Source organism: Chelonia mydas, chromosome 1 (assembly GCF_015237465.2).
Source record: "Chelonia mydas isolate rCheMyd1 chromosome 1, rCheMyd1.pri.v2, whole genome shotgun sequence".
NCBI classification, from domain to species: domain Eukaryota; kingdom Metazoa; phylum Chordata; order Testudines; family Cheloniidae; genus Chelonia; species Chelonia mydas.
This window is the reverse complement of record NC_057849.1, coordinates 15,041,801-15,113,640: the sequence shown is the minus strand read 5'-3', so window position 1 is coordinate 15,113,640 and position 71,840 is coordinate 15,041,801. Positions and strand designations below refer to the sequence as shown.

Here is a 71,840-nt window from a genome sequence, read left to right as displayed (position 1 = left end):
ACAGATGCATTGCCCTGGTGCACAGTGAGGCTTATACCAATGCAGGTTAACCCACTCGTGTACCAAAGGTGGGCGTGCATCAGGGGTGTGCATCAGTGTAACTCTTACTGACATATAGCCTGTGTCATACAGGAGATGGGGCAGTTGATCACAGTGGTCCCTTCTGGCTTTGGAATCTATGACGTCGTTTTGCTGGCGTGACTTTCCTTAATGCAGACTGGGCATCTGCCCAAGGAATGAATTTTCCGTTTAGTTCTGAAAGTGGAGAGCACATTCTCTGCTCATCGCAGTGGACGATGACAATAACTGGCGCAGTTCGTCCATTCCTGCAGTGAAAGGGCGTTTCTTTCTGGGGAAGGCGCTACAGTGATTTCCTGACAGAGGCGCAGCCACAGAAGGTAGGTGGCTCAGAGGATTCCAGGCATCTGCAGGAGGCCAGTGCCATCTGCACAGAAGCCCTGTTACGGAGTACTTGCTAGTGTAACCCCAGGAGAGCTATATCTGGCTGTGGCTTCTTCCGGGGCAAGGGGTGGAGGTGCCAGACATCCATAGGACAGTGAATATGAGTCAGGGCTCTATGAACTGTTCCAGGGTAGTTTCACGGGGCTGATGAGGAGACGACGTACATCCTCCCCTGTTGCCCCACCGCCTCTTGGACAGACACCAGACTACGTGGAGAGCCCCCTACAGGGGAGAGGAGGGATGGTGCCATGGAGACACCCAACCCCCCTTTCTACACAGAAGGGGTGAGATCCATCCATGTAGGAGCTCACCACAAGCGGATCACAGGATCCAAGACCTGGCCACGGCATTTCTAAAATTAAGTGTAGGTTACTAAGGGTTGATCCTTGCTGCAGTCGTTATTCAGGTCAAACAACAACAGAAATCCTTCAGTGCATGCGGCAGGGCTGGAGGATCAGGTCCAGTGGGTGGGGTCTGTCTACACCTTTCACAGTTTCAGACAGGTTTTAGAGCTATTTTGAGCTTTACATGCTTGCAATATGCTACCTTCTCAGCCTCTCCATTCAAGGCTGAGGTCTTCAAAGACATATTACAGAGTCTGGCACATAAGAAAAACAGACCATTATTTTTCATTCTTGATTTACCTCAGAAATCTTGGAAGCCTTTTCTCTCTAACCCCTCCGATAGGACTTCAGTCAGCACTCCCTCCCACAGCAACATGCCCATTGACCTCAGTGGTGGGGGGGGTGGGAGGAGGGGAATGTTGCCTAGTAAGGAGAGCTAAACAGGGTCCGTACCTTTCTTCTCAGAATGTTACCTTGATGAATTACCTATAATTTTCCTGTCAAGCTCCCTTCTGTTCAAGGGACGCGATGATGGATTTCAAACACCGTTGCACTTCATCTAAGAAAGAATAAACTTCATGAATATTTACCTTGTAGATTTCCTTAGTTAAAATGAATATTTGTTCTGCAGATTCCACACAATTAAGTGAATATGTTGATACCTAATAGCTTGGGTTGCCTGAGAGCAGGAAGGTGTCCAAGTGGTAGCATAGCAGTGCTACAAGGAGGGGCAGATCTGGAGTGTAGCAGTGGTGAATTAGGCCCTGAAACATTAAATTGCCCACAGAAAGGTTATGCTTTGGTATGTTCCTATGTTGAAAACGTTTGGCATGCAGAAGAGCAATGAAATCCATCACGGCATTCCTTATTGTTCAGATGCAAATAGTTACGCACTTGGTTATGTCCTCAGAGGCGTACCTGAACGTCAATATTCAATTTCATTTTCTGGTTGGTTAGCTTGTTTAGAAAGAGGTGTGTGGGAGGTGAAGTAATCCAAAAGGGCAGTGTGGCACTGTGGCAGTGTTCATATGTATATGTGGAGGTTTGTAATTCAGAGGTTCATAGGATGACCCAAACAGCATAATCAGATTTTTGTAAGTAAACAGAAACACTAAAGAAACAGTCACATGGAAATCAGGGAGCAGAACATATGCAGCTTCTGAGACAAATCTGAGCTGTCATAAAAAGAATCCGCCTCCAGTATTTTCCAGGTAGTTTTGTCTAACCGTCAAAGTATGGTTGGTGTTACTGGGTAACAGCTTTTCTTCATTATTTCTATAGAGAACATAAGAACGGCCATACTGGGTCAGACCAGTGGTCCACCTAGCTCAGTATCCTGTCTTCTGACAATGGCCAATTCCAGATGCCCCAGAGAGAATGAACAGAACAGGGCAATTATCGAGTGATCCATCCCCTGTCCTCCACTCCCAGCTTCTGGCAGCAAGAGGATTAGGGGCATGCAGAAAAGAACATAAGAATGGCCACACTGGGTCAGATCAATGGAAATCAGGACCAATGTGTTTTAGCCTTTAAAGTGTGGGGCCTTATTTTCAGAGGCACAACACCTGCAACTGGGGTCATGTTTTCAAAGGCGCTCACCGCCCAGCAGCTCCCATTGTAAGGCGTAAGGCCATGTTTTCAAAAGGGCTCAGCTCAGCTGAAAAACCAGCTCCTTATTTGTGGAAAATCTGTCCCTGACTGTGTGTACTGAGTGCTTGAAAATCTGCCCCAGTAGGGCCCAATCCTGTTCTTGCTGAGGTGACGAGGAGTTTTGCCATTGACCTCAATGTGAGCAGGATGGATCTCCTAATGGTCAGCAGTGAAAGCCTCAAACACCACCGGGGGTGGGGGATGTAAGCTAACGCCTAACAAATTTAAGCAAGTTTTACAAGTGAAAACGAAATAAAAACCTAACTCTATCTTGTACAATATATGGTTACATAGCCAAGGGTGTAGCTGATAACGGATTTCCTAGTCCAAAATGTTCTAAATTTAGTTTTAAATTACAGGTTTCAGAGTAGCAGCTGTGTTAGTCTGTATTTGCAAAAAGAAAAGGAGTACTTGTGGCACCATAGAGACTAACAAATTTATCTGAGCATAAGCTTTCCTGAGCTACAGCTCACTTCGTTGGATCCGATGAAGTGAGCTGTAGCTCACGAAAGCTTATGCTCAAATAAATTTGTTAGTCTCTAAGGTGCCACAAGTACTCCTTTTCTTTTTTTAAATTACAGTGTTTTGTTCACATTTAACAGTTACTGTCACCTTAAGTTATATGTTGATGGTGATCTCCATTAACCTTCCCCTCTGCCTCCACCAGAATATACAGATTTCCCTGTAGGCTACACAGAGGAATGTTTTGTTGAGGCAGGAAAACTCTGGACCACTTTGTAATTCCCCCACCTTGGTGCTGTAAGTTTTACATTTCAGAAATAGAAGATGCAGCCAACTATGCAACCCCACCCATGAGAAATATGGGCCCCAATCCTATAATGAAAAGGCAATTGCTTAGCCTACAGCAAGATCAGAACCATCATTAATAACATGCACTTGTAACATTTATATGTGTATACTTCAGGGGCCCTGCTCAAGTGATTAGAATAAAGATTCTGTCATGAGTTCTAATATTTAAATGCCTTTTTTGGGGGTGGGGTGGGGGGGAGGAGGAGTGGTTAATTCTGCCAGAAAAACTGGCTTCAGATTTAACCAAGCTATTTTTAAAAGCTATTATGATTTCCAAGTTTAAAAAAAAAAGTTTGATTTTTGTTCCAAAGGTACTTTTGTTTTAGCTGGAAAATTGTTTCCTAAATGGAACTCGTCATTTCAGGGGCCAGATGTGCTCAACCTCCACGGTCAGGGCTAGATTTGCAGAAGAGCTCAGCTCCCAGTTAGGCAACAAAATAAGTAACCAGATTTTCACAGGAGCTCAGCCTGTGTGGTGTGGAGCTGTTTTGAAAAGCTGGCCCTTATTTACATGCATAAACAGGAGCTGAGCTCTCCTGAAAATCTGGCCTTTAGGCTACTCTGACCACTAAGGCCCCGCTCTTGCAGTTCTGTGCAGGCAGAAGTCATTGGGGCTCCACACAGGTGCCTGGATCCAGCCACGTGGGACAACTTGGAGAATCAGGGCCTGAAAGAGAAACTAGCAGTGATAATGAAGTCCTGAGCAGACACATTGTACTTTCTCACTGTCGTTCACACAGAATTGTACGTCAGACAGCTAATATTTTCATGGGTAAGCATAACTGCACAGTCTCTTGCTTTCATGCGACTTCTAGTCATGGTGGGAAAATTATATTCAACTGCTCAGTCATTTTTCAACCACCTAGAAGTTCACCTTGTGGGTGGAGGGTTGTGCACGTCTGTGGTCCAAGCATCTCAAGTTGCTTGACAGACACCCTGTGGTGGGGTCTATGTGCCCGCTGCACCCCAACAAGGAATGAAGGGGATTCCTGGTACTGCAGGAAAAATACCTGTCCTGCTTTGGAGGGGATGTTCAGGCTGTGCCCCTTGGAGAGAGGGCCTGACAGTGAGTTTTTTATTAAGAAAGGAGGCCTCTAGAAGGCAGTGTTTGGGGCATGGATGGGACCTTTGTTTCATGGGAGGAATATGCACTCCACAGACTAGAGGCTGAAAGGTCCTTTGTCTGCATGGTCTGCAGACAAATGGCACAGAGCTTTAAAGAGGCTGGGCTTGATTCCCCCTCACATCCCTGAAGTCAGTGGTATTGCACTGGTGTAAATGAGAGGAGCACCAGACGCTCTGAGCTTAATCTACATTAGGGGGCTGGGGATGTAGCATCCCCTGGGGAACCAGGCATGATTGCTGAAAGTTTAGTCATCCCTCTCTCAGGGACTCTAGAATAAAACCCTGCAACTACAGTATATCGTGCTGTGTGGACACTCCTGTGGACAATTCAAGGTCAATTCCTGTTGTTCCCGCCACCGACTCCACAGACATGGAGGGCCCTGCCTACTGTGGAAACAGCCTGGCTCTATTGCACTGGGTGGGCAGGGGGAGGATTTCGGGGATTGTGTATGCTGCAGAGCCTGCTTCCACAGGGGTTCGCCAAGTGATGGGATCCATCAGCCACCCTTGCCTCCACACCCTGCAGAGAGGAGCTGCAGGAATCCCTGACTTCCCAGGCTTTCTGGCCAGATGGTCCCTCCTTTCTCCAGCCCCGAAGGAGATTCCCAGTATTCTCAGCATTGTTCCCCAAGCTGTGTGCTGGGGGCGGGAGTTGATGTTATGTCTCATCACAGCATCCCTTTAGTAAACAACTACCAGTGCACAAAAAACTCAGGAAAACTATTATTTAAGGGCAAAAGGAAAGGTGGGTGGGGGAAGAGGGTGTTATATAAAAGATAACAATCCTTATAGAAGCATCTGCTACCCAAGATTTATGAGGTTTGATTTGGTTTTGTTTCATTCAAAAGCCTTCTTGACTCTTGCTGATTGGTAATCCCATATTTCCACGGCTAAGCCTTTGGTATTTGGTGGTTTTCTTGTTATAGAAGTATTATTGTAACCATTTCACACATTGGGTAAACTGAGGCTCAGTAAGGTTACATTTCTTGCCCACAGTGAACCAGTGATATAGTCTGGAACTGAACCCAGGAGTCCTGGCTTCCGATTTGCTGCTGAACAATTATGCTAGCTCTGTCCCAGTACAAAGACTGTGGAAAATAGTGGCAGTCTCATTGTTTCCTTGTGCTCTCCCGTCTGTCAGTCTGTAGCCACCTGATGTTGTCTTGTGTCTTGTACTTAGACTGTAAGTTCTTTGGGGCAAGGACTGCCTTTTTGTTCTGTGTTTGTATCGCACCGAGCACAATGGGGTCCATGCCTGTGACTAGGCGCTACCACAATCCAAATAATAATGATTAAGGGAAGGACCATACCAAGAAAAAAAAAAATTCAGACATTTTAGAGTTAAGGACTAAGGGCTCAATTCTCTTATCACACACACTGGTGGAAACTGTAATCACTCTGTTGAACTCAGTGTACAAACAGTGTGAGAGTAGAATCCGGTCCTCAGCCTTCAAAATCTAGGCAGCTTGTGGATTTCTGACATGATTTTTCACCTCCGTGTTGGGCTTAGTTCTAGAAGGTTTAATACTGCACTGTGAATTTCTGTATTTTAATTTTGTTTTCACTATTCCAGGGCATGTGAGCGGGGGGAGGAGGGGGAGAAAACACCACCCATCACCTCACGAGGTGTAAGATGCTGTTTATTTTCAAGAGGTACTGCAGCCGCCTCATTCTCAAGAAGCGCAGTCAAGCAGATTCACAAGCAAGTGAGTAAGTCACCCAGGGGACCAACCAAAAGCCTTGTTTTTCACCGTAAAAGGTGAAATATCTTTTAATAAGGCCTTTGTGGAGTGTTAAAAATAGGTATTAAAAAAATGAAGGAAGTTCTTTTCTTTCTGCAGTCCTCTGCCATGCTGGGTCCTCTGTGTGTAGACATTCTCACCAGCTGCTCCACTGAAAGGACAGGTAGAGCTGGTATACGACAGAGAAGGGATCAGCTGTCTTCGAGTTCAAGGCCCCTTGCTTGTATGCCCCTGTGGTGTAATTTCTCCTGAAATCCTTCTCCCCTGGCTTTGTCACTTCTGGTCTGTACTGCTCTGACAGACCTTGAGCCCTTGCTGCTGCTGCTCCTGCATCTCTGGAACAGGCTGTCCAACCCCTGGACTCCGCCACTCCCTTTTGAAACCTACCTATTCCACCTACAGCAAGGAGAGGAAGGATTGTCCAATGATAAGGGTGCTAGCTTGAGACTCGGGAAACCTCGGGTCACTTCCCTGTGTTGCTACCAACTTTCTGTACGACCCTGGGCAAGTCACTTTGTCTCCATGTGCCTTAGTTCCCATCTATAACATTGAGATAATGACCCTGCCCTACCTCACAGTGGTGGTGTAAGGATAAATACATAAAAGGTTGTGAGGTGCTTGGATACTATTATAATTGCTGGGGGGGCATAAGTAATATAGTCAGAACTACTGAACTCTCAACTGTTTCCTGTGAAGGTGCTTAACAATTGCCAGCCCTTCTTGGGGCTCTCATCTGCTGTTCCCCATCTCCTTGCTCAAGCATTTCCTCTGTTGTTATACTCACCATCTTTGTGCTTTATGTAACATTCTCCTGAGTGAGACCTGCCTTCCCCACCTCAGCCATCTTCCCCTGGATCACCGGCCACCAAATCAAACTCAGCATGGTAGTCTCTCTTCCCAAACCCCACTTCCATTGCTGTCAGCAACTCCACTACCCTCCCTCTCCCATGTCCTCATGGATTTGTCTCTTTCTACCCTCCCATCATGGCTGCTATGACAAACTCGATTGTTATTTCTCCACCTCATCTCCACAATAAGCTGGTTCCTCTCCATTCCCACTAGCACAGTCCTGGTTCCGGTCCTGTTCAGCTCCCCCTCCTGTCTAGCCCCCTGAGTCTCACCTCATCCACCAGCAGCTATGAGAGCCATCTTCCTTGCTCACTGCTCTGACCACATCCAACTCCTCCTCACACCCCCCTGCTGGCTTTCTTTTGACTTCTGCATCATATTGAAATTCAATTGCCTTCCCTTCAGGCCTTGCACCACTTAACCCTCTCTGACCTGTCTGGCTAAGCTGTGTATCTAACCCACTCACTTCTCATCCTTCTTCACTCTTACTGCTGCGGTTTCCATGTAACCTCTTACATCCAGAATCCCCTTCCTGGCCTAGTCTGCCTTGCCTCCACCCTTTCCTCCTCCTCAAAACACACATCTTCCAGGGATGCTCTTTCTTAAGAGTTACTCACACATAATAAAACATTAACATGCCCTCTGCAAGAACAACCAGAAACACCCTCTAAACCTCTCTCATGTGATCGTCACCATCTAAGGCATCAGAGTCACAATCATCTTCCTTTTCTTCTCCTCCCCAGTGTTTGTAATTATAGATTACAATAATACAGCTGGTTGAAATGTTCAGATTTTGTGACGGGGGAGGAATAATTTTTTTAAAAAAATTATCTGTTTTTCCAACCAACTCTAAAGGTGGTTGGCAAAATTTGAAATTCAAAATTTCAGGTAAGAAAAAAAACAAAGTAACGGTGTTTTCGTGGAAAAGTTTCTGGAAAATGGTCTTGCTTTTGACCAGCTCTAGTTGTAAATTCTTGGGAACAGGAATCCTTTTCTGTATTTGCGTGGTATCTGTCATGTACACACAAGGCACTGTAGAAATAATAAGAGTAAAATCAACCTCCCACATGTAATAATATTATTATGTGGGGTTATATCTATTTCATAAGTTGCATTTATCACACACCTTTGTCCGTCTCCCCTTCACTCGGCTTACAAATCAGTCTCTGCTAGGACTTATTCTAACATGCTAGCCCACTGAGCAACTTCACAATAGCCACCATTACAAAATACTAATAATCCCGTCACAAAAATGTCTCCTCCTTCCCCCACAAATGTGGAATTTCTCCCCACAAGTTACACTGGCACAAGCCAGAATGGGTAATATTCAGTCTGGTCCCAGTGACAGTTTTAAAAGTCTGATATCTCATGAGCCCTTAGGGATAGAAATAGGCGCTTACACGTTGTGCTAAAGGGCATACTCCCTAACTGGACATATGATAGAACACTTGTTTCTCACCCTGGAATGGCGTAAGGCATTGTACTCTGAAGTCATGAAGTTTGTATGTGTACCTATTTTAAGTACTTTTGTAAAAGATTTTAACATTTAATAATCATTCTTTTTTTTCTCCTTCAGGGGACTGTGCAATTGGACTGATGGGTCTAATTCTCATTTACACTAAGGCCTCTATACACCACTCCAGCAGAATAAAGGGGCCCTGGTGCACATGAGAATTACCCGCATTGTAACTATGTCACCTGGCTTTACAGGTGGAGGGATATGAAAAAATACCTCCATTAAAAAGTCAAAACTCTAAAATATTTTCAAAATTGCTTTTTTTAATGCCATATGCAGAATACACAATAGTGCAGAAGAAATGTTTTACTGGCCCTCATGTGCAATGACCTCACTTGTAGCAAACAGCATCTTGCATGCATGCTGATAAAACCATTATACCACACCATCACAGTATATATAACTATGTCATATTAATAAACATTTACACAGTGCCAGGATTAGGCACAGTGCTTTGGAGATTTTAAAAAAAGGACATGGTCTCTGCTCTGGAAGAGTTCACACTCATAGGTCAGAATTCTGCAAATTCTTATGCACATGTTTAACTTTATCCATGCGAGTACTCCCATTGAGTGTTTGTTTTTAGGTGACGTGTGTGTGTGTGTGTGTGTGTCTGTGTGTGATGAACTATAGAGCCATCCACATCTGCATTGCTGGTTCTAATTCAGCCCAGGTCAGTAGTAACTAAAAGTTGTCACTGTCTAATGGCTGTTTGGTGATCTCAGTTCAGTTCTAATGGTCAGGGATTTACATGAAAAACAACTCTCTGCAAAATTGTTAGGATCTTTGCTGACAGTCTGCACAAGGGGTCAAGAACTAAATGCCCCTCTCCATAATAGGTTTGAGGCAGGCGGACAGAGTAATGTGGACAGCAGCTTGCATTGCTGTTGCACCTGCGCTAATGGATGACCAGACAAATTCAGTTTCCAATCCAGCAACTTTTCTGAGTCCTTTTTTTCTTTTTTTTAAAAATATGTATAAAAATGAATCTGAAGATTCACAGAAAAATGACAATGTTCCCCACTTCCCAACCAACCCTTTGGGTATACATGTATATTTACCAGGATATGCACTAAAGAGACTATTTGTCCTTCTTACCTGTGTGCTAATAATTTTTAGAGCAAAAAGTAAATACTCTCCAGATATACAACATACTGGGGTTAGGTGTGCAAATCCCATTGAGTTTCTATAGGAGTGGGGTGTCCGACTCCCTTGGATCAATTCTCTCATGGATCCTTTTCTGAAAAACCTATGGAAAATACTGAATCAAGGTATCTTCCACATCTGTTTGTGGCCATAAGTCTTTTAGGAAATGTCAGAGATCTTCATGATAGCTCTGTACAGCTTGAAGACATTAAAAATCCAAACATATCCAGGTAGCTCTCTATTGGCTACACATCTGAAGAGAATCCATATTATTCCATTGCAAACCATATGGCCCAAACTAGGTCCAAATCTACCTGAGAAAAGCAGGACTCAAAGAACTTCGATATTTTGGTAGTAATGGCCCTGATTCACAAAAGCAGTCTCACTGAAGTCCATTTAAATACATGCTTAAATGCTTTGTTGAATCAGGGTCTAGAGAGCTGGTCTACACAGGAAAGTTGTTCCAGAATAAGGTGGGGTGTGAATTTAAAGTGCAAAACCTACTCCAGAATAGCTCCCCATGTGGACACTCTTATTCCAGAATTATTATTCTATGGGGTAAGCTAAATCAGAGAATGGCAATCTTATTCTGGGAGCTATTCTGCAGTAGTGACCCTGGACATTTGCCCTGTGGAGAATCCAGAACACCAACCTGTTGACAATCAGATCTGAAGATCTGCACATTTTTAGAGGACAGCAGAATGCCAGGAAGTTAGAAAAATAGAAGTCTCCATCTGTCGTAGTGCCCACCTGCAACTACCACCCGCTCCCCCAAAACATTTAAACAAACAAAAGCAGACACCTTGTAAAGCTAGTGGCAGAATAAATAAATAAATAGGGTGGCTTTGGAAAGTTTGGAGCAGAGATTCCAGATGCTTTTTAAGTCAGGTAGCAAAAATCGATAGTGATAATATGTGTTTAAATGCTGTATTTCTTCCTAAAATAAAGCCTGGTAAAAGCATCATCACATACAAATGCCTTTTCTCAAGGAATACCTCTAGGACACTCTTCTCATCCTACTTTCAAACTCAAACTTTTGGTCCTAAGACCCCATGCAATGTGTTGTTAAGTATTCCTACCCCTCCCCATTCACCTGAAACACACAATTAGACTGAGCAAAAGGGCATGGATATTATAGCAGCTGAGAGCCTTTTTGTACCAATTTGTTCTGAATTTGGGGCAGACATGGGAGTTCCTAAATCCAGATTTGTCCTGTTCTGTAGGCACTTGAGGCCCGTTTGAAGTATGCAGTAATCTTAAACCCTCATCTGCTGAGACTGTCTTGAAAGAAAAAGAACTTGATGTAAAAAAAATTAATTAAACTTGCCGTGGATTAAAAAAAGATCAAATAAACGGAGCATCATGAAAGCTGAAGGTTGACAGTATGATTCAGTAAAGCAGGGCACATAATATGCTTTTTATTCCAACTGTCAAATTGCAACTTCTTAGCTTTATCAGAACAGGAAATCCAGTTAACAGACCTGTTCAGAACAACCAAATGAAAAATGTGGTTTGATTTTAGTTGGGAAGTCAGCCGTAAAGACAAGTAAACACTGGTCACCCTTTGTAAAGGTAACATTTAAGGTTTCCGGTTAAAATATTAACTAGTTATTGTTGCTAATCATTAACTATTCATTATAATAATGTAATAGCAATCTTAGTATTATTTCTTTGTAGTTCTTAGAACTTGTATTTGTAGAGACAGGTAATTCTGAATGCAAAAAAGACTACTGAAAAGTATATACTGCTAAAATATTGTGTGGGCTTTATCGTTTTGTGCATCACCTATGTTATATGAAAAACAAATAGATATACACTTAATTAGAGCAAGTAGATAAAAATAAAAATAAAGGAAGTTACCAGCTTCATACACCCAATCTTTCCCTTGGGAAATCGACCCTTTAATCTCAGGGAAACTATGACAATTTGAACTAAAATGTGTTGTGGGTTTTTTTTTATTGAACATCAAATGTACAATGAACTGTTTATTATTAGGAATTATTGTATTACTGGAGTAGCAATTGTACTATGACTTTTCTGTGACAAATTGCATTGAGCAGGGCTACTGTTTGGTGCAATACATGTGCAGAAAAGAGAGACTTTGGAAACACAATAGTCAAACTAGTCAGAACCTAATTCCCAGTCATCATGGAGAGGCTCATCTTTTTTTCCTCCTGACTTTAGCTGAAGCTTATCCTCCTAATTCTTGTTTTGCCAGTTCCCCAACACTCCTGTCTTTACCATAATGTTGTACTTAGTCCTTGTTTTGTAGGGCTTTCCAGGCAGATGACTAGGATGCTTTTATAAAGTAAACATTTCTATGTTGGTCTGATTTGCCTTGATGATAAGATGAAGTGGAATCAGCCCTACAGAACTCCCTTACAAAGAACTTTAAAGTCCCTTCTCTGTTCTCTAGGTCCTGAAACTACCTGCCGCCTGGTCTTAATCTTTTATTTACCAGGGGGGAGAAGGAGTGTGCAGTTGGGGGGGGATGATTGCTGAGAAAACTGGAAAATACACGTTCTTTTTTCTGAATAGATCAAACAGTCATTTGTCCTGTTTTAAGCAGTAAATCCGGCGTGCTTTGTTATGCTAATGCAGGCTGACATCACTCCACAGATCAAAGCCAGGGGGACCCCATATAAGCAGGTTCTTGAGGCGGAGAGGGGCAGAGGCAGACCCGCAGCTGGCCATGCGCTCGTGACACACACACACACACTCACACAAACTCACATCACCCGCTGCATCTTCACGCAGCCTTTCGCTTTTGTCGCTCGTCCCTTCCCCTCCCCTTCTCTGTCCACCCTGAGCGGAGTTGAACAGCGTTTACCTCCGGCTGACCTCCAGCGTTGGGATCTGGATCTACAGCATTTTGTCCGCCGCTGCGGCTGCCGCAAAACTTTGTGTGTGCTGGGAGAAGGGCTGTCGAAGGGGTCGAGGCGAAGGGGCAGCTTTCCCGGGAAAGGTAAGGCCGGGGATGCTTGCGGGTGGGTATCGATTGAGTCATGCCTCATGCCTCCCCCGTGGAGCCGGGTGCGGGGAGGAGGGTCAGATCCCGGAGCGGGCTCTTTCTCACGGGGGCGCGGGTTTTGCTCCCTCCGAAGGCGAGGGCTTGAGAAACGTTCCCACGAAGGAAGCGAAAGCGCCCGCGGAGGTGGCGGAGAAAAACCCGAGCACGCCCCAAAGCTCCCGACCCGCCCGGAGCTGGGCCAAAGGGCCCCGGGGTGGTCGAGCCGGCATCCCGCCGGGGGTGATGGTTGCCGAGCCCCTGAGGGCACAGCGGAGCTCTGCGAGGAGAAAGAGGAGATGCCGAGCCGGAGTCTGGATGGCTCCGTGTTCAGGGGCCATTAACCAGGGACGGGCGGGCGGGTGTCGGCCTGGGTGCGAGGCGGGGGGTTGTTAATGGGTTCCGAATTGCTAAGGGATTGTCAATGGGGATGGAAAATACCGAGCCATGCCATCATTATGCTACATATCTCCCCCTTTGCCTGTCTGGTTTCTAGCTTTCCAGCGTGTTTACCTTTGCCGCGTGTGTGGACGCACCCCAGAGCTATCGGCTCGGCTGTAATGTATGGTAGAGGATCTATGCTAGGGCATACGCCACACACGATCACACGCCCTGGAGTTGGAAGCCCAGTCCCTGGTGGGCATGAATGGGGACAAGAATACTATAACAAGCGTGACCCGGGATGTTTTTCGTTGCCTCTTGGCGGGCGAGCTGTGCTGTGAGTTTTAGGGAGAGGAACAGGTATCTGAGTTTTGGGGGGTGTTAGTTATAATCCTTATCAGTTTTCTGTGGAGCGAAGTTTCTTCAGCGCGGACGTACGCCGCCGAGGAAGCGGCTGCAAAAGGCGGCTCGTCTGAAACGTGCACGGGCAAAGCAAACCGGGACTTTGAGGAGAAAACAGGTCGGGTTGAGACAACAAGCCCCCTGCTGCTGGCTTGATCTAGGGCTCTTCGCCCTTGTAAACAACACGCCTGATGGCTTGAATCACTGGTTTCCCCCTTGCCCGTGTTCCTGAAGTTGTAAAAGTTAACCTGTTCCGGAGCTAGAGGCTGGAAATCCGATGGCAATGAAAAAGGATGAACCGGAGTGCTGGTCCGGACAGTGTCCGGTCTGGGCTGGAGGAATTCTGCAGAGCCGGGTTAGACAGCGCCCTCCCGTTCAGGGAAGCTGTAAGAAATTTCACACTGAAGTCTGTGCTGTGAAGCCGCTTCAGGAGAGACAGATAAGGGGTCTGAAATAGCCCCCAGGCCGCCCAGTGCATGGTCAGGATTCAAGGGTGAAGGTTTCAAGTGTTTTTAGAAAAGATAAAAGACCCCGAAATAAATATCTCGCTGTGCAGACGCAGGAGAGCGGGGAGCTTGCCTCCCTGCGGAAGCGGCGCGACCGCCGCTTGCAACTTCCAGTGACGGGTCAATATAAAGAAAGGGAATAAAAATCGAGGCGGGTGAAATCCTGATCCTGTCGGCGCACATGGGAGTTTTGACACGGATTTCAGCAGAGCCAGGATTTTCACTCCTAGCGCTGAAGATCCGCGTACAATGTCAATTTCCCGATAACAGTGTTTCAGGGACGGGATTCTTGCACCAATGGGGACACCCTCAAGGAAAACCCAAAGTGCGCTGGGAATCACAGCAAGCACCCCGGGGGGAACTCGCACGTTTAAACGGGTTTCCACAGTGGAGCCCTCTCCTAGGGGATTAAAGAGTTGACCCTTCAAAGAGCGCAGTTTGGAAGAGAGCTTCGGGCAGCCCCAGACCTGGGGGTCAGGCAGGCATCGAATTATCAAAATGAAGGGCATGATCCTTCCTCCCACTGAATGCCATTGGCCAAGGTTTTCCGAAGTGACTGGTGATACCAGTTTTGGGGTGGCTGACTTGAGACACCTTCAAGAGGCCTGATGTGAAAGTGGACGGGTGCTCAGTCATGACTGAAAATCAGATCTCCCTCTAATGTGTGTAATGGGCCTAATTTGGGCACCCAAATTTACTAGCCACTTTTGAAACCTTGCCCGTTGACTTTAAGAAGAGCAGAATCTGGCCTTAATTTGGTACACTTGAGAAAAACCACTGGAGGTTAAGAAGAGAAGAAACCCCTCACTGTTGTCTAGAATGAATGATGGGAGAGAATCCCGATTGGTTTATTATTACCAATGTTATTACACGAGCAGGGGTAGCCCCTGTCTGAGACAGGGAGGACTCTTGTAAGAATTTAGGAGTCATGTGCCTTGTTTGTTTAATAAAAAGCAGAGAAAAGAGGATCCTTGAGATCTTTTGTTTGCTGCTGGATGCTTCTTTGAGACAATTTTGATTGTAATGTTTCCTGGGGGGGCCAGAGAGGCGGGCTCTTCCTTGCGCTCCAGGTGTTTGTGTATTTGGAAGAAGCGAGAAGCAAAGTTAATGAGGTGAGAATGAAAGCAGGAGGGAAGGAACAAAACACAGTTGTTTGTAACAGATCAGACAGACTGAAACATTTGCAGAGCAAGGGCACCTCGATTAGTCAACACATGTGTGTTTAATGTGTCTTTTTTCAGAAATATTTTCTATCTATCTATCTATCTATCTATCTATCTATCTATCTATCTATCTATCTATCTATCTGAAAACGAAGAGGATTAGCTAAAACAGGGACCTGAGATTTGTATTTCTTCCCTCCCCAAGCAGATTTACAGAACCTGGGGTGGGGGGAGGAATTGAAACAGGGAATGAAGTCTTGCCATATGCCGGGTTAACCAGAAACATACAATCAGACTATAACTCAAGTCATAATTCAAGCCATACGTTTCGTCTGTCTGTTGACTGTAAAGGTTCTATCAAGAATGGGGGGAGGGGAATCTGAACTTTTTCGTGATTCATAAACCACTCCTTTGCAATTCGGATGATAAATTTCTCTGTCACCAGGACTCACAACACTTGGATCTTAACCATATCTTTGTGCTTTCTCCCTGATTTCAGGTTGCTGTGCTCCAAGAAGGAACCACATCTAAACTGAAGGAAATACATTGTTCAGAAATTCGGGAAGATTCCCCTTTAAAGAGTTGATTTCCTTCTGAAAGCGGGTGGCTGTGGAAAAATGAAGCTGAGTCTTGCAATATTTCTGTCTTTCATTTTACAGACTGGGATTTGCTCTGGAATAAAATGGCTGTAAGTATCTCTCTCTCTCTCTACATTTTTACGAGCAACACATTATTTTTTAAAAATCGTGGCATATTTGCTGTTGTATTACAGTAATAGCTTCAGGTATAGCACTGTTGGCTTTGGACACATTGGAAAGACATTTCAAGACTGATCCTGCATTCCTTAGGGCACCACCAAAATTCCCACTGACTTCAAGGAATGCAGGATCAGACCCACCACAACTCTATGTATATGCTTTATTTCTAAAAAGTACATCCTTTGAGCCCAGTTCTCCCCACATTTACATCAAAGGAAGAACTGGACTAGCCTGACCCACTTAATGAAGTATTTCATGGCCATTTCTACCAAACACTTTCCCACAAGGCACTGTATCAGGCATACCACAAAGTAGGAGTGATAGGGCCGGCTGTTAAGATAATGCTGCCAATCTCTAGCCAAAGGGAATAGCTGACAGATAGCATGTTTTTGTGAACCTTTTACCCTTAGGATTTTGAGAGCAGAGTACTGACTGTAAACTGGTTAGGGCTGTCTGGATTGGGTTTCCCCCCAGTGTAATAGCCTGGCATAGTGTGCAAACGGCAAAAGATCATTGACATATTTCCCCACTTAAATAAACAATCAATTAGTTGATTATCACCAAATAAACAAACAGACCCCTAGAACAGTCATCTGGTTTCATCCTCTATGCGGCTGGTGAATGATCTCTTGTTTTTATAGAATTTAAGGCCATGCAGAGGTTAAATGATGTGGGTTAGACCCGAATGATCTTTTGTAAAATAAAATGTGAAATGAAATGCAATGAAATTGTTGCCAGGTAAATCATCTGTATTCAGAACATAAGCTGTTTGAGGCTGGGTGTTTGTGGTTAAGGCACTGGATGGGGACTCAGCAGATCGGGGTTCAATTCTTGGCTCTGCCACAGACTCCTCAGGCAAGTCAGTTAGTTTCTGTGCCTCAGTTCCCCATCTGTAAAATGGGGCTAATAATCCTTTCTTTCTCCCATCCTTTTGTCTTGTCTATTTAGACTGTAAGCTCTACAGTGAAGAGACTGACTCTTGCTACATGTATGCACACAGGTTAGCATGATGGGGCCCCAGTTCCAGGGGGGCCTTAGGCACTATTGTAGTGCAACTAAAATTCAGGGTGCAATAATACCTATTAATATTGAAAATTAGGTTTTAATAGTATCAAACGTCACTTGTCTATGCAGTACGACTGGCTCACTGCTTATTAGGGGCCTGATTAACCACTTAAGCGTGTCCTTAACTTTAAGCTTTGACTGTCAATGGTAATCCTTATGTGCTTAAAGTTAAGGACCTACTTAAGTGATCTGCTAAAGCAAAGCCCAAAGCAATACATCCATCAACTGCATTGGGAGTGTTGCCTGAGAAAAGAGTGTGGAGCGAGTGCTGAAATTAGCCCTCCGAAAGGCAAGAATTAGATTGGTTTCAGGGAAGTTCCATCACAGCGCTATAACCAGATCAACACACCAGGAAGGCTAGAGGGGTCTGAAATAGCTCTGCCAGGAAAAAAAGGCTTTCAGCATTTATGTTGTTAAACTTTTAGTTTTTGGGGGAGGAAAAAAATCAATCTAAGGAATGGCCTTTCTCTGTCAAATGTGTCCCCCTATCTGAATTTTAGTGCGGAAGATGAAAGTTAAGATTAAAGTGACATTTGAAGTATGAACTGCATCCAGATGCCCTGCTGTGTGCCAGTCACACCTGTTTGAAACCCAGTGGAAATCTGCGATGAAGTGAGCTGTAGCTCACAAAAGCTCATGCTCAAATAAACTGGTTAGTCTCTAAGGTGCCACAAGTCCTCCTTTTCTTTTTGCGAATACAGACTAACACGGCTGTTACTCTGAAACCTGCACTAACTGTCTGAGTGCGCTTTTCATAAGTGGAAGGCAGCCAGCTGGGATTTTAGAAAGAACTATTTTTTTAATTCAAGTTATTTCCCCTCTCCATCTTCACGCCCCCCGCCTTGTTTGTCTGCATCAGGATGGGGCAATTTGTGCTCAGTTACGCTGGTGTAACTCCATGGAGTCACCTCTGATTTACACTGGTGTCAATGAGAATCATTTTGGACATAAAGGGCCACTCCCAGTGAAGCCAGTGGGATTTCCTCCTGAGTAGGGACTGCAGGGCTGAGCCCTAAATTACTCGGAGTTGATTTTGATTGTGCATTTTGATTTAAAATGTGATGTAAGGGGCGGGGGAAATCAAAGCTTTGTGGTAAGCTGTTTAGGGCTTCTATGCTATGTTTATACATCTGTACATTAAAAAAAAAGAAAGAGGAAAATGCAATAGAACATGAAAGGTAGCTATTTATTTTAAATTATTCTAATTATATTTATGGATACTGTGGGCCAGATACTCAGCTGGCATATATCAGCACAGGTCCACTGACTTGGCGTTCTGCCATTTTACACCAGCTGAGGATCTGGTCCTATATGTATAAGGCCTGGACCTTGCAGAACAGTTTCTTGCAAGAGAAACTTTGTGGTTGGGAGTAGTCCCATTGACCTCAAAAGGACTACTCATGTGTGTAAAGCTATTTACACCAGCGTGGGTGTTTACAGGATCAGCTCTTTAATTACTGTGCAACCTTTTCAGAAACCATTATAAACCCATAGGTTGTATGCAGTGTTGTAGCTGTATCCGTCCCAGGATATTAGGGAGAGAAGGTGGGGGAGGTAATATATTTCATGGGACCAACTTCTGTTAGTGAGAGAGACAAGCTTTCATGCTTGCACAGAGCTCTTTAGTTTGTCTCTCTCCACAACAGAAGTTGGTCCCATAAAAGATATTACCTCACCCATCTTGTCTCTCTAATACACCCACAGGGGAATTTTTGTTTTATAAATTTGTTTTTCCCTATAGATTCTTTAGACTGGGGGAAAGTTGTTGGGTTGTTTTGGTTTTTTTGCAAAATAAGATTTCATCCTCAGAGAAGGTGTGTGCATTGTCTTGCTCCCATTGCAGCAGATGGGAGCGAGCTTTGCCATCGGTGTCAACCGGAGCCGCCTTGAGCCCTGCATGTATGAACGATCTGCAAGAGCACGAGTTGCAAGGGGCCATCCTGCACCAGGGCTTTATTGACAAGATTTGTGATCAAGCCTTGCAATTTTTCCAAGGAAGTGTGAGAATTGCCTAGGTGGCACTAATTTGCAGGCAAGCTACTTGTTCATAACTGTGACAAGTGAGGGGTGCACTAGAGGGCACTCTGTGCAACTTCACATGTTGCATTGCACAGGCTTAAGACAGGAAACTCTCACAAATGCATTGAACAAGGTGCACTGAGTCTGCTGAAAGCAGCAAAAAGGAACACTCACGTTTCCTGATTAGAACGTTCACCCTTGTGTGGGAATTAAGTGGTGACTAGGCTTTGTATTGGTTTCAGAGTAACAGCCGTGTTAGTCTGTATTCACAAAAAGAAAAGGAGTACTTGTGGCACCTTAGCTCACGAAAACTTATGCTCAAATAAATTGGTTAGTCTCTAAGGTGCCACAAGTACTCCTTTTCTTTAGGCTTTGTATTGTGCCTCTGCTGAGGGGGTGAATTTCACCCTAATGAAAGAACTAGTACAGAGGCCCAATCCTGTATTCATTTTGCATGTGAAACTTGCGCTCTAATCAGGGCTTACAAAACAGCTGCAGATTCTGGCCCAACCAACCATATTTTCTTCTTAATGGGTGCAATGTTTAAATAGGCTCTTTACAACCTATTCACTTGAGAGACTGAATGCCACACAGTAAATGGAGTTGTTGTGACACAAAGATGTGTTTTGTTGGCATTGCGACTTATCAAGTTCTCTGCGGTTTTCTCTTACAAAGATCTGTTTTCACACACTCCTGTTATTTCAGACTAATTTATCTCTGACTCAAGCTCCCTGGTATCCCATGTTTTAGTTATTTAAAATTTTGTTGCCTTGGGCCTGATTCTGCAGTCCTAACTCCTGTACAACTCGCAGGGTAAAATCCAGCTCCCATCAAAGTCAGTGGCAAAACTCCAGTTGGTTTCAGTGGGGGCAGGATTTCACCCCCCACTGAGCACACGTAAAGACTGCAGGATTGGGCCCTTTCCACCTGCTGCAGACAGGTTAGTTTAATCACCTTCCAGGATTTTCAGATGAACATTTCTTTCAAGAGAGAAGGGGAGGGGGGGGAAAGAACTTTGTTCTTCCTCTCAGTGGGCCTGAATCTCTCCTCCCACTGATGTAAATCAGGAGTAGCTCTGCTGTGGTCAGCTGGTATAGGTGAGGGGAGAATCAGGACCGTTGATGCCAATGAGTGAGTTGCATGGGGAAAAAACTACAGGATCGGGCCCTCAGAGGGAGTTTTGCTTTGAAGTTTGCTCTTCCCTTTTTAGCCGTGAAACTGCACTGGGGCTGTTGATTTAAACCAAAGCCAGAGAACTGTCCCTCGGAACCACCTCTTTGGCGTGCTTAGGAGAACTCTAAAAAACAAAAACGCTGACCTTAATCTTCCCGAAATTCAGTTAAGATAAAAAGATTTAAATAAAATTACACTGGGAGTGTGTGTGGGAGGGGGTGCAACAAACTTCAGCAAAGGAGGGCTGGTGATTTAGCACTGGCTATCACTTAAAACGTTTAACCTGAAGGAACAAAGAGTTCATACATTTAAAGGCCAGAAGGGACCATTGTGATCATTTAGCCTGACCGCCTGCATCACATAGGCCAAACAACCTCACCCAGTAATCTCTGAATCAAGCCCATAATTTGTGTTTGAGGCTGAGCTATATAGTACGTCTTTTGGAAACATCTCTGGTCTTGACTCAAAGACTACAAGTGAAAGAGAAGCCACCATGTCCCTCGGCACGTTGTTGCAATGGGTAAATGAATACCAAAGCTTTTTCAGACAGACAAGTGGCATTTATATAGTAAAAAATAAAATGAAAAAAAAAACCCCTAAAGTGAAACCTTATAACAAGAAGTGCCTTCAAACCTGGAGCCAAGTTTACCACTGCAAGCACAAGTCCATCGGCTTCAAGTCCAAGTCCCCCCTGAAGTTACTGCCAGCTGTGAATTGGCAGATCTATTGCAGAGAAGGGCCAGTGTGGCTTTGTAGTTTTGTCAAATTTTGTTTACCAGCCCTGGATAGAGCCCACAGGGCTCTAAAATATCCTAAAGTATGTGAAAGGATATTCCATTCCTCCTTTCCCCGTAGGTTCTCCCTGGAGAGCATTTCCCCATTCCTACCACCCAGGAAGACATGGCTGTGCTGAAACTGTACTGGGGCTGCTGATTTAAACCAAACCCAGAACCTCCTCTTTGCTGTGCTTGAAGAGAACTCTAAAAAACAAAACCACCAACCTTAATCTTCCCCAAATCCCGTTAAAATAAAAAGATTTAAACAAAATTAGACCGGAGGTGTGAGGACGGGGGTGCGGGGGGGTGGGGGTGGGGGGATTGTGCAACAAACTTCAACAAAGGAGAGATGGAGATTTTGTACTGGATATAGAACCTGATGCTGAGAAACCCTTACTCATGCGAGTAGCTCTTTGTCATGCAAGTAGTGCCAGGGGATGAAGGATTGCGCCCACGCTTCCCAAAGCATTAAATACTGTAGCTTATTCATATTTTGAAATGAATTTATTAAAACTGTCCAAGATAATTAAAAGAATAAACAAATGTCATGATCTGAGCATGCATCATACTTCCCCTGTAATTATGTTTATGGTTTTCTGTCAGTAGCCATAACTTCAACTGAAAGTCTTAGTATATTTTAGTTAAGGCTGAATAAATTTGGTTTGAAACCTGTTTATTTAAGGGGAAGGGTTGAATAAAAAAACAAAACCCTCAGTCCTCCTCAGAATGCTGGAGAATGAAGGATTGTTTCGGGTAGTAAAGGGAAGGGCAGCTAGAATTATGAAATTGTGAGAAGTGACATTTATAAAACAAAACATCGATAACACCCCATGCTCTGGATTCTCTGTGCAAGTCCACGCAGGAGAGTGGTGGGAAATAGTGGCTGTATGCAATCTTGTGCCCCCCCAATTCTTGGGCCATCCCCTGATGTGAATCCCAGCAGCCTGAAGGCTGTGTTCATCTGGGCCACCTGCCCACAAGAGACTGTTGCAACCTCTAGGATTACATGGGGCGCAGGGAAATCCCATCCATGCCCCCTTTCTCTAGCCATGCTTCCTCTGCCAGCAATTGGGGTAGGGGTGGAGGAGGAGCTCCTATGGAGACTCCCCGCCACCAAAGACTCCCCCTCTGCAGTGGGGGCTCCTCTTAGGACCAGGTAAAGTGGGTTTTATTTCTTTGGGCCTCCCTTACATGCATCCCATGCATCCAATGAAGTGAGCTGTAGCTCACAAAAGCTTATGCTCAAATAAATTGGTTAGTCTCTAAGGTGCCACAAGTACTCCTTTTCCTTACCTCACAGTGTCCTTCTAAAGAGACCAGGTGGGTAAGGTAATATCTTCACCCAAAGAGGAGCTCTGGGTAGCTCGAAAGCTTGTTTCTCTCACCAGCAGGAGTTGGTGCGATATTGCCTCACCCACCTCATCTCTCTAATATGCTGGGACTGACACAGCTACAATAACACGGCAAACAAGCGTCCTTCTAAGGCACAGCTGGCCTTTCCGCCAATGACATCAACTGTCATTGTAAACGGGCAGGGTCGGGAGCATAAAATGTCAGTTATGCTACAGAACAGCCCGCTGAGGCGTTCTTCCTGGAGTTATTTAAAATTAGATTGATTGAGGACAAACCATTTGTGGCTGCTCAATAGAGATCAACCAAACCTGCACTGTCCGAGACACGCACTGGATCAGGGTTCTCAGCCTGTGGATCGGGACCCAAAATTGGGTCACCAGAATGTTTCAAAGGGTTGTGTGGCAGTTCCTGTGACTCCTGTCCCATGGGGCTGGCTGATGGGCTCACCTCCCTGCACCCTGCAACCCCTGGGGTCCCAGCGCCAGTCAGGTCTGGCTCAGCCATCATCAAGAGGGGAGTCTGGGCAGGCCAAATTTGAGTGAATGGCACTGCAACCCTCGGGGCCAGGTCACAACTGCACTCTCACAAATTTGGTCCAGTCAGGGGCGGGGCCAAACCTGAGCAGAGCTGCAACCCCGGAGGTTGCAACGCCTGGAGCGGAGAGCCAAGTCCAGCCAGCCAGCCCCACAGCACAGGAACTGCAGGAGCCCCCAGTGTCGGGTGAGTGCTGAGCAGGGCCCACCCCCCTCCGGGGCGGGGTGGGGAGGGTAGACGCTGACATAAGCCACCCCAGGGCCTCCACCCCCAGGCTGTTTACTGGGTTGCAACTGGCCATAAACATTTACAAATGGGTCCTGGGCCCAGAAAAGTTGAGAACCATTGCACTAGATGACCTAAGGTGTCTCTTGCATCCCTAATCTACGTGATTTATAAATATGTATTACATTCTTTGCAAGCGTCTCCAATAAATATGAGTTTTCTTTTCCATCTCCATTACTCTCTTCATTTGCCTCCTGACGCTCAGAGATGTTTCCAATTATAAATTCTCGTAAGCTAAGGCATGAAGCTGAAGCGTGAGAGATGTTCACAAACTACATTTCTGCATCCTGTGTTTTATTCATGGCTGGCTCCCTAGAGTGCGACTTACGCAACGAGAAACAGGGATTGCCTCTAATTACTGAATTCCTCTCTTTGGATTTATAATGCATCCATTTCTCTTTCCCTTATTGCCAATCCTTCCACGCGTCCTAGTTTCTTATTTAATGCACAGTCACTTTGGAACATGTTATCCATAAAATTCACCATTAATATCAGCAAGTGCTGTGGTACCCTGTTTCCCGATGAGCTCCCTCTTCATATCACTCCCTGCCTCTGCACCATTAGCACTGACATGACCTATGATGCTTTCCAGCCATCTTTCCTTTGCTTTCCCTTCATCTTCCGATGGGCTGCAGCATTTCTTTATCTAAGCGGCCTCAATGTCTGCTGGCGGGGTCCCTGAAATGCTCTAGCTTCCTTTCCATACGGACATCTTGCTTTATTCCACAGTGTTGCATAATGCTCACTCCTGTGGCTTCTTCCCTGCGGGTGATAATTCCACTGTATCTGGAGCAAGGCCCGATTTCAGCAGGCTCCTTTCCTGTCTCCGCGGTCCTGTTTTCCAGCCATATCAAGCCACAGATCAAATCCGCTCTCAGTGGTCCCAACCTGAACGTCAGCATTTCGGACACACCCTGTTTTCTCTCTCAATGAACCCAACCTTCCATGCCCAATCTCTCTCTCAGGCAGTTGGGACAGTTCCTGTTTTCCTCAAGCCCAGGCTTGCAGAACTCCTTTACTTGATCAGACTTATTGGGTACATCTACATTGCAAAAACAACCCCAAACAACCTCCCCCTGCCCCGTCCCCAAAACCCCCAAACAAACAAACAAAAAACCCCACACAAGGCAACGAGTCTGAGAGCCCGAGTCCACTGACTCAGGCTTGTCGGGCTCGTGCTATGGGGCTAGAAACAGCGGTGGGGACGTTCCCACTTGGGCTTTAGTGAGTGGGAGGATCTTGGGAGGATCTTCAGCCTGAGCAGGAATGTCTACACTGCTATTTTTAGCCCCGAACCGCCAGCCCCGTGAGCCCAAGTCAGTTGACCTGGGCTCTGAGACTCGCTGCCAGGGAGTTTTTCCGCAGTGTAGATGTACCCAATATATTTGCTTGTTTTGCTGCTTGGAATATACTGCTTCCCAAGCAGCCATCCCCTTTGCTGTATTTATGTTTAGGTGTGGTCTGAATCTCACACCAGTTTTGGCCTCTCGCCTAACTAGCTTTTGAGTCAGTTCCTGAGAGTTGCTGATGGACATTGTGGGTCAAATTTTCAAGGGTCTTGGATGCCAAACTTTAGAGGCCAAGAGGCAGATCTTTTGCTGGTGGATCTGGTCCCAAGTTACTAAGCACCTGCAGCTCCAATTGACTTTAACTCTGGATCTACCTGTGCCAGTCTTCAGACAGGGCGGTTCCTCCTTATAAGTTATAAGTAGTTCATATAGCATTATCTTCCCAGCTGCCAGGCCATATAGGTTGTGTCAACCCATAGTTACCTAGTTCCATATCACTCAGTATGATGCACAGGAAACAGGAAATTCCTCTTCCTCCTGCAGCTCATGAGGAGCAATGAGATTATTTTCCGGAGCTGCATGTAGGGACATTATAGAAGGAACCTGATAATGAAGAGCATGGTGAAAACTGACCAGGGATCTCTGCAAAGCACTCTGCTTGGGGCTTACCTTTGAAAAGCAGGCAGAAGTTTCAAGTGATGCAGAATGCTAACTATCAACCATAGGTACCATAGTATCTGAGCTCCTCACAGTCTTCAATGTATTTATCTTCACAACATCCCTGTGAGGTGGGGCACTGCTATTATCCACAACTAGGGAACTGGAGCACTGGAAAACTAAATTCCCAGGCCCCGAGCACAAAGGAAGTTTGTGACAAACAGGGAATTTAAGACCTTGTTTGGGTTTGTGGGTTCAATTCAGCTCATAGTTGCGATAAGGGCCAGTTCCGTGAGATTCAGATGCGGATATGAATTCCCCAAAGATGGGTGTGAGGGGGGGAGAAAAGAGCAAGTGTTGTGGTTTGGGCCCATCTCTAAATCTGTTTTGGGTTTTTTGTTTAAGTTGTCGATCACTTACCTGCTGTAGCAGTAAATAAAATAAATGTGCCCATTAGTAAACAAAATTCACCCAGGAGGACAGAGTGGTGGAGAATGAAACTGAAAGGCAGCACACTAAATACGGATAGAAGGAAATATGTTTTATGACAGCATATTGCCAGCCTGTGCAGGATTGTTCATGACGCCGTGAGTTACAAACTAGTTGCATGATCAGGAAGAACATTTACAGCTGCACTAGGTAGATCATAAAGATACAGAGAAAGCCATGTTCTGTTCTTCAGCTGACCACCTGCGGGTGGCTAGGGAAGAATCACATGCCCAAAGATGCTGCATAGCATAATCAGTTCCCTTGTTTTCCTTTCACTTGATGGATCAAATATTGGCAACTGCTGGAGGAAGGCTACCAGAGTAGTTGGGCCAGTGGTCTATGGTGTATTGTTGCCTTCTATGATGCTTCATGGTAATGTTGGCACTGGTGTTTTTGGACTAGCTCTCAGCTTTCTCCAGGATGCTGCCTTTCCAGCACTGTCATTTTACTTCTGCACTGGATTTTTGAAGATATTGACACTCACTTATCTAAGGGTAATGGTAATTACACTGGTGGAATGGTTTGCTTTAATTCAGTGGTGAAGCATCTGTTTTGGAAACTCAATCATTTTTTTTCTAGGCTAAGCAGTGGATCCTCCCCCGCCCCCCCCGCTCCCCCGTAATTGCATACTTGGACATTTAGCATAATCCTTTGCTGGTGTGTGGGATGGATTCTGAATGCAGACCACTGATGGTGCCTATGTAGCTTGCTTTCTTATGCCATAGGAAGATCTAGCTATACATTACGGAGCTGATGGGTCATTTTCCAAGTGTTTGGAAGATCCTTGCACTAGCACACGGAAAATAGCTGTGTGGACACTGCAGTGGAGGCTCAGGCTAGCCACCTGAGCTCAGATCCGGGGGTAGGGTTGGCTTGAGCTTGGCTGGCTAGTGTGAGCCCCTCTACACAAGTCTGTCTGCGCCGGCTGGAAAGTTCACTCCCAGCTGCAGGGTAGGCATGCCCAAAAGAATTCCCAAAGCATCTATCTATGTTGTTCAATCCACATGGCATTCTGAGAGCCTTTGAATGTATTGAAATGTTTTCCTTAGTTAGAACGGGGGGTGGGTGACGGTGTTTCAAAGGCAAAGTATTTGCAGGTGGTTCTTGGGCAGTCTGACAGAGGAGAAACTAATGCCAATTGGAAGGTTAACTTTCTAATGGCTTTGGTGACGTTTTTGTTCCCAGAGCTTTGTCCAAGACTCCCTCCGTCCTTGCTCTGAATCAGACCCAGCACTGCAAGCAGCTGGAAGGTCTGGTAGTGTCTCAAGTGCAGCTGTGCCGCAGCAACCTGGAGCTCATGCAAACCATCATCCAGGCGGCCCGGGAAGTGATAAAGACGTGCCGCAGAACTTTCTCCGACATGCGGTGGAACTGCTCCTCCATTGAGCTGGCCCCCAACTACCTGCTGGATTTGGAGCGAGGTAACCATCGGAGCTGACTTTGCAGGGCTCAGGGAGACGTGAGTCAGAGATGTGTGGGAGGAGGCAAGTTTTACTGTGCTACGCAGTGGGGTAGGGGCTGGGACCCTCGTCCTAAGCAGGGAAGGGCAGAACAAGGAGTAACGGTCTCAAGTTGCAGTGGGGGAGGTCTAGGTTGGATATTAGGAAAAACTATTTCACTAGGAGGGTCGTGAAGCGCTGGAATGGGTTACCTAGGGAGGTGGTGGAATCTCCTTCCTTAGAAGTTTTTAAGGCCCGGCTTGACAAAGCCCCGGCTAGGATGATTTAGTTGGGAATTGGTCCTGCTTTGAGCAGGGGGTTGGACCAGATGACCTCCTGAGGTCCCTTCCAACCCTGATAGTCTATGATTCTATTCTGCGTACATGCTTATCCTGCGCCCATCACTGGAGTAACACCCTCACATAGGGCCCGACCAAACCTTGCGCTGGCCTCACCCATATCCCTCCCACATCCCCTGTGACACGTACCCTCCTCCCAGCCTCCCCAGCTACCTCCTCTTGTGCTGCTTGGGTCAGTCCCTCATAAAAGGGAACGTCCAAGGTACTCCTGCGTAGCACCAAGTTTGGGTTGCACGGCAGAAAAGATTCCAGCCGCGCTTCTCTGCTCTGCCTGTTTGAGACGTGTCTTCTCTGAGGCAGGGGCGGTGCAGTCCTCTCTTCGGAAGGCATCCAGTGCGTTGGCACTGGTGGCTGAGTTGCAGTTCTCCTGTCTTGCAGGCACAAGGGAGTCAGCATTTGTGTATGCCCTCTCTGCTGCAGCAATCAGCCACACCATCGCCAGGGCCTGCACCACCGGGGACCTCCCTGGCTGCTCCTGCGGCCCCATCCCAGGTGAGACACCTGGACCTGGGTATCGATGGGGAGGATGTGCTGACAACCTCAACTATGGTCTTGTCATGGGGTCCAAATTTTCAGATGCTCCCATGAAGATGAAAAAATCAGGATCACAAGCCCATAAGCTGATGCACCTGCACAACAGTGAAGTAGGGAGACAGGTAACAAACCAAAGAGAGCGACTGTCATTGTACAACCCTCGGTAGTGGGTGATGGCTTTGTGAAAGTTCAGCGTATCTACCCGCTAGCTACGGACACCAGCCTTTCCCCAGAGCGCGCTGAACTCCTTTGGCCTGCATAAGCGTTGACGATATAATTCAGTCTCTAGAAATGTAATTCCTCTAAGTACTCATGGGCATGAGCAGCAGAGAGAAAGGCGTGGTCATGTATCCTTGGCTGGGCACCGGAAACTCCTGAAGGCTCAGCTCTGGCCTGGACTGTCTGTGGAAGGCACTTATGTGGCCCCTGTTACCATAGTGTCGGAGCACCTCACAATCTTTAATGAATTTATCCTCAAAACACCCAGGGAGGTAGGCTAGTGCTGTTCTCCCCATTGTCCAGCTGGGGAACTGAGGCACAGAGAGACTAAGTGACTTGCCCAAGGTCACACAGGAAGTCTGTGGCAGAGCAGGGTCTTCAGTCCAGCTCTCCCAAGTCCCAGAGTAGTGTCCTAATGACTAGACCATCCTTCCTCTCCCTTTGTGAGCCTGGTGTATCACCTAACCTTTCTGCCTCAGTTTCTTTATTTGGATGACAGATGGGTTGGGAAGCATGAGCACAGGACTGGGTGTCAGGAAGTCCTGAGATCTAATCCTGGCTCTGCCACTGACTCACTGTGTGACCTTGCCCAGGCCACTTCCCTTCCCTTCCTCAGTTTCATCATCCGTAACGTGAGGATGATGTTTCCCCAGGATGTGTGGTGTGAACTAACTGGTTAATATATGTGAAGTACCTTACCCACGTAAAGTGCCATGTAAATGGTAAGGGTTACTAGCTCTACGCTGAGTCAGTAAGGTCAGTAGGGCGGATGCTTTTCAATTGTTGTGTCAGTGATGAGTACAACGTCTAAGGGCAGTAGCTTTCTCCCGTCCACCTGGTGCTGTCTATACAGGACTGAGGTTGGCTTAGCTGCATCTCCTAGGGGATTTCTCACACCCCGAGCAGCGGAGTTATATCAACCTAATTTCCTACTGTAGACCAGGCCTGAGTGAGCCCAGGGATTAGTTTTCTCCAATAAAATTAACTTGCAAATTAACGAATGCCACGAATGTGGCGCTTTGCAGACGTTCACAAACAAAACCCCTCAACAGCCCTCCGCAAATGGAGAAATGGTTTCAGAGAGAGTCGAGGGGAAACCCGGCTCCTGTCCCTGTGGCTGCAGAAGTTCCCTTCCAGTGGATTCCACTGCTCGAGAGGAGGCTGGAGGCCTGGCTGTTTAGAGGCTGCACACCCACTTTTCATGGAGTGGAGCTCAGCTCCTCCAGGGCTCCCTGTGCCTCAGGGCTTAATGGGTGGGGAATAGGCAGGGGCAAAGCTGGTAGATCTGCCATTGCTCAGATTCTCTTGTCCTCCCACTCCCCTGTGCGGGGCTCTGAAAGCTGCTCCAGCCACTGTGCTGGGACAGTCTGCATGGCTCACCTCCATAACTATTCAGGGTATGTCTACACTGTATTGTAAACCTGGGTCCGGGGGACCTGCACCCGTCAACTCATTTCCGAGCCCGCACTTGATTGTCCACACTGAATTGTAAACCTGGTCTTACCATTGCTGCCCTGTATTTCCCAGCCATACCAATGCATCCACATTGCACTACGCAGACCTTCTGACTCGAATCTGTGGACACGAATCACAGTGGCACTCAGGCTTAGACCCACTCCCCTGCCAGGGTTCTAGAACCCGGATCCCGAGTGCTTGCTGACCCAAGACTGATTTCTGTGTGGACAGGAATGAGGCTTGGGCTCAAACCTGAGTCAGAGCCCCAGCTGAGTATGCAGTATAGACATATCCACTGTGGCTGGGGGAGAAAAGTCTTCTCTCCCTCCCCTGGATGTTTCCCAAATGGCTGGCCCAGCTACTTCCGCCAGTGCCAGTCATAAAATTTGCTCCTGAGAGACTTGTCCATGGCCACACAGGGAGTCACTGTATCCAGAGTTCACAGCACTGCACCACATCTCTCTTTCTATTAGCTCCTTAATGTCTCAATTCTAAAGGTTAAGCCCCTAAGGCAAATTCTTGTCTGGTGTAAAGGGACACGGCTCTGTTGATTCCCACCCCCAAAGAATCTTTCCTATTGCATTCTGGGAATTATGCAAACTGCAAAACCAAAGGAAACGATACAATGCATAATACAGAAGTTCTGTACTGCAGCTAATGTGGAGATATGGTCATTGCACATGGAGTTCGATAAATCTAAGTTTTGAAATCTACATTATCAAATGTATAAATACGCTGAAGGCACAAATTTCATATTGATTATTTATTTGCAAATTACTTCAACTTCCAGCTCCTCAGGAGTTTAAAGGATGCGTCCAGCACTGTGGGAATATGATAGAAAACTATGGGACTGCTCTGTGTGCTGCCTTAACAGGTGCCACAGTAAAAATAATACCCAGGCTGACAGCAATCTTTAAGCGGTGAGCTGCGTTTCACTCTGCACAGTCGGTACTTTAAGCTGGTTGTGCAGAAACCAGAGCAGTGAATACTCGTTAATGCAATCCAGTTAAGACATTAACTCTTTTAGCAATTCTGTGGGAGATTTAAGTAAAGGGAAGGTCACTTCATAACTCGTTGTTGTTGTTTTTTCCATAGGCCCTGAAAGCCTCTCTTGAAATGAAATGTAAGTGTCATGGAGTTTCTGGTTCCTGTTCTATCAAGACCTGCTGGAAGGGTCTTCAAGAACTGAGAGACATTGCACAGGACCTCAAAAACAAGTACTTGTCAGCCACAAAGGTGGTACACCGACCCATGGGCACACGCAAGCAATTAGTACCAAAGGATATTGACATCAGGCCAGTTAAAGAGACAGAGCTGATTTACCTGCAGAGCTCGCCTGACTTCTGCATGAAGAATGAAAAAGTGGGGTCACACGGGACACAAGACAGGTAAAGACTCACAAGTCAGATTTGAATTGTGCTCTTCTGTTTTCAGCTGGTGCGTAGAAGCAGTGATGTGAGTGTAAACATCTCTGTGCAGGTGGCATGTATTATCAGGGATGGTCGAAGTGCCACTCACTGGGCTAATCCCACCCATGGAAACTGACAATATGATCCACAGCTGCCCAAATCTTTAATATACTGGAACAGCCAATGGGGACTACAGATCCCAGCATGTAGCGCTCTAATTGCATGTTAGACAGGCAGAGTTTGGATCCAGCTCCAAACTGCCTCCAAGTTCATGGCTGGTCAGATCCAGGGTTTTGGTTCTGACCCATCTCAAACCTTGATCCATGCCGAGGGCTGTTTGGGAGAAAATGGCATAATGTCTGCTGGGACCTGTAGTCTCTGCAGGGTTCACCTCTTTATTGAAGCTGAAGGCAGCTACAACGGATTTATTTTCTGCAAAGGGCTCTTGGAATGTAGACTCCCACCCCGTGTCATTTGACTTATTTATTGGGATGCCATAGGACTGTAACGGCATGAACTTGTCTCTTGGGAAATTTACGATGATCAAGCCCAACGTAATGCTTCACTGCGCCCCTCTTATCTGCTCTAGACAATTATAGCTCACGTGGGAGCTGCTGTGGTGTAAGTGCTTCTCTCTTTGGGCAGGTGGGACTCGGTTTAATGCCAACACTCCCAAGCAACATTAACAACGGAGGCGTTGGGCTATATTGCCAAGTCTCTTGGGTTTTTGATTCCACCTTTTTTGTTTTGAAAAATCTCAGCATGACTGGGGTCTAGCTGCTGTTTGAGCTTTCATGGAGGCACTTCAGGATCCCTTTACTACTAATGACTTAGCCCCACCAATGCTGTTCAAATTTCCATCAGGCACAGTGGAGTGCTTGGTCCTTACTACGGTCCATTTAATTCACTCCCCATAAATTCTACGCTACTGGAGTCTGAGTATTGGTAAGAGAGTGGCAACACCTCAGCCAGATATCATGTACCCTGTGTGTGTATCCAGAGTGCTGTGGGAAATGGTGTTAGTCACTCCACAGGAATATTATTTCTGCTGAGCCAGATGTGAACCAAGACCCCAGTAGGAAATTATAAGGCATGTGCTGCAGGGGGTGCTGTCTTTTGGATGAGACATGAGAACTGAAGTCCTGTGTATGATTTACTTATAAGGAGGAACTGCCCTGTCTGAAGTCCTGACCACTTGTAGCCATTCAAGATCCCTTTAATTAAGAGTGCTATCCTGGCTAGATTCCAGTCTGGATAATTACATTCTGCCGATCTCAGTCCTCGTTAAATACCATAATCCTCTTCACTCCCTGTCCTGGCCTGTTGTGTAGTATTGGTGTGCACGCTTACACAACTGCCACATTCCCACTCACAAGGCACCTGAACATAAGATGTGTGTCTTTTTTGGCCAGGGCCACAGTCTGTTTACTCAAGGAACACCATTGTTGATGGTAGTGGGCACACCACTGTGTATTGTGTAGACAGTCCAGAGGGATTCAGTAGAAAGAAATGCTATTGTAGCAGACACTAAATAAACTATATACATATATCCTGTCTGGGTAGCTTTTTCTAGTACATGGGCATCATATTGCAGAAGGGAAGAGACTATGGGGAAATACACATCTGGGCATTGGGAGACATTCTTTTTGTAATGGCTCCTCTCTCCAGAACCATGGTAATTCCCTATCACCCAGCTAGTGCACAGAACAATTCTGCATTGGCCTGCTGGAGCAGACCACAAGATGCTTAGGTGATGTACATCTTAGAAAAGACCTGTCTGATTTTCTGGTACTTTATGGTAACTAGCTTTTCATATTGCCAACTGGAACAGAAAGTTATAGCCAGGACTGGAAGTCCATGCTCTAGCGAGCTCACAGAGTTCCCCAGAGGGTACTTTATCCAAGCGATGCTGTATGGCAGACGGCACCTACCTTTTCCAAGCTGGGGTGCTAGGTTTTATATACTCCTCAGGTTGAAGATGGAATAGTAATTAGCAAGTGAGGAAGGGATCAAGCAAGGGCTATTGTCGTGAGTCCAGTGACAGCAGGGGTTGTGAGTGTGGTAGAAGAGGATCCACTGGAAATGACATTGGTTGAGGATGCAAAGGGCCAAGGTGGTAAGGCAGGAAGGAGGTGATGACTTTTGAAGGGAGCCCAGTAAAGCGATACCCTTTGTTCACAGTCAGGGCAAGGTCGGTGTTGACTCGGAAGCAGGTGGGAGGAGGACAGAGATGGGCTGCAGTGTTGACTTGTCGGTGTAGCATGTGCTAAGTACTATTATCAGCTGACTGTGTATATATAAAATAATTTTCACAGTTGTTAGTGGCTGCTTCTGCAGAAGAAGCCCTGTGTCTCAGAACTAGGATATGCAAAGTGCCATGTAATAGAGGCTTTGCCATAGCAGCATGGGGTCTATATTAAATTAGCAAAGGAAATAGGTATAAAATCCCCACAGTGCGTTTCCACATCATTGCTGTGCCCCTCGGGGGTTGCAGTAGCTAATCCAGACCCCTTTTTTTGTCAGTTTTCCTTTCAAAGAGAACACTTTCAATATCTTCGAAATACGGTGGCCCCATTCCAGCCTGGCATGTAACTGAGAGATAGTGCCTAGTGACAGAGATGAGGAGAAAGAAGCAAAAACCAGTTGCTGTTATGTACAGGAGAGAGATATATAGTTTGCATTGACTACACAAAGGCGGTTAACGTTCATTTGGAAATATCCCAAACAGGATTTATTTGATCAGTAAGGTCCCAAAGGCATCTTAATATTTTATTCTTTCTATAGTTTAACTTTCAGGAGATTTTTCTCTTTCCTTCACGCCTGACTTTTTGAAGGAACTTAAAAGTGACGGTAATTAAAAGGAATTTCAATGAAGTCCCCCCGCCTGTTTCCCATCTCCTCCACACCTACCCACTCTCACTCACTTTTTGGCCTCTTTTCTGGCCACTAGAACAAGAAAAATGTTTCCTTTCAGCAGTACTGCCAGCAGCGCTCCATGGATCAACAGACAGGAGGTGTTATAATCACACTGCAGCCAGGGCATCCTCTCCTTTACCTCACACCCCTCCGTCTCACACAGTCCATCCTGATGACCGAGCACATCACACCCCCTTTCCAGCTACAAACTGAGAGAACTCCAGCCCAAAGTTTTTTTGGCAGATAGTTTTTCAGATCTGCTGGCTACGTTTAAAGGTGCATGGAGGAGACAGGCACGCTGCAGCTCCCTTGACAAGTAAGGCCTGCATTCTCTGTTCCCTCTTGTTATTTTAGATTACATGAGCTCATTCCCAAACCCTTAACCCAAGACATATTTGCTAATTGTGCTGCTAACTTAGAGAGTCTAGCGAAATTAACAAGGCAAAGCAGAAAGAAAAGGGGGGAAAGGGAAATAAAACCATCCCATGATGTACCGTGCTTTTAAACAATCTAATTTTCATAAAACTCTGTTAAATGCAAAATTCAGGAGCAATTTTTTTTTTAAAATTGGATCATTAGTTTTCAATATAAAAAGGGGGGAGGGACTTTTCTGGCTCACGTGGAAAAAGAGTGGTCCCTCAATGTCCTGTGACTCAGAACAAGTTTTGATCATGTAAAATGGGAAGTTCTACTGTGCTGAATATTGGATTTCATTATATACTGTAAAGAACAATACGGCACTGGCTGACAGGCGGATGGAGTGAATAGTCCTGTAGATCTTTTCCATCTCTAACTTCTACAATTATCTAGTTAACCCTCCCATTGCTTACACGAATCATGGAGTTTGGGGAGTGGCAGGGGAATCAAGTTTCTTTGCAGCAGAGCTATGTGAAATGTTTCACTTCGAACTGAGCCCAGGATTAATCAAAAAACTTTCAGTGAAACCTTAGGCCTTATTTTGAATGAACCTGGGATCATTTGTAAGTCAAACTGGGCTATTTTATGGTTTTGAAACTAGAAATGATGTTGGATCAAAACCCACAGAGTTCAAACCTCATTCCAAACCTGAGATCTGAACACTCCCAGACCTTTGAAGTGTACAAAATCTGGAGCAGGGTCTGAATTTTGCAGCTTGAGTCCATTTCTGTTAACAACTGTCTTATCAACATAAGACAGAACACATTAATCTATGTATCACTGCCACATTTTTTTGTAAAAAAGAAAAATGGTCTTGAGAAAAAATAAATATCCAGAGCAGTTGACACAAAAAGCAGGACCCTGAATTTGTGACTGTCAATAATTAGAACAAATTGAACCACAGAGAAAGATGGTTTAAAGTTTCAGGGCGTTCTTGTGAGAAAACACTTCATAACGTACCTTCAATGAGGTATTTCAGAAAATTCATTATCAGTTTCAAATAAAAGATAAATGATACCAGATTATGAAAGTGGGATCCAGTCTGTGAGAAAAGAGGCAAAGGAATTCACTTTCTTTAACATTAGGGTGCAATGTATCATATTTCAAATATTGTTTTAAGTCCCATCAGAAAGTGATTGAAAGGGAAATATTGCCATGCACACAGAATTCTTGTACTGCTAGAATCCCACAAAGATTAGTGAGCTGTTTATTACTGATCAGTCCCAGAACGATCTTGGAGCCCACCGGATGCCACTCCTCACTGCTGAGGGAGAGGTTTCTGAGGTGTAGAAAATCATTCTGCAGTTTTCTGGAGGCTAACCAGTAGGGCTGGTTGAATGCTGTAAAACAGGGCCCAGGAGGGTTCTCTTGAATTCTGAACGAGTAGCTGTTTGGTTCGGTCACATTAGTATCTCTTGCCATCCCGCTGTTCATGAACATTAGCGCAAACACGGTTTTCTTTGCATGAGTGTTTGGGGAATGGCTGTTCCTAGAACAAGCACCAGCATTTGCATGTGGACAAGGGTATTTGTGTGCACTTGCTACTTGTTATTAATTATTGTCCTGCTTAAGGAGTTTCAGTCATCCTACCAGGAAGCAAAGGATGTAATGAGGCCCAATAATACACAGCTAATAATCGCACCATACTACTTGTCCCTCTAACCTGCTTATAACTTGTATTAATCATTTATTAACTTTTTGCAAACTTCCCAGAGGCTGAAATTTGATTGTATAAGCCAGGGCAGAATTTGGAAAATATAAAAGTAGAGTTACTCTCCCAAGTTGTGCCACACACCAACTTCTGCCTACCTGAGACATCACTCACAATAGACGGTTAAGATGTTCAGATTATGAACATATGTGCTTTACTGGGTTCATTGGGCTTGGTTCTGCCTTGGGGGTTTGGATACACCTCACTCAGTGGAACTTGGATGCCCTCTGGGCTCTGCCATGAATTATTCAGCAAATACTTTGTAAATAATGAATATGTTGGCGCCAGAAAGAGTAAGTTCACAAACAGGGAAAATACACTGGGTATCGTATTCATGATGCATAGTTAGCCCAGTTCTGCTAAATACAGTCAGTATCTCTCTGCATCCCACCAGTAGCATGGTCGCAGGCTCTGTTCATTTATGCAGTGTTATACGTGTCTTAGAAAAATATAAGTAGACAGAACCCTGTGTCAGGAATCAGAGCCTGAAGCCGAGCCAGTTTCCAGGCACCCCAATGGGCACAGTTGTTCTGGTTGTTCAGTGGCTGCTCAAAGCGTTTGTCCATAGGTGTGATCGCTCCAGGGCCTGCTTGTTCCCAGCCTTGCCTCACTGCAGGTAACCTGGTTCTGACCCTTGGCTCTAATTCCTGACATCTGACCTCTTGCTCTGACCCTTGGCTCCAGTCTCTGATTCTGGCTCTGGCATCTGGTCTCTGACTCCAGCTCTGATCCTTTGCTCTGGCACGTGGCCTCTGACTCTGGCTCTGAAACGGGGTTGTGGTTCCTGGCTACTGACTCCCATTCTACCCTCTAGGCCTGAGTCTTGCTCCAACCACTAGGCATGACCATCCACACCCCAGTCACCTGTCGCCCTGGCCTACAAGGCTTACATGGTAGGGATCCCTTCCTGGTTTGCTGCACATCTTACCAGACTGCATTTGTTTTCACTTCTTCTAAAGGATGAGAGAATTAGCTCACTCCTCTCTCTCTCTGACTCTCTATCAGTTTGATACTACCACTCATCCCTGCAATTTGAGTGCCTTCCACATAAAATGAAGAGCAATGGTAAAGACCCTTGTGGACTCCTATTCTACTGCCAACACAATGGTCAGTTATGTCCATATTGCTGATGATGGATCATGTAAGGCACAGAGAAATCTGCCTTTATAACCTGCAGACTGAACTGATGTGAGTTGGGCTCCCTTAGAGACAATAAAGAGGACAGCTCACAGCACTGTTCTTGTACCATTTATTTATTTATTTGTATTACTACGGTTCTCAGGAGCCCTAGCCAGGAACCAGGACCCCACTGTGCGAGGTGCTGTAAAAACTAAGTTACCCCATTTTGTTTCTACTTCAAGGCTTAGCTCTTCAAAGCTGCCTAGGTGATTGAGACACATAGCACCTATTGTATTTTTATGGGCATTGTGTATCTAAATCTCATAGGTGGTTTTGAAAATCTCAACCCAAATGTCTTCCTCTCCACTCTCTGCCCCTTTCTCCTCTCCCCCTAATGTCACAATAGTACTAAAGGCAAGAGAAACAAATTGTCTTGTGGAATTATCTTGCAAAGGCTCTTTTGGCCTCTGGCTTTGGCCTGATGACTAAAATAACAATTTATATCATATTAAACGTCGGTATTATTTCCAGTCCATTATGAACTGGAACAGCTCCTTCCGGCACTCATGGAGTTATACAATTTTTAAAAAATGGTGACATGATTTTAAGTTTCCCGTTTCCTGTGTGATATGTCATAGAAAACTAGCATACAGCAGCTCCGTAGCGCACCATCCAGCAGATTCATATATACACAAAAGGACATCATCGGGAATCATTAAGAAGGGGATAGATAATAAGACAGAAAATATCATATTGCCTCTATATAAATCAATAGCATGCCCACACCCTGAATACTGCACGCAGACATGGTCGCCCCATCTGAAAAAAGATACATTGGAATTGGAAAAGGTTCAGAAAAGGGCAACAAAAATGATTAGGGGTATAGAACGGCTTCTGTATGAGGAGAGATTAATAAGACTGGGACTTTTCAGCTTGGAAAAGAGGCAACTAAGGGGGGATATGATAGAGGTCTATAAAATCATGACTGGTGTGGAGGAAGTAAACAAGGAGGTGTTATTTACTCCTTCTCATAATACAAGAACAAGGGGCCACCAAATTAAATTAATAGGTAGCAGGTTTAAAACAAACACAAAGTATTTTTTCACGCAACGCACTGTCAACCTCTGGAACTCCTTGCCAGAGGGTGTTGTGAAGGCCAAGACTATAACGGAGTTCAAAAGGGAGCTAGATAGATTCATGGAGGATAGGTCCATCAATGGCTATTAGCCAGGATGGGCAGGAATAGTGTCCCTAGCCTCTGTTTGCCAGAAGCTGGGATTGGGTGACAGGGCATGGATCACTTGATAATAACCTGTCTGTTCATTCCCTTTTGGGCACCTGCCATTGGCCACTGTCGGAAGACAGGATACTGGGCTTGATGGACCTTTGGTCTGACCCAGTATGGCCGTTCTTATGTTCTTATCAGCGGCGTAGCTAGGTGGAGCGAACAGGGGCAGCGGACATAAAGAAAGGTGCCACCCGCTTGTACTCACCGGGTGGCGCTCCAGGTCCTCAGCGGCACTGAAGGCCCCCGCCACCGAAATGCCGCCGAGGACCCGGAGCTAGTGAAGGCCCCCGCTGAGCCGAACCCGCTTGTGCTCAGAGAGGAAGCGGCCGCTCCCCCCTGCCTACGCTACTGGTTCTTATGACATGATAGCTCTGAACGAGTTGTTCTAAGTGTTGTGACACAAGATGAGTAACTTCCTGGTGCAGGATAATGGGCCATCATGCCATGATTTGATTTGACTTAGAAGGGCTTGCTCAAGTTCTCACTGGACTAGCATGCATAATAAGAGTAATAATCTTTTATATTATTTATAGAGTACCTGTCATCCCCAAGTGCTTTGAAGAAGTTGGGCTATGTGCTACTTACTCTCTGCAGCATGGTGCAGAGAGACGCATGGTGTGGCTAAAAAGGATGCATACCCACAACTAGGAGGAGACCTGAGGCTCTGATGCATTCTTTGCCCTGGGCCCTAGACACTGTAGAAGCCCTTCTACATGGTCAGAGTTCCATGGCTTGTGGAATGGGAGAGAGTGGCTAGGAGTGGGTGGAGCTAGAGGCAGCTGCTTTCCATCTCATGCTTCCCTGTGGCCTGGTTGGATTTCTAACTGGGAATTTGACTGCAAGCTCAGCAGGAAGGATTCCTTGAAGGAGCTACAATCCCTCCTTTGCTGCAAGGCCACTAGTAGGGAGCACATGGCAGCCTAGCTCTTGAGGGAGCTCTGGTAGAGCATTTGGTCTTTACGTTAATGGTCTTTCCTCCTGTGTGTGGTCTGGGATTCAAACCGATCTTGGAACATCAGGGAGTTTACATGGTGGAACCACCTGCCTGTTCCACAGGGGACCTAGAGTGAACGGTTCAGAGGATTCTCCATGAGTTTATGCTTGGGGCATTTCTTAGCCTCTGCTGTCCGTGGGAAGACTCACATAGGTGTAACCTGTGACCCTGGGCTTCAAGAGTCCCTTAGCCCACCACTGCAATACAGTCACTTCTGGAACGCAGATGAAGGCGTTCTGAACCAAGGACTACTGCACAACAGTGTTTTTAGAGATATACCTAAAAAGCACTACAGGGAAACTTTAGATGGGCAGAGTGTGAGTGAAATTTGGCTAGGCTACTGGCTAACCTCCTCTCTTGTTGCAAAAAATGCCATGGCATCTTTAAGGAGCACAGTTGGGTCAGGGGCTTGTTTTAGGTCTCATCTGAGGTGGCTGGTACATTGTTTTCCATTGTTTTTGCAAATATTTCTAGGAATTACAGTGCTAGGTTCGAAGACAATGGGCCAGATTCTCACTTGCAATGGAATTGCACTGGTGTCGATGGAATTGCATTGGATTTACACAAGTACAAATAAGGCTCAGTCTAGCTGGGTGAGATTAGAACCAGGATCTGTGACAAGCCAATGTCAAAGGATTGTTCCTGTAGATAAAATATGGTGAATTTTACTGATCCCAGGCACCCCGTGGTTTGGCTGCTAATTTGGACAAAAGTGTAGGTCCTGTCCTTGTTCATCTTTAGCTACCTATACACATAGGTCCAGAAGAGATACTGCAGGTACCCGCAGCTGTTTCAGTCTGTAAAAAGATTTGGGTATTATTCAGCCAACCCCAACACTTACAACAGAGAACGAGATATTTGTTTAATGGTATTGACACAAAATTGTTCAAAAAGCATGTTTAGGGTAGAGGTGGGCGTAACAGGCTGGGGTTTTGCGAAACCAAAATCAGAATGATTCAGCTCTGAGCTCTTTGATCCAAAATGACAAAATTTAAGGGAAGTTTGGCATTCTCTTAGAACGGTTTCTTTTTCCCTCTCTCTATATGAGGCCAAGTGGGGTAGATTTAGTTTTGGAAAACCCTAACTCTACAGGTTTCAGATGAAACCTGATGAAGTAGGTTTTAGCTCATGAAAGCTTATGCCCAAATAAATTTGTTAGTCTCTAAGGTGCCACAAGGACTCCTTGTTGTTCTTCCTAACTCTACAGGTAGTACAGGGTTGGATTCCATTTGTATCCAAACCTTCAGTCTTTTGGTGGGAAGAAAGGGGGAGGGGGAAAATTTCAGATAAATGGTACCAGTTTTGATCCATGTGTAGTTTGGGGGTAACTTTGATCATAATGGGCTAAATATATCTCGCTACAGAGCCATATGAGTGTCCCCATAAGACACAGTGTCCTTGACACTATAGTGGGGTATTGGTTCCATAATGACGCAGAGGAAAGAGTGACACCCAATCAACCATGCCACTTCCTGAAGCAGCTGTGTGTATCTTGGAGAGCCCCATCTAAGTACTAGCCCCACCCAATTCTGCTTAGCTCCCCCTGAATTGTACAAGGTGGTGTGGAGGCATCACATACCCAAACATGTGAATTTTACGGCCTGTTATGAACTCATGAGCCTTGGAAAACGAATCCAGTGGCTTCAACCTTCCCAACCTCCGTCAAAGCTGACTAAGCCTTTAAAGCCCCTCCATAATGTTAATATTTATGTATTTGAACCTTTGCTCTAAATATTTAACTTATTGACTAATATGTTTATGAGGAGCCATTCTGAGGTTTCCTGTTGGAGGGGGCGCCCGGTCACAGGCATATACGACAATGCCGTTCGTTCAGCGTTAGGTAAACACACACAGTGTGGTTATGGACTGAGCTTTTGACTGTTGGTCATAACAATTACGAGCAGGCTTTGGTGAACCTTCCAGAGGTTTGTAAATATGTACACACACTCCCAAAGTGGGGGAATGAGTGGGGAAACTTTACAAACGGAACCTGGCCATGAATGGAGGTCAGAAATAACAAACAGGAGGTCGTACCGAGTCAGAAATAAATAAGGGAAGAACAAGAACAAAATTCCCAGCACTTCATTAATCCTATAACGTCTCATAAAGCATTACCTCATGAGGAATTCCTATAAATCACTTGGATTCGTTTCCAGCTGTTAATGGTGGGCTCAGCACAGGAGTCCAATTCTCCCTCCTCACTCACCGTTCTCCTCTCTCCTCCCCGGCCCCCCTGATCGGGTGTAAAAATACTTCTGGCCAAAATAACCTAAGCAAAATGTGATTTAGAAAAGATGTCTGAGCAGTTTCCTAGGGAAATGCTTCTCACTTGATATTAGCGTCTAGAGGCCGCAGCTAAGTCTGGGGTCTGGTTGTGCTAGGTGTTCGAAGTACACAGAGCCTCTACCCTAAAGAGCTTGCATTCTAAGGACTCAAGAAGCATTATTGGTACTGTGCAGATGAGAACCAGAGTCAGAGTGAGATTAAGAAACTTATCCAAAGTCACACAGGGAATCTGTAGCAGAGACAGGAGTTGAACTCAAAGCTTTTGAGTGGCCAGCTAGTATTTTAGCCATAAGACCAGCTTTCCCCACATGCTGGTTTTATTCACCATGGTGCTTTATCACTGCAGTGTGTGATGCCAGCCTGAGAGCCATGCAAAACTTGCACCACTTTACCAAGTGGACATGAACTTCCCACTATCCGGGGGACTGCATTTCAAAAGTGACTAGTGATTTTTGCGTGCCCAACTCGAGACAGCTTAAGGGGTGGGGGCTGGTTTTCAGGAAAGGCTGGGTATCTACCCTTATAAAATCAGACCCTTTTAAAGGTGTTTCAAGGTGACACCCAAAATCACCAGTTACTTTTGAAAATTTAAGCCAGCTTTGTGAAATGATTCCAGCAGACAATGCAAGAGAACCATACAGAAGTACAGACTGACTCTCAAGAGGATGGGTTTAATTAAAAGCTGAAGAAAGAAAAGGAATAAATCTGTAAAGCTACATGTATCATCCCGCAATACTCATATGCCCCACAGCCTGCCATGAGATGGAATGTCAGAGCCAGGCAAGGCCTGCTACTCTGCTGTTTATACACTGCTGTGAGATACTCATTTGGAAGGCCCCACAGATGTGCAAAGTATTACCCTGGTGCGATTAGCTGTAATGCACCTGACACAGTTGTGGCTAGATCATGGCTTTAAGACAGGGAGGTGACTTTCCCAGTCTCAGGCATTGTGCACCTGGCCTCTGCAGTCCCTCGGGGAGTGCGTGGCCCTTTTTGCACCCTTTGCAGGGTTGGCAGTGCTGTCTTCTCTGCTAGCCCAGTGCTGCTGGCCAATGTGCAGCATATGGGCAATGGCACGAGGGTATTGACCTAGTCTCATCCCTCCCCACCCTTGTGGGGTTACTAATGCTCTTGTTGGGGCTAGAATCCCCAGCGCTTGCATAGTAGGGGATTCTAAACTCCCAATTGACTTCCGTCAGCTTTGGATCAGGCCCCAGAACACAGGGACTGAGACTTTATCTGGCTTCTTTGCAGGTGCGGCATTCTCGGGCAGATCCCCAGGTGGCTTAAGCATCCAGTTAGCCCTGCTGAAGATCAGTCCTGGCACATCCGCACAAGCCAAGCCACAATTGCAGACACAGACGATCACTTCGTTTCTCAACAGGCTTTGTGATGATTTGCACTAATTCCCCCATCTCCTTTATTCCAGGCAATGCAACAAAACCTCCAACGGCAGCGACAGCTGCGATCTGATGTGCTGTGGCCGAGGCTACAACCCGTACATGGACAAAGTGGTGGAGCGGTGCCACTGCAAATACCACTGGTGCTGCTACGTGACCTGTAAAAAATGCGAGAGGACTGTTGAAAGATACGTGTGCAAATGAAACATCTCCCACGCGGTCAAAAAGCTTAGATGCCAATGGCCCCAAAGCACTGTTCATAGAAGAGGAAACCTTTCCTGGACTAGACATCGTTTATCTTGCAAAGACATGGACTTGGAGATGATATAAAGAGAATTCCATTACAACAGTAAAAATAACCTTGTTTTTTAAAATGTAAAAAGGGGAAGGTTTTCCCACCAATCAAATTCTTGCTGAGAAGACAAGAGGCTTAAACCAAAACTCATTTTGGATCATACCTTCTTGCAAAAACATGCCTTACGTTGCCAACAATGTCCAGCTCTCAAGTGCCTTTAGTACTGTAAGAAACAAAGAGACACTTTCCTGGGGAGGAAGAACAGCTCTGGCTGAAAATAATGCAGGCTAACGTCTGCTCTTGCATCCTACCACAAAGGGCTTGGATTCTCCAGTAGCCTACAGGACAATCCCTGACAAGGGATGCACTATAACTTCAAAGCAATCATTGTATTTGTTTCCAAAGGCTAAATTTTCAGGACGGGAGAATCCACTCAGCATGATAAAGCCAGAAACATTCCTGGTTCTGCCCCTGAAACGAAAAGACATGTAAATCAATTTAACCCTTTTTTTTTTTTGTCCAGGGCTGAGACTAAAGTTATTGTTCTACCGAAGGACTGGAGGTCTTGTCCCTACTTAGCGTAGGCTGCCAGGGTGTCAAATTCAAGTATTCACAAACATGTACTGAACCCCAGTGTCAATGTAATCCCGGTGTAGTGAGACGAGCCCACTGGACACAGGGGCTGAGTGACCAGAGAGCAGCTATGGGACGTAACGAAATATACAGTGAAGTCAAAGTAAAATGGAAAGTCGACTCCTGTATCCTTTTCCTCTCTCTCTTGACCATTGGATGTTACTCCCTAGTTCACTGTTGCTCCGATGCCTTGTCCCATCCAGGCCTAACATAAATATGGCACCATCCCTCCTCCCTCAACAAAGCTATAAACTCAGAGCCAAGAAATTGCCAAGACACCAGCAGTGCGGGAGGTGTGTTTACATCTTTAGAAATTCCAGACAAGGCGAGATGTCAGCTATTCTAAGCAGACCTAGCCGGAGTATGTGAATGAAATGTATGGTCCTGCCGTGACAACAGCACAGAACCACTATCTGTGGATGTACATATTTTATTTTGTATGCAGAACATCCAGAAATATTTATAAAATATATCTTGTGCTTTTCTCTATTCTACTTTATATATAAATATATCTATTATAAACAAGCTTAACAATAGTATGAAATAAATGCTGAAATTACTCAACAGTGCAAAGAAAAGAGCTTATAATTATTATTACTATATCTAAATCTATAACATTGTCTTCTGCTTGGACGGATGTCTAATTTTCCCTTCCAGAAGAGCAGTTAGAATACTGCTGGAAATACTCATTGCAATGTGACCAGTATGTTCCACCATTCCCTGTCTCCCCAGTCCATTACCTCCTACATACGATCAGTTAAAAAAGATTAATCACAGATTAATTGAAGCAGAAGTAACAAACATTTAGTTGAGTGAGACAGATGCATACACAATAGAAGAGAGAGAAACTATTCTACTACCAGCCTCATTACCATAATACCTGAAAGCCTTCACATAGTGCATTAAGCGACATGTCTAATATCTTTCACACCTGGTTTGTTCTCTCTCACATCCTCTCTCCGGGGGGACAATTGTGTGCGTGTTGTGCAGTGTTTTGTTTGAGGTTTGTTGATTTTTTTTTATTGTACACACTGCTCTGTGTTTACACGAGAGAAGGCAAGATTGAAGAAGTGCATGTGGCACTTGGAGTGGACAGTGGTGAGTCTGGGACGGCGCTTAGTCCCCGTGGGAGTTTGTTCCACAGTCTAGGGACAGCACAGATGAACTTTACCCTTATTCAGTGGGGGGGGGGGGGGGATAACAGGAAATGTGAAAATGGCAGAAGTGCTAAATGACTTTTTTGTTTCAGTTTTCACCGAAAAGATTAGTAGCGATTGGCGTCTAACATAGTGAATGCCAGTGAAAATGAGGTAGGATTAGAAGCTAAAATAGAGAAGGAACACGTTAAAAATTACTTAGACAAGTTAGATATCTTCAAGTCACCAGGGCCTGATGAAATACATCCTAGAATGGAGCTGACTGAGGAGGTATCTGAGCCATTATTGATTATCTTTGAAAAGTCATGGAAGATGGGAAGATTCCAGAGGACTGGAAGAGGACAAATATAGTGCCAATCTATAAAAAGGGGAATAAGCACAACCAGGGGAATTAAAAACCAGTCAGCTTAACTTCAGTATCCGGAAAGATAATGAAGCAAATAGTTAAGCAATTAATTTGCGCACACCTAGAAGATAATCAGATGATGAGTAACAGTCAGCACAGATATGTCAAGAACAAACTGAGTCAAACCAACATAATAGCTTTCTTTGACAGGGTAACAAGCCTTGTGGATAGTGGGGAAGCATTAGATGTGGTATATCTTGACTTTAGTAAGGCTTTTGATACTGTCTCACATGACCTTCTCATAAACAAACTAGGGAAATACAACCTAGTTGGAACTACTATAAGGTGGGTGCATAACTGGTTGGAAAACTGTTCTCAGAGAATAGTCATCAGTGGTTCACAGTCATGCTGGAAGGGCATGTTGAGTGGGGTCCTGCAGAATTCAGTTCTGGGTCAAGTTCTGTTCAATATTTTCATCAGTGATTTAGATAATAGCATAGAGAGTACACTTACAAAGTTTCTGAAGCTGGGAGGGGTTGCAAGTGCTTTGGATGATAAGATTAAAATTCAAAATGATCTGGACAAACTGGAGAAATGGTCAGAAGTAAATAGGATGAAATTCAATAAGGACAAATGCAAAGTACTCCACTTAGGAAGGAACAGTCACTTGCACACACACAAAATGGGAAATGACTGCCTAGGAAGAGGTACTGCGGAAAGGGATCTGGGCATCATAGTGGATCACAAACTAAATATGAGCCAACAGTGTAACACTGTTGCAAAAAAAACCAAACATCATCCTGGGATATATTAGGAAGAGTGTTATAAGCAAAACATGAGAAGAAATTCTTCTGCTCTACTCTGACCAGTTCTTGGCTCCACATTTCCGGAAAGATGTGAACAAATTGGAGAAAGTCCAGAGAAGAGCAACAAAAATGATTAAAGGTCTAAAAAACATGACCTCTGAGGGAAGATTGAAAAAATTGGTTTTGTTTAGTCTGGAGAAGAGAAGACTGAGAGGGGACATGATAACTGTTTTCAAGTACATAAAAGATTGTTACAAGGAGGAAGGAGAAAAATTGTTCTGCTTAATCTCTGAGGAAAGGTCAAAAAGCAATGGGCTCAAATTGCAGCAAGGGCAGTTTAGGTTGGACATTAGGAAAAACTTTCTAACTGTGAGGGTGGTTAAGCACTGGAATAAATTGCCCAGGGAGGTTGTGGAATCTCTATCACCGGAGATTTTTAAGAGCAGGTTAGACAAACACCTGTCAGGGATGGTCTAGATAACACTTAGTCCTGCCATGAGTGCAGGGGCCTGAACTACATGATCTCTTGTGGTCCCTTCCAGTCCTACAATTCTATGATTCTATGGTAGGCATAGGTGCTGGAACTGAGGGTGTGGGGGGTGCTGCAGCACCCCATGACTTGAAGTCGTTTTCATTATATACAGAGATTACAGTTTAGTTAAATGACTCTCAGGACCTCCACTATACAAATTGTTCCAGCACCCCTGATGATAGGAAGTTCCATTGTGCCAGAGAAGCAGAGTTGTCCACAATGGTCTTCATCCTGGAGCTTTAGTCAATCTCTTAGATATCCTGGGCCCAGGCCATTGAGAGCCTTGACGATAAGGACTGAGGCTGTCAACATGGCTCTGTGTTCTATCGGGGGCCAGGGCAGAGAGCAGAAGATGGGTGCAATGCACTTGCAGCAGCCCACACTGGGGAGGAGACGCTGCAGCGTTCTGTACCAGCATGAGTGTCCCAGGGGCAGATGGCTTCCTGCCTGCAATAAATACACAACACACACAGCCCCTAAAATAAATCTATGAATCTATAAACAGCAGCCTTTCCTGTTACAAACCAGACTCAGGAAGACACTGCAGCTGAGTGGTATGCAATTTCTAAATCCCTTAGAGGGACAACAGAATTTTACCAACTGTCAAATACTATTCTATGCATAACATATAAAGGTCTTTTGGGAACCCTGTGAATGCTTCGGATTCTTAAATGCCTTGAAGCCCCACGCCCAGATTGTGGTTGATGCTACCGTGCCTTTGCACCACAGTGGGAGTGCAAAGGGGCTGTAAAGGCAGCTTAGCCAGCTAGCTGAGAATTCACCCATCATGGGGGAGTCCCTGGGTGGTACCCAGCCAACATGATGCCCCTTCTTTGCAGTCCCCATGCATGTAGATGGGGCCGTCGCTGGGAGGGAAAGGGAGCATGTATGGAGCACTGCTTCATTTCACTGATCTCCAACAGGTGTGAGAACCCCTTAAGGACCATTGCAGTTGGCGTAACTTAGAGCAGCCTTTGGGGCAGGGGGACGTCCCAGAGGCAGGGAGCTACAAAGGTAGTTGTGAGCTACCTTTACCCTCTGCTATTCAGCTGCACTGAGCAGAGCTTAGCCTCAGCGGAGAACTGAGTCCAGTTGTGATGCAAGTGGGCAAAAAAGACTGCTGAACTGATCCCTGGGTTGTTTTGTTATCATCCTACAAAGCCCCATTGACAAAAGGTGTAACTCACCCTGGTGAGGAGAGCCAATGCAAATCTCTGTGAACCACAGAAGCCCTTACATCTAAATGCGACTCCTGCTGCATTTAATGGCAGGATCCCCAGTGCCTCACTGGGACCAGAATTTGGCCCATTACTTGAGATTTAAATGGAAACTGGCAACTTGACTAATTTTTAAAGTTATTTTTTAAAATTCCACTTTCTCAGAGTGTCCCTATAAACCGGGTGTCCTGGCTTAAGACAAACACATTTTTTTAGATTTTAGTCTATAAGGGCTTTTCTGTTCCTCTGTTGATGTTTATAAGGGTCTTTCAGAAAGTGGAAAAGTAGCTGACTAGACAGGTGAAAATGACTCGGCTCAAAATGCAACCAAATGCACAAAGGAACCACACTCCCCCCTTCCCCTCACTAAATGTCTGTCATTGCTCACTATTGTAGGTGTTACATGTACAAAATTTGCAGACAGAAATGCAATTGTCAAGTTGATGGTGTGGCCCTTTAAGAAAAAACTCACGGGGGGCTGAGAGACTTGTATAGGCTTTCTTGGCTGGGATGAATTTCACCTACAGAGCATCGAAGGTCATCTCTAATGACAAAGCGAATTCGTCAGTCCCGGCTTGGGATTTCTGGGACGGTAATTCCCATCTCAGAAGAATCAATGTCATTGTACTACAGCTTGCCAAGATTTAAGTAAAATCCAGTTTGCACATTTATCAATACAGGTTTTTGCATCCCCCCAAAATACTGCTCAGTTAGGTTAGAGGTGCACCATTTCAAGGAATTAGTCCACATGTTACCCATCATGCCTAATTCACCATTCCATTGCATCAGTTTTATCTTGGTGTAATTCCACAGAAGTCAGTTTCAGTGGAATTATTCTGATGAAAAATGGAGTAAATGAGTGGATAGTCAAACTCTCTCTATTATAGAGAGATATAATAGAGTTTGACTATGTATATGTATAATAAAAAAGTTAAGTGCAAAGTAAAGCACTCAAGGAGATTTATTCAGCCCTCTTGTGCACATGCATTACGATACAGTCATTAATTACATGATCACATATTGTTTTTTGCACAGGACCTGCCTCATTCACTGCAGAGGATGGATGGGACTCACTTAATGGCTAGCTATTCAATATTTCTTTGTATCACGAGATGTGGGCCCCCCCATGCCTTATTTTTGAAAACCATCCAAACCAGGCACTAAATACAGAATAATTAATTTCTTCATGGGCTTTTCTATGTAACGAATTTACCATCACAATGCTCTTCTGAGGTATGGAGATGTTATCACCCCTAGTTCACACCTGGGGCCAGAGGCACAGAGATAAATGCCAAAACTGACAAACGCATCCACTAACTTTGGATGCCAATTTCAAACACCTCAGGCCAGACTTTTCAGAGTACTTAGCATTTTTCTCGCACACTGTATGTTCAGAGTACAGTCACCATTGACTTCACTTGCTGTTGTACGTGCTTCCAACCAGACCTCAGGGATACGTCTACACAGCAAAAAAAAACCCTGCAGCAGTTAGTCTCAGAGCCCAGGTCAGCTGACTCGGGCTCACACTACGGGGCTAAAAATAGCAGTGTAGACATTTGGGATTAGGCTGGAGGCCAGGCTCTGAAACCCAATGAGGCGGGAGGGTCTCAGAGTCCAGGGTCTAGCCCGAGCCTGAATGTCTACACTGCTATTTTAGCCTTGCAGTGAGAGCCCAAGTCAGTTGACCTGGGCTCTGAGACTTGCTGCAGTAGAGGGTTTTTTGCTGCCTAGACGTACCTAGGTGTCTCAAGTCAGGTACCCAGAAAAGGAGGAACACAAAAGTAGTCATGGCAGGTGCGTGACTCCCACATTTGTGGAGGCTGGACCTGAGCTCCAGAAGCTCCTTAGAAGTGGAGGGGGGGAGGGGGCCACTGGCGCCGAGACCGTGGCCCTGCCCCCTGCTCTGCCCCAGGCCCTGCTCCTGCTCAGCCCCCTCCCCCAAAAGACCCCCAATCACCCACCGCCATGCCTCTCTGACCCCTCCCCCAAAGGCCCCCTGCCCACACCGCTCTGCCTCTCAGGGGGCGAAGAGGCATGAGTGGTGTGGGGGGGCACAGGGGAGGGGCCAAAGAGGTGTGAGAGGCAGGCGTGGGGGGGCCGCAGGGGAAAGGGGCAGCAAAGCGTGAGCAGCAGGCAGGGGAGGCCTTAGAGGAAGAGGTGGAGCAGGGATGGGAAGAGGAACAGTGTGGGCAGGGCTGTGGGGGAAGAGCGGGACATGGGAGCGGGACCTCGGGGTGGAGCATGGGCAGGGCCACGGTCCAGACGCCCTTTCGGCAGTGGCGCTCCAAAGGTAGCATCCTGTTTGGGGAGACTTAGCTCCCCCTAGCCTATTATACCCGCCGCTCATGAAAGTAGCGGCCCTAGTGAAGAGGTTGGTTTAATTAACTTGCCCAACATCCCGTAGGAATTCTGTAGCAGAGGGAAGGATAGAATCCAGTTCTTCCAGGTGGTATTCAACCATTTAAACCACAAGACCATCCTCTCTTTTCCTGCGCTACCATGCTTCATTCATGGCACACCTTCCAATTTCTGCAACATTTTTGAGGACTAGCTACAACCACCTCCTTCACTACACAATCTTAATGCATCCACAGAGCACCGTCCATTATGTGTACTGAATGAGGCAGGGGTCACGTGGGAAAAAATAGCATGTGATCATGTAAGGAAAGATGGTATCATAATGCAAACGCACAAGGGGGCTGGATTAGGGTTGCACAGACAACCTTAATTTTGGCATTTCCTAACGTCTGAGTACTGGACTTTGCAACCTTAATGTTCTATTAAAGTAGGTTTTTAGGGATGTAATTCCTTGGTTTTTAAAAAAGCAAACTGAAAAAAGAAACTCTATAATGTGGAACCGTGTTGACTACAGCCTGCCCCACCCACCGCCAGTCTCCGCCGTTATCTCCCTACATCCTGTCTCCACTTTCTCTTCCTCCTCTACACTGCCTGGGAACCAGGAGGGAAACGCTGAGAGCCCAGGACAGACAATCTCTCTATTCTCAGTTCCAGTACCCGGCACTACAGCTGTTGAGAAGAGCAATTGGAGGGAAAGTAACGGTCAGCCCCTGCAGCCTTGGGGTGGAGCGTGTGTGAGGCCGACAGACTGTGGGGGGACTGTTAGCTAGGGCTGTAGAGCAGACTCATTTTCTCTCGCACTCTAAGTGGTCTCGGTGCCACGAGACGGGGCAGAACACTGCACCCAGGAGGTGTGTGGGTTACACAAGCTCAGCGCAGATGGAATCGTTGGAGACTTTAGTTGCCACACAAGCCTCTAATGAATGTGTGTGAACTGAGACTTTTGGAGGCTCATAACTCTGCCAAATGTCCGTGGATTTTTCACAGGCAAAGCAAAATGCACATCCCTGTCAACAGGGCTCCTCTCTTCCCTCTCCCCCGAGCTCCAGCTACACAAATATATAATCCCTTACTCCAAATTACAGAAGGCTCCAGAGCTTCTCAACGAAATGGTGATAGGAATTTTTTTTTAATATCGGCAAAACACATTTTTGCCTCCTCTCATTTCTGTTTGTTTTTTTTAAAAGCTAGTTACCCAGCGTGGGACATTCCAACCTGAGTGGCTGAAGTTCAGCAAAGTAATGAGCAATTGAGAACAGGGTCTTACACTGGAAAGTGTTAAGCAACCTTAATTCTAGGTTGTGCCTCCTGCTCTGCTCCATTTAGCCAGCTCCACATAGCTGGTGTAAATTGGTCACATTCCATTGCCTTCTGTGGAGCCATGATGATTAACCCTAGCTGGCAATTTGGCCCGTGATATATAACTATATCCAATGTATTCTCACAAACATTTTTATTTCAGAATGTTAAAAAAGCTGTTTTAGAAAGCGGCTTCATAGCATTTGTTTGAAATATTATTCAAGCTTTAATAAAATGATTTGTCCTTAACGTTATTGTGCAAATCCTGGGGTTTAGATCTTTTCATGCATCCAGCTGGCTCTGTACTTGTGGTGTATTTTCAACTCCCTTTTCATCTTATGTTATTTAGGCTGCTCTCCTTGTCTGCATGGATTACATTTGTTATAGAAAACTCCCAACCGCTTGTTTATTTTAGACTGCAAGATGGAAAGTGCCTTAATCATACTACAGCAGACAGGGCAAGGGTGTTCCGCACCCAAATACAAAAGGCCTTTGACAGGGGGGAAAAAAAGGCAAAATCTGAATACAATTAACAATGCCTTTGTCAGGAAAGTGATAAAAGAGTCCCAGAGGGAACATCCCTGTTTCCTGTTAGAAAACAGACCCTGAAGACAACCACTAATGTCTTCTAAGTTAACCACTGTTTGGTGCTTGCTTGAAAAACACATCCAGCCGCTTTGCTTGTGCTGCTGTTACCTGCTCGGCAAAGGGTTGAAAAGGGAGCTCTGGAGCTATGTGGTTACCCAGCTACAGGTGAATACAATTCAGTATTACAACCCATGTGCTTTTTCTTAACCTTCCACTGCGGCCGCCATACAAAGCTAAAGATAGAGGTAGCTCCTCCTCTGCTGCTTTCTCTTAGAGCTTGTTGCAAGTATGTGTCGAATGGACTCATTCGTGGCATCAAACAAACTCTGAGCAGGAAATGAAGCTTAGTGCAAAGGAACTTCCATGCCCTGTCTGGATTCATTTTTTCCCAGATTCAAATCTCACCATGCACTTCTCTTCATCGCGAAAGGCTGCAACGAAACCCCACGCTGGCTTTCTGCAGATTTGACCCCCACGCACGCTGTTTGGATTTCACTAGTCGGGAAGCAGGACATGAAACCGTGTTGCGATACTTTCAGATTTATTACTGTGATCTCCTGATGCAGAGGATGTGAAACGCGGACCTCTGAAACGGTGGGACAAAGAACAAAAAAAGAGGGCCACACTTAGGAAAGAAAGAAAAAAAGCAGGAGGCGGAACAGGAAGCTTGAAATCCATGTGGAATTAATGACTTTAACAGGTACAGCATGTTTCTTCCCTGGGGCCAGTTTCATTACTCAGAAGGCATTGATTAAACATCTCAGCAGCGTGATGGTTTATTCATTTAGCATGAAATTCACCCTGTTGAGGGGGAACAACGCAAGGTATATGTACACCACTTAAGACAAGTCTTATCATTAGGACTTAAGTGGTGCAGATATTGCTGCCAACTACCAGCATTCAAAAATCCTGAGTCAGGCCCCCAAATCAGGAGATTGGCTTAAATACCATGAGGATTTTTTAAAGTACATTTTGGGTTCTTTTTATTTGTCTTGTACATGAGCTCAATACAAGAATAAGTGAATGAAATTTTATGGCCTGTGTTCTGCAAGATGTCCGTTTAGATGATCTAATGGTCCCTTCTGACCTGAAAGACTATGTATCCTTCTGGTTATTCATCCTTTGGGGTTCACATTTTCAAGCTTTTCTCCGCAACTCATGAGGGCTGGACATTTCCATTTCATATAAAAATGATAGATGAGATTCTCAAATAGCAATGACTCTGAGAGCCGGGACTTCAAGAAAAAACACCAAATAGCACAACATTTGTGACAAAATTGTGAGAGCTGGCAACACAAGGATGAACTAGGATGAATTTCACCCTTAATAAATGGATTAAGTTTCTTTTATATTATGCTGGTTCTAACTGTGACAGCATTGACTTAAGTGGGACTATTCATATGATTAAAATTAAGCATGTGCTTAAAAGTTTTGCTGTATCAGAGCCAGAGTGGTCATCACCACAGGTGCTGGCTTCTAATTTTCTCTGGGGGTGCTCAACCCCGGCTCAGTCCCAGGCCCTGCCCCCACTCCACCCTTTCCCCCAATGTCCCACCCCCACCCTGCCGTTTCCCATCCCTGCTCCACCCTGTCCACACCTCAGCCCTTCCCCCAAAGCCTCACCCCCGCTCCACCCTACTCTGCCTCTTCCCCGCCTCTTTCCGCCCCCTCCCCTGAGTGCGCCCCGTCCCCTCCTCTCCCCCTCAGCACCTCCTGCATGCCGCAGAACAGCTGTTCCGCAGCGTTCAGGAGGCGCTGGGAGGGAGGGGGAGGATTTGATTGATGGAGGCCAACGGTGGGCGAGAGTGGGGGGAAGGAAGGGAGCTGGCTGCCAGTGGGTGCTAAGCACCCACTAATTTTTCTCTGTGGGTGCTCCATGGCGTCATGGAGTCAGTGCCTATGGTCAGCACCCTGGAGAACTGAGTCCTATAAGGGGAAATTACTGATATCTCAGCTCTCTTTAAGTGGAAACTGTTGGTAAATGCTGTCCTTTGGAAGTGGAAACCTCCAGACTTTTAGCATTCTATATGTTAGAGTTGGGCCCCAAGTCAAAGTTCAGATCTGATTCAATTGAATTTTCTGAGTGTGGGGATATTTAGATTGGGTGTCCCATTTTGTCCAACGTAAAGCAAACTACATTGTGAAATACAAATCTGGACCCAAATACCTTCAAAAATTCAGTAAGTTGGGGGCAAAGGGAAGAGATGGATTCACAACCAATGTTGCAGGCCCATCTCTACAGTTTATGGATAATAAAGCATTGCTATTCTCCATCAAACAGTGTTGTTGCCCAATTTGCTATTTGAATAATACAAAGTTCATTCAAAAGCATTATCTATGTAACCTTTCTGGCAACTGCCAATGGAAGTAACAGAGGCCAGGTTCAAACTGTCTAGGGGTCCTTTGTCTAAAATAAAAGGGTGACTCGAGCACCTACCCAGAGCCATACTTCTATTCTCGTTCTAAGAAAGTAAAATACAACCTCCCTGTTCACCTGCCTCTTGCAAGCACTCAGCAGGCAATTGGGAATAGGGAACTGCAAGTTTTTAATTTGGGGAAAAGGGAAAACAGTAGAAACACGTTAACTTTCTATAGATTTACACACAAGAAAATAAGCAACCCACATCCATGCATCAACCCCCACAGTTCCAAACAATCACCTGATTTAAGGAGGCCTGGAACTCTTAGTCTCACCACGAACCCTACACACGTAAAACTTCACTCCTGGGCCCAGCTAGACTCAGCGGTAGTTGAGGTGTGGCTTTCCTCCATTGGTTGCCCAGAAGGAACCACTCCACCAGTGCCTGTGTGCAGCTACTCTAGCTGAGCGGGTGGGCCAGGACACTGTGAAGTCAGCTCTGTAGTGCCCTGTATCAGTGGTACTCCAAAGTCACCTCTGCACCACTAGTGGTCCAGCCATGTCTTACCTGAACCCTTCCTGTATTGTTGTTTACACTGGTAGCGAAATCAGTAGGGAAACATTTACCTCCCAGGACAAAGAGTGTATTCCAAATGATGAATTGTAAAAAGCCAAAAGAAACTTTAAAGAATAAAATTGATGGCATTGAATGACAGGAGCGGAGATGGAAAAGACCTATTGAGCTATGTAGTCCTGCCAGCACAGGATTGTTCATTATAGAACATTTCCTAGTGCTTTAACTGGTCTCATTTGGAATAGTGATGGGGGTTACCCCACTTCCCTTGGGAGATTGTCTGACAAGCTGACACACCTCACTGTTTGGAAACCTTTCCTGAAAGTTAGCCGAAATGTTCCTCTTAATTTCACCCTTTTATCCCTTGCTATGATCCCTTGGGCCTGTCTCCAAATTCATCTCCATTCTTGTTGCTTATACCCTTCTAATATTCTTAAGCACTTATGTTCCTCCTTTAGCCACTGTTTATACCTGCTGAAGTGTGTGTCAGGAATGATCTAGGGAACCACAAAGAAAATGAGTTTGAAACACTCTGGAGTAGCCAGCTTAGGCATTGAAGGCATCCCAAAGCACCTAAATGACTAAGTCCCACAGTCAATTTAGGCACTTTTGAAAATTTGACCCTCTGTTTGTAGTCAGGAGCAGGTGGTCCTTCACAGGTTTATGTCTGACACAGTGTCATGACATATGGAATCAGAATCCTTCTTAAACAGGAGGGGTGAATCCTGGCTCCAGTGGGTCTAGAATGTCACCCAACATGTTTATGAAAGAAAACAAGGACATAATTCCAATAGAAACAAACAGGCTTCAACACAGCTCAAGTCTCAACTTTGTCACCCTTGTTTACCAAAGACCATACTACTTGGGATGATATATATAGACTTGGCAGAAGTCAATTTTAAAAAATAATTTCTATGTATAATATCAGTGTTTATATTTAAGCATTTTTTTCAATTTATATCTATTTAAATTTTTATAGTTTTGGGAAATAATGCATGGACTCATATAATAATTATTTAATGACAGTAGATGTTGAGAGTCAAAAAGCCAAAGCTTTGTAATCATTAAAACAAAATGGTCAACATCGCATGTCAAAATACACAAAGTAAATATCCTTAAATAAAAGTTCTCAAGCACCATTTTTCTTACTTTGTCTATCTGTAAATTTTGATTATTTTGATTAAAATATTTTTTCTTTGGTTTGTGTGTAAGGTGAAATCAATGTTTAATGACATTTACTGATATGTAAGCAGGGTCTGAATGAACTCTCCCTGACAGCTAGCTGAGAGTGGAAGAGACTTCAGGAGCAAACTGTATTTACATGAACACACCTATTCCGCTTAGCTATCCAGCAGATAGAGCGGTGTTGCTCAAAGTAATCAACTTTGGCTGGTGGTGGGTTACAAATCACGTTAGTACTGAATGCAGGGGTAGTGAAATGCTGTTATCAATGTTGTTGTCTTTATTGTATGAATAGAGGGGAGCAGAATTGTGCTTAACCTGCCCCAAATGAGGGGGTCACCCTCAGCTGAAAGGACCTCATCAAGCCAGGGGCTCAAATGCCAGAGCCCTGTGAAAGTAAGATGGGTGGTGAGAGGTATCCTGGCCAGGAGCTGTGGATACTCTCTAAGGATCCCAGTCTGGTTTAGCCTGTTCCTCCCCACTGTTCAAAGATGGGGCTAAATAGGCTTCTTGAGGAGCCTTTTTGTTATGTTAAGTACTCAATGAGAGCTGATATCACTTGTGGTGAGGCAGTCTTTCTACCCAGCCTTCTGAAAGCTTAAAAATCACTAAGAGACTGACCTACAAAGGTCACAGCAGAGAGGCAGGTGGCAGGAGGAGGTGACTGATGGGTGGCTAGCGGGAACAACCAGTGAAAGTGGCAAGCAATTGGCTGGCAAAAGTGGTGAGTAGTTGGCTAGTGAGGAACAGCAGCTGCCAGGAAGGCCAACCACAGCAAGTGCTCAGATGGCAGAGCAGGAGAGTTGTCTTCATTCCCGGGTGGGAGGAGAACTCACACAGATGCACCTCTGAACCCTGGGACCTGACTGTGAGTGGGCTGTGAGTGGGGGAGCAGAGGGGGGCACAGTAGAGGAACTTTTGGTTGTAGAACTCAAGAACATGAGGCAGAAGACTCTGCCCCACGCACTCTGGGGCGGGGGTCTTGCTCACAGTTTTAGGTTTATGAATCCTGCTTGTGGCATTTTCCCTAATTAATGTCGGGTGACTTCCCTCCTTTCATTAAAAGTTTCTGAGCTTGCGGGTGGGGAAGTATTGCATCTCAGAGGTGCCCAAGGATGGTGTGTAATTTTCCCAGGTTACTGGGTGGGGGCTTGAGCTGGTTCTGTGTTGTATTGTTGAAAAGGAACCTCAAGATATTGAACCTGGCCCTGGTTGCTCCAGCTCCACCTGGCAGAAGGGTTATAGATACAAATCTAATCTTTCCAAATCTAGCTATGTAGCATGCAAATATGCCCAATGGCTGAATACTACACTGCAAAAGAAACATATCATTATATGGGTTGAATGTGCTACCCTTTTTTATGCCATAATTCCTAGTGAAGTTGAATTTCACCTGGTCTAGAGCTGAAACCACGTAAAACCAAGTTTTTTATTCAAAACTCTGGCCAAGTCTGTGAACCCGACCTAGGCTTTGGATTGCAATGAAATCCAGAACCAGTTCTGCTGGGTTCCGCAAGAAGAGTTTTGCATAGCTTTAGCCAGTGGTAGGCAACACAGCTGAGCTACACTATGTTAGCGATCCCTCTGAGGTGATCCCATATTTATCATCATCCTGTAGTTGGGACTGGTTGGAAAATAGATTAAAGTCATAAAACCAGAGGAAGAACGTCTTCCCACGACGTTTTTTTAAAGGGCCGAAGTTTTCAACTAGGATTTGCCATGACAGATTAAAGTACATGTTCAGACTCCGCTTCTTAATGGGCTACATCTGCTTAATGTAATTTTGCGTTTGAACTGGGTGTCTTGTCAGGAACAGTGCCGTCTGAGCTGCATTCAGCAGTATTCACTTTCCCCAGAATCAGATAAACTCAGCCCAATAAATTAATTTTACCGCTCTCCTTATCACCCTGTTATCATCCCGAGTGATTTAGTTTGTGCTTCACAAACTGAAATGAAAGAAACCAAACTCCCAAATTGAATAAAAAAATACTTTTTTTGGAAACACTTAATCTCATGATGGATAATTATTCTGAGCTCTATTTTTTCAGGATGTTTTGTTCAAAGGGATCTATTTCATTAGGAAACTGTTGCCCAGTCCTCAGCTGGTGAGAATCAGCAGAGAGATTTATAGCTGTTAAGGATCTGATCCTTGGTGTTTTTAGTATGTCTGTCTTGTGATGTGCACCCAGCTGAGATATTATATTAGCCACAGACTATTATTTTTAACAATATCAATAGAGTTTTATTTATGGAGCATGGTTTCATACATACTATATCCTAAACTCTTTCACATAACTAAACAACGTGGGAGGAAGGATGGTTCTGTGGTTGAAACACTGGCTGGCAATATTGGTTCAAGTTCCCTGTTGGGCCTTAGGTAAGTCATTTAACTTTGAGGTGCTGAATGCTTCTTGTGACATACTGACAGCTCATCTCCTGTAGAAGGCAGTGGTAGATCAGGGCACATAATGAGCAAGAGGAGGCACTCAGAACCTGGCAGAATTGGGCCACAGGTAGGGAGGTCAAGGTGGCAGGAGTTGGAAATAAGTCTCTAACCGCCCAAGGTGAGATTGTGCAGAGAGGAGCTCAGTGCTAGATGGGTGGAGAATCGGAAAATGTATACAGGCTTACCTGAAAATTTGCTTTCTTTGAGCAATAAGATCAACAGATCCATGACAATGGATGCATCAACCTGCCTGTGAGAGAACCTGATATATGAGGTACTGGCAGCAGGGGAAAACCTGCCTCCTGAAGTTTCCTCCAGCTGAGGTAACTTTTACAGCCAGAATGATACTAATCTGCTTTCCAGAATTAGAGATGGTGTTAGATATCCTTGGAGGAAAAACATGACAATTTCTCCTACTGCAGAGCATGGTAAATTCCACCTGATGACAACAAACCCAAATCCTTGGATGTCCATTTCCATCTTTGTTCTGGATGACTCATTTTTCTCCAGGGTGGGCTGGATCTGTGGACCTTATTCCTCGAAGAAAGCACGTTTTCAGGTAAGCACAGAAAATGTTTCCTATTCTTCATGCTAACTTCAATGAGATCCACTACAATGAGATATTCATAGCAATGTGCCTCCAGGCTGGGCAGCAGGATCGTCCTTGAAATATGGGTATTCAAAATTAGGTATATGATATATTAATATCTCATCCATCTTCCCCTGGAGACTAGGGCATTGAAAAGACTTTTCCATTAAGGCATTGGCTAAGACTGGATGACCGATATGCAGAATTTGGTGAACCAGTGGCCATCCAGGAGACAGGACCACTCTGCCCTGAGATTGTCAGTGCTCCTAAGAGCTGGACTTTGATGCTTAATGAAAGGAGGGAAATCTACCAGATTTACTTAGGGAATGAATGTTATGGCAATTGTGCAGATGAGATAGTAGCCATCTGGATGCCACACAAATGGATAGGGCGTAGAATGACACCTCCTATAGGGGTTCAATCTGGGCAGGGCTAGAACAAGCAGGATGAGGTTCCAAGGTCATCCAGTATGTCCATGTGTGGTGGCAATAGGGTGGATGCCCTACGGAAGCATTCCATGCTGGGATGTGTTCCAAAAATCCATTTCTTGACCATGCTAAGAACATTATACAATAGAGACTTGTCCTTTGTGCTCCGGCACTTTTATACACCCACCACAAAGCCCTCCTGCCGGAACTCCAGCCTATGTTTCACTAGTTTAACAGTGGACTATGGACTTTGTATCAGCCAGTAGAATAAGTTCTATTTGTTGAATTCTTTTTTGGGGCCCATGAGAACCACAATCCCCTCAACCAGGTGTTGATTTTAAATGTGTCTGGTGCGGGACTGGTTTGCCATAGCAGATCTCCTCTGGGAGATAGGGACATCTGCAGATCTAATGCTAGGTTAATCAGGCCTGAGAGCCACACACTCTTCAGCCAATCTCACTGCTGCTGTCCTGTGCCTATCTTTTGTATTGTCCTGGAGAGCGGTGGAAAAGGTGGGGAGATATAGGCAAGGTGGTGCAGAGAATGGAGTGCACTGGGACTGGGAGAAGGGTGAGGTAGAAATAAATAAATGGAGAGTCAAGAGGCCCCTTACTGTTTTCCATGTCTGGGTCACTATAGCCATCTCCTGGGGTGTGTGTGTGTGTGTGTGTGTGTGGAGGCAAGGCATGGTGACCTGCAATAGAATCTGGGAACAATAAACCTGGACAAGGGCATGATGACCTGCGGCAATGGCTTAGGAGGACAACCCACTACTTTTCCAGTCTTTTAGGCATGGCAAGAAGCCCATATCCCTCCATTGCAACATCTCAGGGTGCAGAAGGAGGGATCTATAGTTATAGCTTGTCTAGGGCAGCTGCAGACCTCCTAAGCGTAGTTTCACAATCCTCAGTACTCTCTTGCCTGGAAGAGTCTATCTTTCTTCTTCTTTTTTCAGTGTATTATACTGTTTGATTCTAGCTCCGATTTGGGCGGCTGGCCTTCCTCACCTACAGAGGAAGAAGTCCCTTTCTGGGAGTGTGTGTACACACACCCCTTCAGGAATCAGCACATCTATGGCCTAGTCTTTTCAGCCCTGATCTGCCATGCTGCACTCTGTGAAGGTGAGCAGGGGAACCCAACACTGAGGATTATCTGCCATGGTGCGAAGGTGAGTAGAGGAACTAATGAGGTGGCCCTCTGGGTGGCTAGAGCACTGGACAGTGACTTTAGGAGACCCAAGCTCTAGTCCTGACTCTACAGAGTGAAGCAGCTGAGAACCTGCCCAAAGCCTGGGAGGGACAGAGTGGTTGACTGGGGATGCCAGCGAATGACAGGGCTGGATCTTCCCCCAAGCTGCAAGGGGGCTGAAGTACCCATTGCCATGCAGCTGTGGGCCTCAGCACAAAGAAGAGAAATGCTCAGATAGCACTGAAGGGTGGGGGGAAGGGCACGGGGCTATAAATACCTAGATGAAAGGAAGATAAATAGGGCCTGATTCTCCACTTCCTTGCACTGTGTGTGGTCAGGAACACTAAGGGATTGTAAAATGGCATCAAGTTAGAATGGTGGCATTTTACACCCTCTCTCCCTTTGCTTTGCACCAATGTAAGTGACTACAAAGAGTCTCAGGCCCATAGAGTTGATTCGAGTTTGTGACATAGACTGAAGCAAGTCTGTGCAGGGCTTTAAAACCAAGGTAAGTAGTTTTGACCTGAATCTTGAAATGAGTGGGAAGCCAAGAGAGTTATCTGAAGGTGGAGTGATGTAGATTGGACTGGATTGCTGTGTCTGTGTGAGAAGGCAGGTAGTAGTCTTATGTACATGCTGGAGTAAGGAGGGTTGGTAATTGAGGAGACCCCAGAGAAGAAAGTTCAACAATCAAGTCAAAGGGGGATGGAGTTACAGATTGCTTCTCAAGATTGTGTTTTAAAATATAATCTGATTGTTTTTCAAGCCAAAAGGTTTCAGGCCTTGGGGGTTTCGGGCGCTGGAGGTGAAGTCAGGAGAAATGTGTAATGGAATTTGAAAACCTTGCATTTCATTTCCAGGTTTCAAAAACGGGTCAGTTTCAAGAATGACTTTTGTAGTTTCCACTTTGAAACCAGACTTTGGAGGAAAACTCACCTTTTTTCACTAACAACGGAGCCTAATTCCGAGCAAAAACCAAATTCAATCTCCAACATCTGACTTTTGGAATTCGAAGTTTTATTATGGACGAGCATCGGTTTGCGTCAACAATGTGCAAAATGTCAAGTTTTCTCACATTTTCACCGTGGAAGACATATCAGGAAGAACAAGAGTTCCAGAGGGCGAAATGGCCCAGAACAATGTGAACAAATCCTGATGAAATCTCACTTTCACAGAGCGCTAGGAATTGTATGCCACAGTCTCACTGATCAGTGCTCCTTGAGCTGGTGCAGAGGGGAATGGGCCCATGACTAGCTCATCCCTGCCTCTTGGGGGCACTGTACACCTGGCCATCCCAAGGGAGAAGTCCCTATGCTCCCCACCAAGCACAGGGACTGCAATTGTGACAGAACCTTGCACGAGCTGCACAAAGATGTGTGGGTCGGGGGCGCTAGCATACCCATGTCAGGTCTGCCACAATCTTCCCCATTGTATTTCCCTTTAATGCAGCCCCTTGCATCATTTCATGGTGTGTGAGCACCTAGGGAACAAACCAGCTGCTCCCTAATGACTGGATTATGAGGCATCCCAGTACGTGGGGTTCTAAGGTGCTCTGTGCTTCTAGCCCTAATGGAACAGCTAGCAGTAGAAGGAAAGACTCTCTCCTGGCCTGACCAGCCTTTGGTGTATTAAGGGAGCAGGGGCATAGCCTGAGTTTTCCCCTGAAACACCTTTAGGAAGGGGTAGCAACCCGCAGGCCAGCCCGTGTCTGAGGAGGGATCACGCCCCAGTCTACGGAAGACAATAGTAAGGTTCAGTAGCCCAAGGCGAGTGGGACAAGTGGGGGTTTTCCTGGAAATTGTGGGGCTGCAGAATCCCAAACCTCAGTGCAAGTCCGAAGGGTGGGTCCCAACCCTAGGGACCCATTTGCAGCCCAAGCCAAACACCTCAGGGTTTGTACAGCCCTAAAGCTGTCCCAAAGGTACCATGAATTCACACTATTTGCCTTATGTGGAACGGGTTGCAGGGGATTTGCTGAATGCAGCTTAATTTCCACGTGTCTTATGATGAAACCTGTACTGCAGCCATTAAGATAGCATTGGCTCCTCCAGATGTGACAGTAAATCTGCACAGGCATACATTTTAACAGCCTGCTGGGTTCAGAAGACATTTTATGATCTGGATGTATGAGGTTGTTTAGTGTCGGAGTAAAAAGAATTGCAAACAGCTCCTACTAAATCTTTGAGTGTTCACTAGCCAGGCTATGGATCAGAAACCAGTAAGGGCATTTGGGGCGTATTAGGCCATCTTTGCATCAGAGTAGGGGCTAGATCATCAGCTGGTGTAAATCAGTGTATTATTATTATTAGATTTATGCAAAATAATTGACTTACACGGTACATTGATAGATTCCAAGGCCAGAAGGGGCTGTTGTGATCATCTAGTCTGACCTCCTGTATAGCCCAGGCCATAGAACTTCTCCCAAGTAATTTCTTTTGAGCTAGAGCAGATCTTTAGACAAACATTCAATCTTGATTTTAAAAATTGTCAGTGATGGAGAATCTACCACCACTAGATTGAAGTCCACTATCAAATATTTGCTCCCCAAGTAGGTACTCAAAGACTGTGATCAAGTAATTCCTTGCTCTTCTCTTTGTCAAGCTAAAGAGATTGAGCTCCTTGTGTCTATCACTATACAACATGGTTTCTAATCCTTTAATCATTTTTGTGTCTCTTTTCTGAACCCTCAACAGTTTATCAACATCCTTCTTGAATTGTGGAGACCAGAACTAGACGTAATATTCCAGCAGCGGTTGTGCCAGTGCCAAATACAGCGGTAAAATACTCTCTCTATATCTACTTAATATTCCTGTTTCTACATCCCAGAATTGCAGTAACCCTTTTGGCCACAGCGCCACACTGGGCGCTCTTGTTCTGCTGATTATCTACCATAGCCCCCAAATCCTTTTCAGAGGCACTGCTTCCCAGGATAGAGTGCCCCACCCTGTAAGTGTGGCCTACAGTCTTTGTTCCTAGATGCAAACATTTACATTTAGCTGTATTAAAACACCTACTGTTTGCTTGCACCCAGTTTACCAAGCGATCCAGATCGCTCTGTATCTGTGACCTGTCCCCCTCTTCATTATTTACCACGCCCCCAACTTTTGTGTCGACTGCAAACTTTATCAGTGATAATTTTATGTTGTCTTCCAGGTCATTGATAAAATAGCATTAGTCTGACAGGCTCTATTTCTCATAACTGGCATTCATTAGATTACCCTCCTTTAATTCTTTATTAATCAAGTCTCATATCAGTGCTTTCTTGCCCAGGAGCAATGGCAGACTGACAGGCCTATAGTTACCCAGATCATCCTGTTTACCCTTTTTAAATATTGGCAAAACATTAGTTTTCTTTATAGTGGATCACAAACTGGACATGAATCCGTAATGTGATGCATCTGCGAAAAAGGCTAATATCACTCTAGGATGTATTAACAGGAGTGTCAGATGTAAGACATCGGAGACAAGTCACTTAGCCTCTCTGTGCCTCAATTCCCCACCTGTAACATGGGGATAATAGCACTGCCATGCCTCACAGGGGAGGGTTGTGAAATTAAAGCTTGTGAGGAACTTAGATGCCATGGTAATGGGGGCCGGTTAAGTACCTTAGACAGATGTAGTTTGTGTCATGAGACTGTTCACTTTTGTGATCATACTGAAAGTTCCGAACCTGAGGCAAGGAGAGAGCCCAGATGTGAAATGAATATGGGACTTTCTGCCGGTACTTTTTGACATCGAAACATGGCCATGGAAAAGAGGAAAAAGTGAAGACTTACCAAGACCCCTTTAATCACCCATCTGCTCCTACTGGATGACTCCACCGCTCAGTGATTCAGAAGGTGAAAATCCCCTGTCAGTATGCCCCAACATTTCTTTTTGACCTCAGAATGTGATGATCTGGTAAGACCTGTGGAAGTGATCAAGAATCAGCATGGTCAAGTATACTTAAATATCCATGGTTAAGTGTCAACTACAACTATCTACCCCGAGATACAATTAGTTTCCTTACATCTCAGTAATGATGGATTTTACCTCTTGGGGGAGAGGATTCGAAACTTTGATCACCCTCTGGGACACAAAGCAGTACTTGTCTTTAATCCAAAATGTGGAGATTTCAGTTTTCCAGGAACACCCTGTTATTATTTATATTGCAGCAGCATTGAAAGGCCTCCACTGAGATCCAGGTCCCATTGTACATGATGCTGTACATAGGCATAGAGACAGTCTCTGCTCCAAAAGGCTTATGGTCTAAACAGACCATAGAGGACACTTTACAGATGGAGTTCTGAGGCACACAGACAGATTAAGTGACATGCCCAAATTCACTCAGGGATACTGTAGCAGAGTCAGGAATTAAAGCTAGAGCATCTGAGTCCTAGTTCAATGCCGTAACCACAAGATCACTCTTCTATACATTTGCAGGTTGATGTTCAGTTCAAACAGCTCGTCATTCACCAAACCATCACGCTTCAGCAGCTACAAAAAGATCCCGTCGAACCTTTCTCTTCAGCAAACAACCCAAGCTGAAGCTCTCTTGACTCTCATTACAGCCAAGATGCTCACGATCTTTGATCAGCGTGATTTCTGTCTCTAGTAAGTGTACAGTTTGTTTTGGAGTCTCTACTTTAAAAATTCTCACAGACTTTAACATGTATTTCATGAGAATCGAACACTGGTGAAAGATGCCCAGTTGCGGCCGTGAAGAGTGAAGTCTTCTTTAGGTTATGTCTACACTGCTTTCAGAGCATGTGTAGACACACCTGAGCTAGCTTTAATCTAGCTAGCTCGGGTACCAGTAGTAGTGAAACCATGCTGCAGCTTCACAGCTATTGGTTCCCGAACGAACTAGATGAAAGTTTAGCTCCGATATGTCTACACATGCTGCGATCATGCCTCCGATTGCCAGGTAGACAGACCCTCTTTCGCCAAATAACAGGTACAGCATGGGCAGTGAAAGCTTCTTTCCACAAAAATGCCCCAGTGCTGACCCCTAGGGAAGAGAGGGGAATTAGTTCTGCTCGGCCATTTGCATAACTGCCAACAAGGGGGCTTAGCAGTGGAGAGTTTGGGTTTGTGAGGATACACGTCTTCTTGGTACTGAACCCAGGCCAGACGGTGAGTCAATGACGATTTTTGCCCACTGCCAAGCCGGCCTAGATTTGACTCAGCAACCAATATGCTTCATAGCCAATTGCTAATCATAGAATATTAGGATTGGAAGAAACCTCAGAGGTCATCTAGTCCAATCCCCTGCTTCAAAGCAGGATCCTAATCCCCCAAACCATCCAGTCCCCCACAGGCTATCCCCTCCTATCTGTTTGTGCAGAACTCAGCACAATGCCTGCCCTCCCCCTACCCCTCCTACTGGAGCCCCTGGGGGCTATCATAATACAAATTAATAATAGCCCTCTAACTCACACTCAGATTGTATCTTAGAAATGCCACACACTTTCCCAGCCTTTAGGAATTTCCCCAAATCCTACCCGTTCAGGGCAAATTCCCTTGTTGCTCATTTTATAAAAATCCAGCTGCTTCGTGTATAGTCCCTTTACAGCGATTATCTCAAGGATTTCCCTTTCTGTTCAGGGCTGCAGCTTGGGCAATCTTCACCTGCAGTACAAAGAGTGAAGGCAGAGAATAAAATAAAAGGCACAGCATCCTCTCCAGCTAATATTCCACTGGGGTCAGCTAAGCGACCAAAAGGGAAATCCCTGAAAATATTAAGGAAATCTCTTGTGCTAAGAGGCACTCCCATCAGAGTCAGGGCTCGCTTCCAAAAGCAGAGGCTGGGCTCCAGCATCAGGTCATTCTTATTATGCAAATATTGACCAGTGTTGAAGGAAATGGCAATAAAGGATGGTCAAAGGGAACAGAAAATATTGAGTTTGGGTTGCCAGAGTATGAGGGCATGTTTGCACCAGCAAGGTGACTGTTGCAAGCCAGTGGCAACAATTGACAAAACAATTTTTGTTTTAACTGAGGAGTTTTCAGTGCTGGCAAAAATTACGGAAACACTAGCTAGTGTATGGAAACTTTCTTATTGTCCAGGACTTGTGTCATGTAATGCTCCCAACAATGATCCAACACATACAGCAAGACTAATAAAGATCTATCTGGCAGGGACAAGAGAAGAATATTACACATTACGGACTGGCCCCACGAATAAAAGATCTGGCTGGAATAATATTGGGAAAAGATGGGAACGCTGTATATAATGTAGTTCATGAAAAAGGCAAAGAGTGCAACCAAGAATTATGAGACAGAAATTGTGTAATGGGATATACAGGGCAAGGAAGCATCTGGTGCAAGGTTATGGGCCAAATCCAGAGGTGACACATCCGATGGTATAAGTTATACATCGGTGAATGCAACCGAGGCTAAATACATGTATCTTACCCAAGGAGGAGGTCTGTGTAGCTTGTATAACCCCGATGCCTAAGGGGAGTGAGTCTGGGCAACATTTGCCCTTCAGGTGAATCCATGTGTCTGTGCAACAGAACCAAATTAACTCCTCACAGACCGGGATAAAACACTTTGACAAGTTAGCTTTATGGAGAAGCTGCTATTCACCCTTAACTAAAGTGTGGCTATGGCACCACCTTATGTTATAATATGTAAATATTGAGGCTGCTCAGTGCCAGAGCACATCAAACCCCCAGGGTGCCAGCAGCGTGCCCAGGAGTTACAGCCAATAACTCCTCAGACATGGCTAAGGGAAAGGGTATTTTACTAGGCTGCCAGGAAAGGGGAAGGTTGCAGATTTCCTAGGTACAGAGGTTTAAACAATCACAGTTCAAGGTCAGCAACAGCAGTAAATGTTTGGGTCTCTGGGGCAATCCACTTGCTGGTCAGGGCTCTGCTGGCATAGTGCCTGGGGTGTCCTCTCCTGTCCAGTTTTTTTTCAAGCAAATAGAAGTTTGTGTTTTTCCAGGACAGGCTCTGTTAGTGTCTCTCATTGGAGCCCCCTGCACTTGCTCCCTGCCCAGCTGCTGCTGCTGCCCCATGAGTCCCACTCCGACCTGCACCCAGCTGTGATGTCCAGCAGTCAGAGCCTGTCCACACACGGCTCTGTGCATGGTTCCTGGCGGTTCCTCTCGGCATCCAGCTTCTCTACACTTCCTGGCTCGCTGTGCAGCTGCTGCTCCTTCCCAACAGAGCCCTGCCACTTCCTGGCTCAGGACCTGTCATAAATATAAAGGGAAGGGTAACCACCTTCCTGTATACAGTGCTATAAAATCCCTCCTGGCCAGAGGCAAAATCCTTTCACCTGTAAAGGGTTAAGAAGCTAAGGGAACCTCACTGGCACCTGACCCAAAATGACCAATGAGGGGACAAAATACTTTCAAATCTGGAGGGGGGGAAAAAGGCTTTTGTCTGTCTGTGTGATACCTTTGTCAGGAACAGATCAAGGATGCAAGTCTTCCAACTCCTGTAAAGTTAGTAAGTAATCTAGCTAGAAAATGCGTTAGGTTTTCTCTGTTTTGGCTTGTAAATTCGCTGTGCTGGAGGGAATGTATATTCCTGTTTTGTGTCTTTTTGTAACTTAAGGTTTTGCCTAGAGGGATTCTCTATGTTTTGAATCTGACTGCCTGTGAGATTATCTTCCATTCTAATCTTACAGAGTGTTTCTTTTATCTTTGTTTTGTTCTTCTAATAAAGTTCTGGTTTTTTAAGAATCTGATTGGGTTTTTAGGGTCCTAAGAAACCCAAGCTGGTCTGTTCTCAACTTGTTTATTCTCAAGCCTCCCCAGGAAAGAGGGTGTAAGGGCTTGGGGGGATAGCTGGGGGAAGAGGAACTCCAAGTGGTCCTTTTCCCTGGTTCTTTGTTAAAGCACTTGGTGGTGGCAGCATACCCTAGTCCAAGGGCAAAGATTTTGTGCCTTGGGGAAGTTTTTAACTTAAGCTGGTAGAAATAAGTTGAGGAGGTCTTTCATGCGGGTCCCCACATCTGTACCCCAGAGTTCAGAGTGGGGAAGGAACCTTGACATGACCCTTCCCCAGCCAAGGGAAAGGGAAGTGCAGTGGGGAGAGAGCCAATGCGAGTGGTAGTCACATGCTTAGCAGAGCAATCACAAGTGCATATATATCAGACAGAAGTCTGCCCTCAGTTCTAGTCAGGTAATCCCACTGAAGCCAAGAGAGTAAGCAAAAGCAGCGTTTTGCCCTGGGGTAAGGGCGACTTTAATTTACATCCTCCCTTTCATGCTATACCCCTCTCTACTCGGCCTTCAGCATGTAAATTACCCCAGCTTGAAGCCCTGTATGCGACACCCACCTTTGCAAGTAGATGTCAAAGAAAGGTGTTTGCCAGTGGGGCACACACACATACACACACACACACACACACACACGCAAAACCGTGCAGTACAAATACCCGTTCAGCCCTATAGTGGTTCCAGAGTACAGTAAAGATCCATCCACATTGGACACGCTCTAATGAAAGGGTCCCAGAGAAGACGGTGGGGACAGGCAGGTCGTTTTTGCCATTTGGTTTCCTTTTATTTGAGGTCTTTCCTTTTAAATTTTGTTCATGTTTGTTTCAGTTCGTATTAGTCTGTTTTTCCTTCATTGCTCCCTTGCGTCTCTCACCAGCTGATTCAAACGCTAAGAAAGCTAAAGGCTGGATTTTCAGCCAGGCCTCCATTTGGCTTTTGCTTGAGTCTGTGAAACTCTGTCTGTGCACTGAACGCTGATCGAATCTAGCACAGAGGAAGGACGACCTCGCAGGTAAGGTACTGGACTGTGACTAGCCTCAGGTTTTGGGTGCTCAATTTGAGACACCTTAAAGGGCCTGCTTTCCAGATGGGGGATTCTGCGAATTTTCTTAAAATCAGGGTCTTTTAAGGTGTCTCAACCTGGGCACCCAAAAAAGGAGGCATCCAGAATCACTAGCTGCTTTTAAAAAACTTGGCCTATCCCTCTGGGCCTCAGTGCTCCATATTTACAATAGGGATAATAATCTTTCCTTTGTCTGCCTGGTCTATTTAGACTGTAAACTCCTTTGGGCAGGGACTGTACTGCACTTAGCACAATGGCAGTTTGCTCTTGGCTGGGGACTCTGTGCTACTGTAACAAAAATAGCCTGCATTGCCCAGGGAGAGTTGTATGCAAGAAAGAAGCACATTTGGCTAAACGGGTTTTGCATGTGCAGGTTCTATCCCTTGCACGAGTGCACCAAAAATGCACATCTGGTGGTGGTGGTGCACGTCCCTGGCCGAGCAGAGCCTGACTGCTGAAAATCAGGTTGTACCAGACAGCTGTCTGTTATTTTTCTTCACATAACGAATGAAATGCCCTGCTGGGGTGCGGTCCAGGAACTCTTACTCATGCAGTAACTCCTTTCTTTATGTGCAGTGCCCTACTGGCATCAAAGGGACTACTGCCATGAGCAAGAACTGGAGGATCAAGCCCTTAAGACCCAGGCAAACCTTGCAAAAACCAGGCATGCAACCCAGATATCTCACGACACCCGCAAACTGCAGCAATAGCCCTATTAGAGTCGCAGGTGGGGTGGCACCCCGGAGACACAGGAGACTTACCCTGCCCTAACGAGAGCTGTTGGAATGACAGGCAGGAGTTGCTCCGACATCGGGCTGCTGTTTTACGTTAACAGGTTGCTCATTAAAGAAGTTGTCAGTTGCTGGAATCTGCTCTCTGTCTGAAGCTGCGCTGTTCGGAGACTCAGACAACACAGGTGGGAGAGAGGGTTCTCCCTTTTTACCCCTAGCATCGTTAACCTCTAGGTAAAGGCTAACGAGGCAGGAGGCTACAGAACCAAGCCTTTGTTTTCAGAGACACAGTTGGGACCATATTTTTAAAGGTAGCGAGCACCACTGCGGGACAATCAGAAGGGAAAGAAGAAGTTGTGAGGAATCAGGAGAAACAGTATGTCACTCCATCATTCCGTCTCCCCTCCCATCTTTTGTCTATTTAGACTGCAAACTCTTCAGGGCCGGGACTGCCTCTTGTTAGGTATTTGTGCAGTGCCCAGCACACTGGATTCCTGATTTCAACTGAGGGCTGTAGGTGCTAATATAATGCAAACAATAAAAGGAATAATGGGATCTAGACTTGTTAATGTCATTTCCTTACTAGCCTTGTCTGTTGAAACCTGAGTTTTAAAGTGCTGGTGCCTTTTTCATTGTAGCTTTCATCTTTTTTTTTTTTTCTTCAAATCAATAAATGTCCCTGCCCTCCTCCGTCTGGAGGCTTCCTCCTTCATCTCCTCACTGACAACCCCAGTCAGAACCACCTCTGCAGCGTCATTCGAGCCAGAACATATTTTGCTCTTGGCCTGTTCTCAGCCTCATAAATTCCTGGCAGGATTTGGGATGCGTTTCTGTTTGAAATAGCTCTCCACTCCACCGTTGTATTTTTAGAGATTGCTGCTGCCTCTGATCTGGGTCCAAATGTTAGGAATAACTGCACCAGGAAGCAGGACACATCTCGACATATTCTTTGTCTGGATTGCTTTAATTTCAAGACCATGGATGTACCTTCACTTATTGGTTTTAGTAGCATAAATGCATTGTTCAGGGGTTTTATTGCTTTTGTTAGAGGGAATTATTACATTTGCTCCTAAGGACAGAGAAGTGAATTAGATGTTGGTGACTTATTAATTCAGGAATCCCATCCCTAAAGGATAAGACCAGAGGTTCCCAGTTTTTATTTTCTGCTAGTTGAAACAGAGCCAGATAATGCACATGGCTCTGCGTTATGGGGGGCCCCCCGAAACAGTGATTGTGCAGCCATGCTGGTGATTGCTGAAATGACACAGGAACAAGGTGTTAATGCTG

General features: G+C 45.4%; 1 protein-coding gene across 3 annotated transcripts; it reads left to right on the top strand.

The window, feature by feature from the left end:
- The first annotated feature begins 12,150 nt into the window (after positions 1 to 12,150).
- WNT11 (Wnt family member 11) lies at positions 12,151 to 44,553 on the top strand. Of its 3 annotated transcripts, none has more exons than XM_043527750.1 (6): positions 12,151 to 12,609; positions 15,603 to 15,791; positions 26,687 to 26,922; positions 27,678 to 27,955; positions 30,603 to 30,895; positions 42,902 to 43,064. In XM_043527750.1, the coding sequence occupies exons 2-6, from the start codon at positions 15,721 to 15,723 to the stop codon at positions 43,038 to 43,040; spliced, it is 1,017 nt and encodes a 338-aa protein (XP_043383685.1). In that variant the 5' UTR covers positions 12,151 to 12,609; positions 15,603 to 15,720; the 3' UTR covers positions 43,041 to 43,064. The 3 variants fall into 3 exon arrangements, with proteins under 3 accessions (XP_043383685.1, XP_027679634.1, XP_027679635.1); XM_027823833.3 differs by lacking the exon at positions 42,902 to 43,064 and adding an exon at positions 43,077 to 44,553 and having other exon boundaries at positions 12,156 to 12,609; XM_027823834.3 differs by lacking the exons at positions 12,151 to 12,609; positions 42,902 to 43,064 and adding exons at positions 14,290 to 15,052; positions 43,077 to 44,553.
- Positions 44,554 to 71,840: the final 27,287 nt, after the last annotated feature.

Excerpts from the sequence above, each read along its gene's own strand:
- WNT11 (XM_027823833.3), top strand. The coding sequence starts at position 15,721 with ATGAAGCTGAGTCTTGCAATATTTCTGTCTTTCATTTTACAGACTGGG. Across the intron at positions 15,792-26,686 it reads TGCTCTGGAATAAAATGGCT|AGCTTTGTCCAAGACTCCCT; the intron begins GTAAGTATCTCT and ends TTTTGTTCCCAG. Across the intron at positions 30,896-43,076 it reads TCACACGGGACACAAGACAG|GCAATGCAACAAAACCTCCA; the intron begins GTAAAGACTCAC and ends CCTTTATTCCAG.